General features: G+C 31.4%; 1 pseudogene; it reads left to right on the forward strand.

The window, feature by feature from the left end:
* Positions 1-53: 53 nt before the first annotated feature.
* LOC129296277 (uncharacterized) lies at positions 54-27,976 on the forward strand (annotated as a pseudogene).
* Positions 27,977-56,711: the final 28,735 nt, after the last annotated feature.

A 56,711-nucleotide genomic window follows, 5' to 3' on the forward strand; every position in this document is an offset into this window, starting at 1 on the left:
AAAAAAAAATCAATTGATTACGTTTATATTTTCTTTCTTTTATGTAGTTACGCATGGCGTCAAACAAAGCTTATGATGACGATGAAGATCAAGAGGATAAAAGTATCATTGATTATTTGCCTATCAGATCAACGATATACCAAAGGTATATTAATGAGTGTTTTTGGATGGCAAAATACTTTAGCAAGAAAATTAGGCATTGTTTTTAAGTGTTTGTTATATCAAGTTCTCTAATAAAAATACCACTAAATAGATATCTTTACAACCAAATATTCTTTCGGTTACACCAAAAAAACAAATGCATTTTTTTGGCCAAAACAAATCAATTTTTTAATAAGTAGAATATTATTATCATCACTAAAAATAGATTGACCCAATTAAAAAAAATAAAACTTAAAAAATAAATGAACATAAAATTTGATCCTCAACTAACCTCATCCTATGTCCTTCTAGAATCTTGCGATTGCAACCTTGTGATGCTCCTTTTCTTTCGATGTTGAATAATTCCTGCCCAATTCTGGCCAGTCTAGAGAGGAGAAATCAAGTGCTATGAGTATTTCGCATGCTGGATGTACAATTATACCTCGAGAGCTGGTAATGCTATAACCAATATAGCTCATGATTTTAGCTTCAAAAATTAAGTTTTACGGAGAGGTTGAAATGATCGAGATGAAGCTGGACAGGACCAGAAAGATCTTGAAATAAAGCTTGAGGACGTGAAAGAGACCATATAATAAAGACTTGATGGTGATTCTGCCTCTATAAATCCGAACCGTGAGACGTTGAAGGTTGAGTTTCAAGAACTGCTAATGCTCCCTGGTGATATAGGCACATTGATGCTTTCTTTGATGTGTTTCTATATTCGGATCTTCTCATGTAGCATAAGATTTATATACAAAAGGGATTAGACACAAATAATCAGTTAGTTATAGAAAGGCAACAAATCTTGTGTCGATTTCTCTATTCACGTTACTGTCATGTCACATGAATGTATCAGAATTTTGTCTCTTGAACAAGGCTGAGCATAAGTTTAGAATGAGTAAAAAAGAAAAGCTGAGGAGAGAGCTTTTTCGGGGCAGACCTTTGGAGTTGTTACAAGATATCACAGGTTTGTGATCAATGAGAAAATTTTGTAGGGTGGTTATGAAATGTGCATCATATATTATTAGAAATAAATAGTTCTTGTTGTAAATGTAATTGATTGTACTCTTCAATTTGATTGATTAATTGCAATGGGTTCGTCCCACGGACAGAATTTGTGACTAGCTTTTGAGAGACTGTAGATTTTGATTTAGAACTTGAGTTTGGAATATGTACTTGATTTTTTATGACAAATATATGAACATATATATATATATATATATTTGGCATACGTATTCTATTTTCACCCACAAAAAGTGATGGTGAGAAAATGATTATTTCAAACAATATGTAATAAAAAAAATATGATTTTTTGGTCAAAAATTTATATATACAAAATATTTTATTTTCAGATATCATTTACTATCTTTAATACGTTATGCACAAAATTATTTACATTGTAAATTAATAAATTAAATATATGTTTCATGGTAAAAGTGTACAAAACAATACGACAAATGAGTACACTTATTTTACCAATTCGAGAGAAATGCTATTTCTTAAAGAGCACAAACGGTCCGATTCAAACTTTAATGTTAAGATTCGCCTACTTTTACAAACCGTTTGTCAAAACAAAATCTAGGATATAATCCTTTTTGGGAAGATTTAATGGTTTGACAAAAATTAATTGGCATCTAAATGTGTTATAATTGTTGATATTGTCTCCTTCCCATAAAAAATTGCCAGTTTCTAATAGATTTTTCCCCCTTTCACATGAATCTCAAATACGATGAGTTGCAAGAATTTTTTCCATCATATATTTAATCTTAGTTGATTTTCTACCAATTTCTCTCGAAGTCAGTTCTATAAGAACAATTTTTTAAAAAAACAGGTGCATTTAATTGTTTGGATTTAAATGAATGGAATTTGACAAAATAATAGGGAATGAAAAAAATAATTGCTCCAATCCTTATTTTTTTAGAGAATGAGGGAAATATGAATATTAAGAACCAAATATGACAGATTTAAATTTATTTATAGAAGTTTTTTTCAAACATTTAAAAAATATCGTCTTTGATCATGTGTCATTCGCTAACTACTTATATATAAATTCCATAGACTTTGACATCGATTAATAATAAAATAAGAAAAGCATAAAAAAATTAGATACATTGTATAATTGAAATCTCAATGGGCTCTCTTCTTTAATTAAATGTAATATTCTTCAAAGGACCTAACCCTAAACTTATCATCTATCTCTCATACTTACACGTCGCAGACAAGTCATGAAACATTCTAGAGTGCAAAAGGTCCAGTCCCCCATTCCCCCCCTCCTTTTTATTGAGATCCTTTGTTCTTTAGATTGTGTGTTGTGGCTTGCGGCTCTTAAGGACTCTTTTCTCCCCATGTGTATTGATCAAGGTACTAAAAACCAAAACAGTCATTGAATTGATCAAGAGTGGGTCAAGAATTAATAGTTCAACTGGGGATCAACCCGGAGTTAGACCAATCTTAATTAAAATAGTATAATTTAATTTATATACATAAAAATATATCATTTTTGAATATGGAAAAATGAACATTTAAATAAAAAATCACTAGTTCTGTTGAAATAACTCAACAAAAATTTAATAAAAAGAGAAAAATCTTATACATGTTAGCACAATCCCAAAAAAATTCAACAAACCTGATAAAATCCTAATAAAAAGTTAAATAATTTAGTCCAAAACTTCAAATAACCTAAAAAATTTAATATAAAGAAAAATTGTTAACATAATCTTATTATAACTGCTAAATTTATTAAATATATTGTTAAAGATTACTTTGCAGTCTATTTTTCACAAATCTTGAGCTGCTAAATTTATTAAATATATTATTAAAATTATTATTAAAACGGATCATTTGACTTGGTAATGAAAAGAAAATAACAAATTATAATAAAAACAAAATAAAGCTCTACCCATGTGATGATGGCAGTAAATGGTACTGGTTTTTCGCAGAGTTAATGGGAGGCATAGAGAAAAGCTTAGGAGAGTAAGAGAGAGGGTGAGAGTAGACCAGAAGCCAAGAAGCGTAGATAAAGATGAGCAACGTAGACAGAGACGCATGTTGAGGTTTCAGAAAAGCAATACCAGTAACTAGAGACAGAAAATCGACGTCGACTGCGAGGTTTCAAACAAAGAGATCCGGAGAAGAAATAAACTTCGATGGCAAGAGGCAGAGATGAGAGATCAATTTGGGCCGTCTACTCTTTCTAGAGATCAATTTCCGTATTCAGGCATGAGTTTCTTTTTTTAATTCTTCTTAAAAGCCAACAATGTCGTTCTGTATAACCCAGCCAAAAAAAAAAAACTCAAACTATTGGGTTAGCTAGGTTGTCTAGGGTTTACCTCCGGTTGGATAGGTTACATTAGGTTAGCTCCAGACCAGTTTAAGAGGAAATCGGATCAAGAAAGAGTCTAGTTCACCAGTTGAATTGGCCAATCTGATCAAATTTTCCATTTAATGGTGTTGATGGTTACAAATGTTATTCCTAACACAATTAATCAAGAGGCACTAAAAATACAAATTAACTCTAATATGATTATAAGTATGGGTCAAAAAGATATATGCCTATCTTGATGACAAATTAGAAAAAAAATTCTAATTACACATTACCTAATATTATGGTCCAATTAAGATTCTCATTTTCCAAGACAAATTAGGTACATTGTATACAAATAATTAGATACATTTTATATATTAAAAACTTAAATGAGATCTCTTCTTTAATTAAATATAATATTCCTCAAAATACCTAACCCTAAACTTATCATCTCTCCTTCATGCCCAAAAAAAGTAAAACTTATCATCCCCCTCTCTCTCTCACACGCACGCCGCACACAAGTCGATCAAAAGGTCTAGAGCAAAAAGGTCAAGTCCCCTTTTATTTTCTCTCCTTTTTGAGATTCTTTGGTCCTTTGCTTGCCTTTGTGGCTTCCGGCTCTGGACGGTGCTATTCTCATTGTGTGTCGATGGTGATGTTGATGGAGGATCTATCATCTATTAAACTTATGAAGTGATAGTTGATCATTCTTATTCGAATTTCCATAGTTACAATCGAGGTATGTTTGCATCAAGCTAGTCAATTACTGCAATTTTATTTAAATCTTGTATAAAATGCTTTACGGTTCGTAGGGACTACATTTAATTCCAGAAGTTAGTGGTGAGGTAATTATGGTGGTCATGGTAAGCTCTAGAAGCTTCCTTCACCAGATTTTGGTGGTGTCATTTTGCCCTTCGCCTTGAGTTTTTCTGGGTCTTGGTTTTTGGAGAAAGGTTTTTATTGATTGAATTAGGTTGGGTTTTTCTAGTTTGGGTTTAAATCTTTATTTATTATTATTTTTTACTTTCTCTTGTATTCTATTTGGTTTGATTTAACAAAAGTCATTTGAATGTGTTGGTGGTTGCTTTCTTTTGTGCAGTTTACCCTGAAGTCAAACGAGGCTACAGATAATGATGAAGATCATGAGGATAAAAGTATTTTGAGTGTTACAGCATGTTGATCTTTTCTCATCAAATCAGCGACATACCAAAGGTATATTGATGAGTGTTTTGCTAGTAAAATTTGTTAGCAAGAAACCTTGCCATTGATCTCGAGTTTGTTATCAGGTTCTCTTACATGAATACCAACTAATAGATACTTTTACGCCTAAAAATTGGGTCTTCCAAAGTTATTTTCACACACACTGAACACTATAATTTTTTATTCATTATCCAACTTTGCCCCTTATACTTTCAGTGTTTTAGTTGGTTTATTTGTTAATTGAATATCATTGTTGGATTGGTCATGAAAACAATTCGAAGATTGTAGTCGTTGCAATAGAGCTTGATCATAAATAATAATCAAAATTGTTGATTTAGCTTAAATAGTTTGAATGCAAAGTTTAATCAGTAGCCATCTAGAAGAATTTCTCATTCTAATATCCAACTTTAGTAATCCAGAGGGACTCAATAGTAATTGGTGCGTGCCCAATTGATACTCTTTTTAAAATAAGTTTGTGTATTTTTTATGCTTAGCTTGTTAAAATTTTATAACAAATGATTATTGTCTCATAAACTGGTTAAAACATAGTAATTATCCCTAGAGTTTTACTTTTCTCCTCTATCATGATTGTTGTTTATTTGTTTCTTGTACATTGATATTGTTTTTGTATCCATGAGCTCCTCACTCAACATTAATTTTCTAGGCAACCAATGCAGCAATAAAACATTATTTTATTTACTTTCTACAATGGTTAGAATTACAGCCCATGTAATAGGTTTTCTGCATAATTTTATCGAGCATTTTGATTGTTTGGAATTCGGAGTTTAATTAATGTGTTCTTCTATAATACTTCTATTAAGTTCTTTAAGCTAACTCAGTATCATTTTCATGCAAAACATTATTTTACAGCACATATATGCTATCATGATGACTTCATGGAATGTGACATATACCTTTGGCCACCTCTTACGATAAAAGTGAAACTGCATCTTCTTCAGGTATTGTGGCTGCATCTTTCTTTTGTGTCAATCTACCATGGCAATTTTAAAATACTATATTTTTCTTTCTAGATTTTATCCCTATCATATTAGCTTTAGTTAAAAGTCTAATTTTCACTTGCATCTATAATCAAGAAGGAAGGGGTAAAGCAAGAAGTACTCGTTCTATCTAGTTGCCATTATTTCTCCACCAATCACTTCATATGATCTCCGCGAATTTATCTTTGATGTTACCAATTTCTCTCCCAACAGTGTTGTGTGTGTCGTCTAGCAGCATTGAAGCATCACACCCTTTCACAAATTAAGGTATTCGTTAGTTCATCAAATTATTTATTGTTCATAATTTCATACCCTTTTGAAAGATTTTATTTAACAATTTTCATTAAATTACCATTGGCATAATGTGGGGGAAAAAGGAAAACCAAAGATATCGTTGCCCTGGAGTCATGTTGTGTAGAACAGAGAAATAGAAGGAGAGAACGCAAGAGATATGGGGACATGATGGAGCAACTATGAATCAAATCAACGATATACCAAAAGTATGTATATTGAAAAGTATATTTTTAATTCTTAATTTATTTTGATATATTGTGACTCACATTTTGGCACATTCTTCAAACTAATTAATGTTACATAACTCAATTTACCAATATGCAAACAGATCTTGATACGATATTTTAAAATTGTTGGTGCAGTTTGAAGATAGATCACTAGTGATATTTGAATGCTTTATACAACTTTTCATGCATATGCAACATTGAACATCATCCTTTTTTTCTTTTTTGGTTACATGTGCGTGTGTGTGAAAAGTTTAGGTGATGAGTTGGGTCCTTGGAGTTCACTAGGGATAGAACATGTCTTTAGGCTTAAAAATGTTTACAAGGTACTTATAGATCACCCACTAAAAAGATGCTCACATTAGCAATTGTGAGATTTGAATCCACAACCTTATAAGTTATGGGCCTAATCGTTACTAACTAGATTAACTTTTTTTTTTTTGAGACATCATCCTTTCAATCAATTCATCATTTATTAATGGATTATGATTAATTACTTGAAGTCATGCTTGTCGACCATGAAATTAGATCAAAGAATGTAGTTATTTCAACAATGAATTGTGATAAAGATTGGTCACAACTATTGCTATTATGTAAGTGTTTTAAATTGAAAGCTTAATCAATGGACATCACAAGGAACTTGTCAAGCTGTACTCTCCTACTTTAATAATCCCAAGTCAAACAACGTCAACAATTCTTTACTAAATTTAACAGTTCTCGAAAATAATTATTTGATGATTCTTGTTTCTTGTAGGCTTGCATTGTTTGTGCTTTGGCAATTAAAGTGAAGGAACCCAAATTCATATGATAATAGAGCAATCCTATAGGAGCAAGTTATATGCTACTCCCTCAAACGCAAACACTTGTTAGTATAGGTTATAATGGAGCTATCCTATAGGAGTGACGGTGGAACTACATGCACTTGTCATAAGACGAAATTAATTTTAATTAATTAGGCTCAATAAACTTGTACCTTTCCATGGCTTGTTTCATCATAAATATACGTTGTACTCTGGGCCGGTCATTTGTGTTTGGTATACATTCATGCATTTATAATAGATCTCTCACATGTTATAGCCTTATTTTCTTTTGGATGAACTACATGTTGTGGTCTCTTTCTCATGGATCAACTACCTAATCGTATTTACACAGGATGAATGAAAGAGGAGAAAAAATTGTAAGATGATAATGTTCAGGAAGATTGATGAATGCATAAGTCTTGAAGTGTGAAAAAGTTCATGTTGGAGAAAAGAAAATCAAGATGAACGGATGCGTCATTGATTATTAATCACAGCCCATCAATCTTTGCTGTTACTTGGAAGAATAGTTGTTTCCGTAGACTTGTTCCAATGGATAAAATTATAGTTGCTTGGGCCGGGTTTGATGACAATAGTGCCATGAACTAGGGCTGGAGAATGGTCTCTGTAAGTAGGTTTTTCATTCCACACAAGAGCATGGATCATAACAAGTAATGGAGCGTAAATAAAGTATTGTTCCCATAGAAATTTATTTTTAAAAGAATGATCAAGCAAAAGACTAGGTAGATTCAATTAAGTAAAGCAAACTACAATTACATGAAATTTGATTTTGAAAATTATATTGAAATTGAAACATAAAAAAAGCAATTGATTTAAGACTTCAAGTACAAATTCAGATATAAGATTATTTATCCTCTTGCATCTCTTAACACTAAAATAACCTCTTCTCATAAATGCTTTTAATAAAAATAAGTGTTAACTAAGAGTTCTAAAAAATAATCAAACAAGTTCTCTCAAATCATGGACATTAGTTGAACTAATTATTGCCCAATCTCTTATTAAAATTAATAAAACCTAATTTAAGCACCAATCTTGATGTGGTTATGCAAGGTTAGTAAGTTTATCTCTATTTAATTAACAAAATCATCAATTCATCATGCAAATTTTAAGTTCTTGCATAATTTTACTCAAGTATTACACTCAAGTTAGCCCTATCAAGCATCACTCAAGTGAACAAATCAAATAAATAATGGTCAAACACTTAGAAGCATTAAGAAAAGAGTCAAATAAGCACTTATATATATATATATATATCTCATTAATCAAAAAAAGAGAGGAGAAAATAAATATTAATCAATACAAGGTTTCAAAATAATTATAGAGCAAAGAGTTAGCTACTCATAATCAACAAGAAGCTACAAAAACAACAAAATGTTAACAGCCATATCAAATTACAAGAGGAAAATTGGAGAAGAAATGAAAGAACAAGAAATGGAGCTTCAAATGGCTTCAAAATTTTAACTTTTGGACTTAACTCATCCAAAGACAAAACCTAGCATAACCAAGCTTCCAAAATGTCTTCAATTGTGTAGAATGCATTCTAAGTTGAGCCAATGACATATATACACCAAGCCCTAACATTTTCAACTAAGAAAAATGCAATGTTTTACTATTAGCGGTGAAAGTTGTGAATAAAGTCACAACTTTGGGCTATCTTGCACACTTCTCCCATGTAGCATGATTAATCACATTTGCACCTCATTTCTTCATCCTAACACCTTCCAAAAACATCAACAAAGTTTACAAATGTTTCTGACCAAATTCTAAACAATAATAACATAGATTAATAAAGCCCAAAAAAGTATCAAATTAAAGTCCAATAATGTGCAAACCCAAAGCAAGATGCACGTTTCCTAATTTAGGCAATTAAAATATATACAATTGTGCCAAAACTATGTTAAAATCAAAGAAGAATGCGCTCATATGATATGAAATTCTAAATGCTAAGAGTACGCCACCATGGAAGGTCATCTTCATAAATAAATAAATGAAAAGGCCTTTTGGGTAAATTTGTATGTGGTCTAGCTTCATGGGATTGAATAATATATTCAGGACCATCTGAGCATGTATATCTTGGTTTGTTCACTCGATACCAGCAAACTAATGATTTCGAATGTTATAGTTATGATTTTAGCAAATTAAACTTAGCTTAATAATATCCTAGAGTCATGCGAAAAAGTATTATATTTTCACCCACAAAAGTGGCGAGAAAATAATTATTTCAAACAAAATGCAACACAAAATATCATTTATAAACTCAAAATCTTAAATATTCCCTCCGTTTCTATTTATAAGAGAAACTATTACTTTTAGCTTATTTTTTTATATAAGTAAAATCACATTTTACAATAAGCATTTATAATGAACTTTCTAAATTACCCCCTCATAATTTTATCATTCATAGTCATAAGAAATAATTAATGGAGGGTATTGTAGTTCAATTTTTTATTTTCAGACACAACTAATATAGTGAATCGATTTTCATAAACTGTGTGATACAGTTTTTTCTCTTACAAATAGAAACGAAGAGAGTATATAAAATGTTTTGTTTGTTAGTTATCATTTATTATATTACATACATTTTGCATCAAATTATTTAATTTTGGGAATTAATAACTTAATAGATTTAATACATATATTTTTCCTTTCTCATGGTATCCTAGGTTTTTGACTTAGACTTATTCTGTTGACAACTTGCGGATACCTCTTTGGAGGGAACACCTCCAACTAAGAATTTAATCGATACTTGATGATACTAAAAATGAAAATAAAAGTACAAATGAGAATACTTGTTTTTCTCATTCAAGAGAAATATTTTTTCTCTAAGAGCAAGAAATATGGTAACACAAACTCTAGTAATATTAAGATTTATATTCTTTTTTTTATTGGTTACCCACAAGTATTCTTCTATTAAAAATAATTCTGTTTGAGGCACGATCAAACATTAAATATAAGCACCTCTTCTAATAGAATTCTTTAAAAAACCCATCGTGAGAACAACTCAATCCATTATTGTGAAGAATTAATGGTTCAATAAAAATTAATTGACAATTAAATTTTTGCTATAATCAATGAATTCTCCTCCGATCAAAATGTGCCAATTTTCTTGATGATGCTTTTTCACACGATTCTCAAACAGGACAAGTTGCAAGACTTTTTTCCCAAATGTGCATGGAATTTCTGCCAATTTCTCATGAATTAGGTTCCCTATTAATAATTTTCAATTAGAGTTTCATTATTTTAATGTACATTCAATGTTTTTTTTTAAGATGTACATTGGATTTTTTAGGTATGTAAAAGAAAATGGAATGAAACAACATAATAGGACATGAAAAAAAAGAGAGATTTATTGTTCTTGTTCACACACACACACATAAGAGGATGAAACAGTGTATAAATACTATAGAAACCTAATAAGAAATATTTAAATTTATTTATCAGATTTTTTGTGAAACATCAAAAAAAATATTTCTTGACCATGTGCTATTCCATAACTACTCATAATTTCGCATATATACGTTGACATTCATTAATACTCAATATAAGGGAACTGTAAAACATCAGATACATTGTATATCATAATTAGAAACATAGTATTGCTAAAAATTTAAATTAGCTTTTTTTTTGTTCTTTTTACAATTCAAGTTAGCTCTTTTCTTTAAATAAGTATTAGTATCTTCAAAAGACCTACCTAAAACTTATCAACTCTCTTACACACACCCTTGGCATCATCTTCACCGACCCTTGGCATCCTCCTTTTCAGATCTAACGCTTCATCGCTTCGGCTTCTCTCTCCCACTTTCAGACCTGAGCGATTCGACTCTAGAGAAAAGCGGAAACAAGAGATCTGACATCGTCTCCCTCGAAGGCATCCCTAAGATCGTCTCCAACGACGAGTCCTTCCTCCTCAGCCTCGTCTGCGCCGAGTTTCACGACAACCTCAGAATCCTATAGACTCTAGAGTGATTTGAGCCCAATGCCCCATCTTTGAACTAGATCCCCTTTGCTGCCGGCGTGGCTGTACTTCGCCTACTCTGTCACGCTCTTGGCAAGCATCGAAGGGTTGCAATGCATGAGTGATGAGTTTGAGAGTGAACTGGATTGATCTTTTTCAACTGAATGAGGTCACCGGAAAACCCTTCAACAGCAGTAGGTTCTTTTGGCATTCTTCGATTTTTTTCCCTTCTCATTTGATATCTTTTAGAGTCGAGGTTTAATGGTTTTTCATGTGCTCCACTGGATTCTGATTGTCAATGATTTTGGATACTTGTATCAAAATTTGTCATCATTTTTCTGTGATGTGCCTGATTTAACTTCATCTTGTATAATAAATATTACATCAGATTGGGTTCTCGAGGAGGATTTGGTTCGGGTTTCTGTACATTTGTTGTTGTTGTTGTTGTTTTTTTTTTTTTTTTGGGTTTCAGATTGGTTTCTTGTTTTCTAATTCTGGCTCCTTGATGAGGAGTAGTTCGTGTTTCAAATTGGGTTCATAAATATAAATCTTTAAATTTCTGTTTGATTTAACTAGATTCAATTGACTCAGTTAGTATTTGATTTCTTTTGTGTAGGTAACCATGAAGTCAAACAAAGCTTATGATAATGATGAAGATCAAGAGGATAAAAGCATCATTGAGTTTATTGCATGTTGATTTTTGCCTATCAAATCAACGTTATACGGTATATTAATGAGTTTTTTGGCTGGTGAAATGCCATGGCAAGAAACTTAGGCATATGTTTAAGTTTTGGTTTCCAGGTTCTCTAATATAATACCAGCAAATAGATAATTTTTTACACCTAAAAATGGGATCTTCCAAAGCTATTTTCACATGAACCAAATACTATAACTAATTAATAATCTATCCATTTTGTCCTTATCATGTCAGTTAGTTCATTTGTTAATTGAATATGATTATTTCATTGGCCTTGGGAACAAATCAAAGAATGTAGGCATTGCAACAATGGTGGATTATAAATAATAACCAAAATTATTGATTTTGCTTGAATATCTTGAATGGAAAGTTTAATCAGTAGACATCTAGAATAATTTCTCAAGCCAATATCATACTTTTGGAATCTAAAGATACTCAGTAATTGGTGCCCGATTTTCGTACTCTTTTGAAATAAGTTTGGTATTGTTGTTTGTGCTTATCTTATTGATAAAAAAATTAACAGCTGACAAATGTCTTGGAAATTTAGAGGTACAGAGATGCAAGGATGGATCAAGACCAAGCTGAAAAGAAAAGAAAAATCTTGAAATAAAACTTGAGGAAGTCAAAGAAACCACAAAAATACTTGATGGTGACTCTGACTTGATAGTTTCAAGAACCGGCTAATATTCCTTGGTGATATAGTGCATTGATGCTTCCTTCATGTGTTTCTATATTCGGTTCTTCTCATTCAGTATAAGAGCTATGTAATTAGAGAGATTGGACACAAATAATCAGTTGGCCACAGAAAAGCAATAAATCTCATGTTGATCTCGTTGTTCACATGACTATCATGTCACATGAAGGTATCCGAATTTTGTCTCTGGAGAAAGGTTGAGCTAAAGTTCAGAATTGAATGAGTAAACAAAAAATGTTGTGGAGAGATTGTTTATTGGGGTGGACCCTTGGAGTTTCGCTCTATTTCAAGTGAAGCTCTAGCGTTAGTTACTTGGTAGCATAAGTACGCGATCAGTGAGAAAATTTTGTAGGGTGGGAAAGAAATGAGTATCAAATATTATCATAGCTTGATAGATCTTATTGTAAATGCAATTGGTTGTATTCTTTAATTAGCTAGTTTGGTGGATTAATTGTAAATGGGTTCCTCCCTCAGATAGAATTTGTGACAAGTTTTTGAAAGACTGTAGATTTTGATTCAGTATTTGAGTCTCAGGTAGGGTCTACTTGGTACACAATTATGAGACCAACTTGATTTTTCTTGACAAATATATGTATATATGTTTGCCAAAAGTATATATTACCCCCAAAAATGGTGGGTAGAAAATGATTATTTCAAACAAAATGTAATACAGGATATCATTTATGCGGACAAAATCTTGAGTAGATATACTATTTTATTTGTCAGATATAATTTACTATATTTGATACACATTTCACGCAAAATCATTTATTTTATGTAAATTAATAAGTTAAATATGTGTTTGATGCTAAAAATGTACAAAATAATTCAAAAATTGAGAATATTTTATCAATTGGAGAGAAATGTTATTTCTCTAGGAGAACGAAAGATCCGATACAAATTTTAATATTATATCTACCTACTTTTATGAAACTTTTATCAAAACAAAAACTACAATCCTTTTTTGTGAAGATTTAATGGGTTAGAAAACAAATTAATTGATATTTAAATTTATATTTGATATTGTGTCTCAATAAACAATCCAGCAACTATTCGTTGATGATTGATTTAGTTGTGAACAGATTTTGAACAGGGAAAATATTTGATGATTGCTTTAGGAGCATCATTAAATAGAGTTTCATCTTATTGACATACAACCATTCGCGGCCCTAATTTTGCACATGTGCCAGATATGAAAGTAGAATTTATTTTTCCAAGGTTCATAACACGAAAGCTATTGCTAGCTTCAGGCAAAAAAAAAAAAACGAAAGCTTTTGCCAGCCAAACTATATTTACAATAAAAATTAATTGAATGTGACCTAAATGAAGGTATTTTATTTCAGTGAAATACAACTTCAGTCCCCTACAAGCAATAAACTTTGACTTCATAAACACGTTTTATTGATAAATATAGGGTGAAACATTAATACAGCCATTTTTGTGAAAATTTAAAGTTTGAAACAAATAAATATTGTTGCAATAAAACTAAGTCCGAATATATTAAAAAAAAATTACTCTCAATTTTTTTGGCTATTTGTTTTGTTTAATAGCACAATCAATTTTAATCATTATTGTTAACTGAACTTGATTGATTAGTCTGTTCGATCGGTGACAACCCATCTAAACCAAACATATATGCATGGTCAGACCTAAAATGCTTGCGAAGCTGATTTAGTTAAAAATTGATAAAAAAAACCAAGAAAATCGATAGATTAAACAACATTACGTAAAATCGAAAGTTGGCATAAGAAAAACAAGAATGGAGTTGTATTCTTCTTCAGTTTTGTATCCTTTAATTTGTAAGTTTTTCTTTGCGAATGAAAGTGTTTCAGTTTGGTTAGAAAAAAATGAGTTATATTTTTTAAAACTTATTAATAATATGATTTGTTAAATTTTTATACTATCTATTGATTGATTAAATATAGTTATTCAATTACTAATAATTTTATTACACCTTGCAAATAATTTGAATATCGCATTAATTATCAATTCAAAGACTGATCCAATTTTAAAAATATTGATTTTAATTAATAAGTGGATATGTTTGTTATTGTTTTATAAAAGGTCTCATTTCTATTGGTTGAATATGAGAAAATGAAAAAGGTCACGAAAAGGCTTTCGCTTTCTCCACTTCCATGAAGCTTCCTTCACTATAAAGATCGTGACAATGTAAAAAACGTGTCTTTATCTACAATTGGTTAATGACAATTACAGTTAAAGACTATATATTTATGAAATCTTAAAAAACACCAAAGTCCTTGATGATTATGTTTTTTTTTATGTAATTTTCCCACCGTTCATTTCATTATTTTTTTCTCTACTTAATTTTTATCATTTCAATATTCATCTTTAATATTTTCAACTCTCATCTAATCAATTTTTTTAGTATTCAATCGCAATTTTTTTCTAATGCTTATCTTAGCTTTAATGTTTACAACAATTATCATTAATTTTTTTAAGTTCTAAAAATATTAAACATGAGTATTAAAAAAATCTTGGTCCGTCTTTAAAATTTCTAAAATTCATAGTCCTTAACTATGAAATATTCTTTGAAAAATTCTCAAATATCACTTTCCCTTTGAAGGTTGGTGAATAAGAGGAGGACAAAAAAAAAAAAGAATACACAATTCTGACGCAAGTCTCACCATAAATACATGCATCACATCTTGTATTTTCATCAAAGAGAAAAATCTCATAGGCACTTATAATAAATATTAAATATTGATCATACATTCATACTCATATAATGGGTCCATATTTCTGAGAAAATTTGCCAGTGTGAAAATTGCAGTGACCTTATTGCTTCTGCTCATCAATGTTCTCTTCGTTTGTGAAGCTTTTAGGCGTCATACTTTTGTGGTATACTTTCTTCCCACTCTTCGCTAGTTGTTTTTTTAGAAAACATTATTGGTCCCTGTAGTTCTAACAAATTTTGGTATAGGTTCTACTATTATTTATTTATTTATTTTTGGTTGTTTCAGGTTCCTCTGTTTATCCCGTTTGCAATATTAATGAAATATGATGACATGATACTAACAATGTTAAATATGCTAACATGTAACTAACGCTGTTAATCCTTATGTTGAGGTGATCAATTAACAGGAAACAGAATAAAGTGGCCAATATATAATGTTTACTTATTATATAATATAAATAATAGATATAAATGCATTAATTGATATAGAATAATATGAATGTATTCTGTTATTAGTGGAGAAGTAAATAATATTATAACATCTATTTGTTTTGAGGAAAGAAAGATATAACTGTATGATTAATGAATTGAATTGAAGATAAAAAACGCAGCCTACACAAGACTGTGCAGCAAGAAGAACATATTAACAGTGAATGATCAATTTCCAGGGCCTACCTTGTACGTTACGAAAGGGGAAACTATCATTGTTGATGTCTATAACAGAGCCAACTGCAATATTACCATTCATTGGTAAAACCTTTCCTTCCTGTAATTATTCTACAAATTTAGGCACAATGATCAGTTTATTTATTTATTATGAGTAAAGTAATCTGGAAATGCAGTATAGCAGATCATATAGCGAAGCAGGCTCTGAATAGCTATCCTGGTTTTTTTCGTTTTAATTTCCCATCTCCCGAGATGGGGACTTTATTGCTAGCGGATTGTAATAATATTGCCCAAGTTTAATGGGACTTCGTCTAGGTTATCAAAAAACGAGATATGGACATCCAAAATAAGGACAAGAGATCCTTTAGGTAGTGTTTGTATTAGTATATTTAGATTTGAAATTTTAATTTAAAATATCACATTTTAAATCTATGTATTTAAAATTCTCTGTTTGGGCTCAATTTAAATAACAAATGTTATTATTATTAGGTAGTGTTTGGAAGATGTATTTGGAGGTTTGGAATAACAAATGAATTAAGATAAAATTTGGATTTGGGTTGGAATAAAATCCAAATCCACAAATCTTTAAGTATCCAAATAGGGAACTTGATCCAAATCCAAATCAATATGTGTCCAAACATAGCATTAGTGAATTGGTTTAAGAATTTGCTACTCATTCCATGATTTACTAGCATCAAGACAAGAATTTGTAAATGAAATTCAGTAATTTATGTAAAATCTCTCGAAATATATATTATCACTTCCCGTAGTTTGCTACTCTCATAGCCTTATTTGCAACCTTCAAAACATGAATTTATAAGTAAGATTTGTTAATTTGTAAAGTAAAATGATTTTCAAGTAATAATATATTTGACAAGTTTTATGTTTACAAATTCCAAATCTCAGTTGCAAATTGTTTGTTCTGATAGCTGCAAATCATGAAATATGAGTGAGTTTAGACTAATTCACTAAATCACCTTTGATCCTTATTTCAAATGTTCAAATCTTTTGGTTCTTATTTAAGTTTACACAATCTTTTGCTGTTTCAATGTCATTCCTCCGTTATTAAACTATAAGGAATTAATTATAAATTAATCTTTAAACTGTGATTAAATAATGATCATCATATCATATAAAAAATTTAAGTGTAAACGTAATCAAAGAAGGATAATTATATTTTCCCTATATATAAAATTTCAGGACATGTATGCATGTATATCTAGATTAATGCTTTGTGAAAAATAAAAATGAAACTAAATTAATGCAGGCATGGAGTAACCCAACCAAGATATCCATGGTCTGATGGTCCTGACTTTATTACTCAGGGTCCCATTCGACCAGGTGGAAAGTTTAGCCAAAAAGCCATATCTTCAGAAGAAGGCACTTTATGGTGGCATGCTCATAGTGACTATTCTCGAGCCACAGTTCATGGAGCCATCATTGTTAAACCTCAGCCAGGAACTACTTATCCTTTTCCAAAGCCATATGCAGAAGTTCCCATTATAATAGGTACATATAGAATATACATATATTGTAGAGCTCGATCTCTCTCTAGACCCATATATTGCTTGTGGTCTGTGAACAATAATGGGCTTCCAACAAGTTTTAGTATATATTTTTCTCTTAAAAAAATATAAGATATTTTAATCAAATTTTGCTTCTCAATGCACTAATTAAATGTCTTCCAACTAACATTATCTTTTTACATTTATCCTTATTTAATAGGGTTGCTAAATATAAAATGATTTATTTATCAATGGCATTTTTTATGAAAACACATTAACTACACCTTAAAATACTAGAAATGTACATTTTTGACATCTAACCCTTAAAAAAATACCTTATATTTATAAACGAAAGGAGTGTATTGATGATTCAGGAGGTATTTTTATAAGAAAAGTGCTGACTATTAAGTGTGAGTTGTGAATGTAGGAGAATGGTGGACGAGTGATATTGCTGAGGTTTACATTGAATTTCTATCAAATGGGCAAGATCCCAATAATTCGGATGCTTATACTATCAATGGCCAGCCTGGAGATCTTTATCCTTGTTCCAAGTCTGGTGAGAAAAGTATAACACATATATTAGATTTTATAGTTTGTGTGTGTAGTATATTTCCTTAGAATTATGTGGAACAACAAAAAATACTTATGGTGCATATGGATTAATATAGATTTAGATTTGAATTTGAATCAAATTCCTCATTTAGATATACAAAAATTTATGAAATTCCATTTCTTCTTATATATAATTTATTTGTAAATTTTAAATTCTCTCTACATCCTACTCATTTAAAATTCTAGCTACTTCAAATATCTTGTTCTCTTCATATTGTCACTATTGATACTGTTATGATTTTTATATCTTTTCTTATCTTTTGTGGATTAAAAAATAGAGATAAACTTATCAATCTCAATTTTTCATTTTCATTTCAAATCCCAACTCATTTATCTTCATTTGAAGTTTTTAAAACTAGCCAAACAAAGGATTTTAAATATATGGATTTTATATGTGAGATTTAATATATGAGATTTCAAATCTAAAATCCAAATTCATCAAATCCATCAGTCCAAATGCTATCTCTTAAAAGTTTTCTTCATCATCCATTCATTCTATGAGACAAATAGTATGTTTTTCCAAATATATATAGTGGAATCACATATTTGAATGTATTCAATGTATACAGGAACTTTCAAGCTCATGGTAGAGTATGGCAAAACCTATCTTCTCCAAATAGTCAATGCTGCTGTTGAAAACAATCAATTCTTCGCCATTGCAAATCACAAACTCACAGTGGTCGGAACAGATGGGAGCTACACAAAACCATGGACGTCTTACTCGAAGCGAACGGGCCATCAGATCGCTATTACATGGCTTCTTCACCTTATTCCAGTGCCTCTGGTGTTTCATTTGATTCCACCATGACCACTTCTATTCTTCAGTACAAGGGAAAAAACCATATTCCATCATTATCTTCACCTTCCTTACCTTCCCTTCCAGCCTCCAATGACACCAATGCCTCCATCAACCACATAAGCCAACTCAGAAGTTTAGCAGATCAAAACCACCCTATTGATGTGCCATTAGAGATAAGTACAAGTTTGTTCTTCACGGAATCTGTTAATTCTTTGCCATGCTTGACTTGTGACAACGCGACACGTCTTTCCTCCAGCATGAACAATATAAGCTTCAAGTTGCCTTCAAACAGTAACATTTTGCAGGCTTACTACAACAACATTACTGGTGTTTAGGAGGAAAATTTCCCAGATGTGCCTCCATTGTTTTTCAATTTCACTGCTGAAAATTTACCTAGGTTCTTGGAGACTCCAAGTGTGGCTACAGAAGTGAAGGTTCTTGAGTATAACTCTACAGTGGAAATTGTTCTTCAAGGGACTAACTTGAGAGCTGGGACAGAACACCCCATGCATCTCCATGGACATAGTTTCTATGTGGTCGGATGGGGATTTGGGAACTTTAACAAAGACAAGGATCCTTCAGACTATAATCTTGTTGATCCTCCCTATCAAAATACTATAGCTATTCCCAAAAAATGATTGGGTCACCATAAGATTCAGGGCCAACAACCCAGGTATGTATATGTTGCATTCTTAAATTTAATGCCTTAATTGTCTAGTGGTTTATTTTTTTTGGTAGATTGTACACATTTCGCCTTAATATTGTTGAAATTATTTTGATCATTTTTTAATTTTTCTAATTTTCATAGGCCTCCCTTTTTATTTTCAAAATCATACAAAGCTATCCTGAAAATGAAGACATTACACAGGTGTACCTGAGTTTCTTTCAAATAATTGTATCAAATTTGTCACATCTATTGAGAAAAAAATTGAGTACCACTAAAAAGAGAAGGAAATAGATGATAGTTCTATGTAATATTGGTAAAATTAATATATATATATTGATTTTGATAGCATAAGATAGATCTCTTATTATTATAACAAAATTCATGAAAAATTATATAATTTACTCTATTTTTTTTTTTGCAGGTGTATGGTATATGCATTGCCATTTAGAACGTCATGTGACATGGGGAATGGCTATGACTTTCATTGTGAAGAATGGTAAAAATTCACATGAGCAGATGTTACCACCACCATTAGACATGCCAAAATGCTATTAAGACAAGCACCACCAATTTTTGTTTCTATCCCCAAAGTTTGTATTTTTCTTATTGTGTATTTGTTTTGTTGTGATATTTTTTTTTCTTGTTTAGTTTTTCAATAAAAAGGTAATTATTTAATCTTTGGGAATAGGAATGAAAACGAAAGAAATATATTTGATGAACAACTGTTATGTTATTGTTGAAATGTCAATGATAAGAATAAACTGGTGTTCTTTTGCCAATCAGTTACAGTAACGCTGTTCAAATTGTCTTCGGTGTCCTTTTTTTTTCAAAAAAAAAAACATTTGACTCTGTATTTGACAATTCTGGGTTTTCATCATTTATTAATTATTGTTATTATTATCATCATCAAAATGTTTTGTCATTATTTGGGGTGGGAATCACGTCGGGAATCACGTGAAGTTATAATGCATCTGTCGTAAAGTCTTCGATAATAATTTGTAATCCGTTCTGAAAAACTGTGGGAATTTTACACCTAATAGGGGAAAAAAAAGTTAACTTTCAAAGAATTGACTCTTTTTTTATGTTATTGGAATACTATGAACTTGTTCTTATCCAAAGAAACTTCCACAATGATCGAATACTTCTTCAACTTTGCTTTGTCATACATAAGTTTTCATTGCAATTCGACCTTCTCCAGCACCAACCGCACATCGAAGTGAATAATAGGCTAAAGGCTAAAATAATACTTCCTCCATCCTAATTTAAAAGATACTTTAGATGAAAATTCAATGTTTCTAAATATAAGATATTTTGACAAAATAACGTTCTATTAATAAAAAATTTTTTATTATCCTTCCTATTATATTCTCTTTCTAATATTCTTTTCCAAATAGAGTGTACAATAAAGAGACATTTTTAGAAATTTATATTTTTGTCTTAAAAAATAATATTGTAAAATGTATTTGATGAACTTTATTCGTTAGTGTAATTTTATCTAAAAATATCTTATAAATTGGGGTGAAAGGAGTACTCCAATTTAATTATATTTGTCATTTAATATTATTGTTCACTACTTATTCATTATAGTTTTAAACCAAGCAAGGCACTAATTTGAGAGATCAATAATCAGATCATGATTGAATCGTGGTTAAACCAGCTAGGATTAACTTGAGATATTATTTTTAATTTTATATCTTATATCATTATACGTGACAACTTGTAAACTATTATTTGAAGATTAAAGTTATAAAATGAAAAGAAATAATTTTTTTATTTGTGAAATATCATTTTATTAGTATATAATAATATTAACATGGAAAATTTAAAAATTATCGTTGGCTGTCGATGATAATTTTTTTTAAAAATATGATAGGGTTTGTAGATAAATGGAATTGTATAGCTAGAAGCAAAGAAGTTATTATAGATCTTAATAATCATTCTAAATTTGCAGTTGGTAAGATCTTATCATTATTTTCTCTCCACTACTTATTCATTGTATAAGAAAACAACAAAATATTAGACTTCTAAGAGGCTTGCAAAATCTAAAGTAAAAAAATAAATTTTTTTTTGAAAAATATAGATAAATAAATAGAAGTATAAAAATTTTTAAATATTAAAATCTATATTTACATTAAAAAAATAGTTGAAAAAGAAGGGAGGGGAGTAATAAAGAAGGCTTAATCTAGATACCATCTCAATATCCATCAAAAGGTGGATAAGGTGTGTCTTTTCTATAAAAGGCATGCAAGGAAGGTAGATTGTATGTAGAGCTATCAATTAGGGTTAGCCTAACTCTTGAAGGGTTAGGGTTTAAACGGGCTGGCCCTAATAAGCCTCATTATGTTTTAGAGATCCCTTTTTTAAAGCCTGACTCTAGTCCTTAGGGCCTCGGCCCTATTTTTTTTCTTTTTTCAATTTAAAATTCTAAAAAATATATTTATAATCCTAAAAAAAGTTATTATACATAAAATTAAGTTTAAGAAAATAAATTTAAATCAATTTACATGACAACAAATAAAAAAACTTAAATATTCAGGTCTAATATCAAATAGTAATATCAAAATTAATACCAATAAAAATTACATTTGGCTAACATTATTAGCTAAATCTTAATGAATAAATGAAAGAAGGACGAATGAGTCTAATATATTCATTTCTTTTAATTATATATTTAATCTTTTATTTTTTATATTATAATTTAAAAAATAATAAAAGGGCTTAAAAGAGGTGGTCCTAGCCCTAAAGGGCTAGCCTTTTTATTTTGAGCTTAAAAAATATAGGCCTTTTAAGCCTGAATTACCAATTTTTTTTTAAAATAGAGGCTCGGCTCTAGTTATTTTCAGGCTTAAAAGGGTTGGCCCGATGGGCTCGGCTCTAATTGACAGCTCTAATCACATATGTAGCGTGCGTGGGTGGGGAACCTTTTTATTTGTTTATCATCTTTTTCCCTTAGATTTTCCTAATCATAATCATTTATTAAATCTATTATTAAAACATATTCATCTGATGCAGAAATATTAAGGGAAAATGATAATAAAATCCCTCTAAAATATATGAATGATAATTTAGTCCCTTGAAATGTCATAATTCTCATAAAGTCCCTAAGAACTTTTTTGTTATTAATGAATTTATGTAAATTACCAAATTATCTTTGTTGAAAATAAATAATTCACAAGCTTTGTTTAAATATTCACAAGTTTCATTCTTTTATTCATAACAATACAACAGCAAATAAGAAATTTAACATGCGAAGTTGTGATTTGCTATTGCATTATTACAAATATAAGAAGGAAAATTGTGAATATTTAAACAAAATTTATAAATTATTTATTTTTAACAAGGATAATTTGGTAGTTTATATAAATTCATTAATGACAAAAAAAGGCCCTAAGGACTTTGGAAAATTATGACATTTTGAGAGATCAAATTATCATTTATATATTTCAGAAGGATTTTATTGTCATTTTCTCAAATATCAATGGTCTTGATTTATAGGTGGTGGAGAGAAAATAATGATAAAAAAGGGAGAGGTTTCTCTGCTTGCAGTAGAGTGTTGAACTGCGTAGGTAAAAAATACAGTTCTTTTGCAAGTTTGATTAATGGTTATGCTTTTTTATTTCAAGTATACATTTCCATTTTTTTAAAAAAATTAATCTACAGTTTTTTTGACTGGATCGAACATGTCTAGTTTTGGCCAGTTTTACCGATATTTGACCAGTTTTCTCGGTGTTTAGTTATAAGGATTATAACGGATTAGACCACGAACTAGGGACTAATCGATATGATTCGGTTTTTAATAAATTGGTGTTGTTCGTAAATAATTTTATTGTGTTTATTTCTAACTTCACTTAATTAATTAACTTTAATCTATATTTTTCACACACATACATACTGTTATACATGAATAGATTATTTAGCTCATCAACATTGAGTTAGGACTTGAAAGAATATTCAATATAATAGCTTTAACGACCAAGTATTTAGTTCATGGAAAATTAAAGCCGCAAAACACAAAAGCAACCAAAAATATTGAATATTATTATATTCTTACGCGTAATCATGCATTCATGCTGATCGCAAAACCTCGCAAACTACACACAAACCGCTCTCATTTAAGCATTTTGATTTTGAAAACATCCTTGTCTACAAATAAAATATCATTTAAAATGTTGATTTTATCATTGAACATGTAACTCATTAAAAAAATTTCTGAAATATAATTTCTATTTTGAACCTAACAATTGCGTTAAACCAGTAAGCATTCAATTTATTGTAGGCTTTGTTGAAATATGACGGTTTCATTTTTATTATAAACATTTAATATAAGTGTTTGTTGTCAAGATAAGTAGTATAACCAAGGTTGTTAAACTCATGAGTTTAAGTAAACTCATAAGTTTAAGTAAAAGAATGTAAACTCGTATTGCAAACTCAGATTGTAAACTAGTAAGAGTTTTTTTCTATTAACAAAAAGCCAATAAAATATGACTATAATTTAATTTAAATATATTAAAAATATAAATCATTGAAATTAAATCCATCTTCATTGATAAATTATTTGCAAGACATAAAAATTTTAAAATATAAGAACTTATTTTTGGTATTTTGTTTCTTTTTTTTATTAATATTAGTTTTTTTCATTTCAAATTTTTTCTTTAAATCAAGTCCTATAACTTTTATGAACTAAATTCTTCATAGTTCATACTTAACTCGCTCAACTAAAAAAAAAAATTGACGAGCTTAATTAACACGTTTAACCAAACTTATATCTAGTCCGAGTTTATAAATTAATTGACATGATTGTGTAAGTTAAAAATATAAAAATGATAAACTCAAAGATAAACTCACAAGTTTAATTAAATTTGTATCCAATCAGAGTTTATGAGGGACTTGACATGATTTTATAAACTGAAAATATAAAAACGTTAAACTCTTAGAGTTAAATTGAGAGTTTGACAACTATGAGTATAACTTTGTATGTATGCTTTGCTATTGAAGGTTTTTGAATAACTTGACACTTTAATTAATTATATATAATAAATATTATATTAATATTGATCATATTAAAAGATTATTTTGGAATTTCTCGTATAGATGAAACTAAAAAAATAAGGCGAAAATAAAAGGCGGCAAGTGACATATATCTCTGGTAATCAACACATAATACACTTGACTAAAGCGAAAGATGAACAATTATAATTAATATATGACCTTTACTTTTAATATTATTAAATTTAACTAACGAATCGATAATTCTAAACTAGTTGGTGTATTTGTACTCAAAATTCTTAATTCAAATTGGAATGTGTAGCGAGATAAGTTTAATGATTGAAAAGAATCTTAGCTGTTGCTATCTTTGAAATGTCAAAGAAATCAATGACCTTTTTTTCAAGGAAAAAAAGTTGAACGTATCGCAATTTCAAGGCCTTAGTATATTTATTTAGCCTTTGACTTTCTACATTTGTTGGTTTTGGATTTTCATAATTTATTATGTGAATATATATATTGTTACAAACTTTTTTCTGCTCTACAGCTGATGCAAAAAAAATAAAATAAAATAAAATAAACCGGTTAGTGTTAACGAAGAAATGAATGAATTTAGCAGCTGGCTTCCCATCATCAGCCCATAAAGGAAGAAACATTCAAAATAATTGACCAGCTTTTTACATTTGAAGCCAAACCTTGAACTTGTTCTTATCCATTAAGAAACATCCACACCCTATGCGTGCTTCTTCAACTTTTTGTCTCGTAATCCATAAGTATATTGCTATTTCCTATAACCTGAAACAAAAAACTATTTGATACAGCAGCTAGTTTCTGATGACCAAGTAATATGTTTGTCAGAAAGAATATTTTGACAACGACCTGGCAACATATAATATAATTCAAAGACTTGGACAAAATAATAAAGGCCAAAAGAACAAGCCACACAAATTGAAAAAGTAGTCTTACGCGTAATCATGTTCATGCCAAAGCCTCTCGCAAAACTATATATATGCCTGCATGTGTGGCTACCATCTTCAAACATCTCAATCTCGCATTTCTTCAAGAAAAAAATATATATCAAGTTTTTCTCTTCAATCTCCCAACACAAGCATTGATCGGCCGGACGAGAGCAATTTCTGGAAGCAACAAACAGCATCAGAAAAATTATTGATCGGTGGAGACCAACTCTTCAAGATTTTCCATGAAAATCTCAGTGATATTCATCTTACAGATATTAGGAGTTTTGTTCCTCAACAACCTCCTCGTTTCTCATGCACTAAGGCATTATGCTTTTGAGGTATGTTTCATTATGGTAGTAATTCAGTTTAACTATATATTTTGAAATACTTCTAACTCTCAAAAACATAATGAGATTATATAGACATATAATATGTACATGTTCTAACTTGCATCACATGACCCTTGTGGTTGATTCAATGCAGGTCAAAGAAGCATCGTACACAAGACTGTGTAGCTCCAAGAACATATTGACAGTAAATGGGCAATTTCCAGGACCAACCTTGTACGTCACCAAAGGTGAAACCATAATTGTTGATGTCTACAACCGAGCCAACGAGAGCATCACCATTCACTGGTACGTTAATCAGAAATAAACCAACGAATCCCACATTTTTTTAATTCTCTATCAGTTAACGTAAAGCTAAGCTTCAAGTAATTTGTTTCAAAATTAATTTTAAAATTTAATTTATCAATCTTTCACAGGCATGGAGTGAACCAACCAAGATATCCATGGTCAGACGGACCCGAATTTATCACTCAGTGTCCCATAAAACCAGGTCACAAGTTTAGCCAGAAGGTCATATTCTCTGAAGAGGAAGGCACCCTGTGGTGGCATGCTCACAGTGACTATTCTCGAGCCACGGTTCATGGCGCTATTGTCATCAAGCCTAAGCCAGGAACTACCTATCCATTCTCAAAACCTCATGCAGAAGTTCCCATTATATTAGGTATTTATTTAAGAACTAGATTTCACACTCATATATTCGCTCTCAAGTTTTTCAAGACATACATCTGATATTAATTGTATATGTGACTTGTAAAAATGCAGGAGAATGGTGGAAACAAGATATTGTTCAGGTTTACAATGACTTTCGTAGCAGTGGAGGAGACCCCTTGTTGTCTGATGCTTACACCATTAATGGCCAACCTGGTGATCTTTACCCATGCTCAAATTCAGGTAAATATTACATATGATTGCCCGTTGATTAACTTTATATCTATGTGTTGATTCCCTTCTGATGCCAGTTATTGTTTGTAATATAATAATTCTTATTTTCTATTCATGTCAGAAACATTCAAGCTGAACGTTCGACATGGCAAAACCTACCTCCTTCGAATTGTCAATGCTGCACTGGAACAAGTCCTATTCTTTGGCATTGCAAACCATAAACTGACAGTGGTAGGGACAGATGGAAGCTACATCAAGCCAGTGAAAGTAGATTACATCACTATCTCACCTGGTCAAACTATGGATGTCTTGCTCGAAGCAAACCAACCAATAGGTCGCTACTACATGGCTGCTAAGGCTTATTCCAGTTCTGCTAATGTTCCATTTAACCCCTCAAGCACCACTGCGATCCTTCAATACAAAAGAAGCAGATACATTTCCACTTCACCAGTCCCGTCCATGCCTTTGCTTCCAAACTCAAACGACACTGTTGCCTCCACCAAGTTCTTGAGCCAATTTAGAAGCTTAGCAGACAAGAATCACCCCATTAATGTGCCATTAGAAATAAGCACCGAGCTTTTCTACACAGTCTCCGTCAACACGTTACCATGTCACAACGGTACAACGTGTGTTGGCCCAAATCTAGATCGTCTCGCCGCTAGTATGAACAATATAAGCTTCAAATTACCTCCTGGGGCTAACATTTTGCAGGCCTATTATAACAACGCTAGTGGTGTTTATGGAGACAAGTTTCCTGACACACCGCCACTGAAGTTTGATTTTACAGGCAATGACTTGCCCCAATTCTTGTGGACTCCATCGGTGGACACGGAGGTGAAGGTGCTTGAGTATGGATCCACGGTGGAGCTTGTTCTTCAGGGAACTAATGTGCTTGCCGGAACAGAACATCCTATTCACTTGCACGGACACAGTTTCTATGTTGTGGGTTGGGGATTTGGGAACTTTGACAAAGACAAGGATCCTTTGAATTACAATCTTGTTGATCCTCCCTATCAAAACACTGTGACCATACCCAAAAATGGCTGGGTCACCATAAGATTCACCGCTAAAAATCCAGGTATAAATATTTTACGTACATTCACTCCACAAGAAATATTTGAAGTCCTAAAGATTATATTTTTAGATCTTATACATTGATTCAATTTGGTCTGGATATGCAGGTGTATGGTTCATGCATTGTCATTTAGAGCGTCATGTGACGTGGGGAATGGCTATGACTTTCATCGTGAAGAATGGTAACAATCCCGAGGAGCAGATGCTACCACCACCACTGGACATGCCCAAATGTTGATTTCAATTTCCCAAGGATAAAGACCATGGAAATTCGTTTAACATATTCTTGTATTCGTTTTTTTTTTTTTTGAAAAAATTCTTGTATTCTTTTAATTCATAATGTTTTCATTCATTCTTTTGTTGATCTTTATTAATTGTGTAGTTTTCAAAGTCTTGTATGATGCTTGTCTTGTTTAAATACTTTGAAATAAAATCATTGTTTTGAATTTTTTTTTTTGGTTAAAAAAGAAAGTAGAATGTACAATTTTTCTTTTGTTATGTGCTTAATTTGCCAATGGTTTATATAAATTGAATTACAAGAATTGTTACAACTATTAGATACGGCAACACCAAAAAAGAAATGAATTGGGTGGTAATCAAATTTTTGATACTTTAAACATCTTTTCCCAATAAAACAAAGTATAGTAGTAAGTTTGACCAAATTCAAGCTCTAAATTTCATTTGCAAATATGCTAATCAAATTTTTACAAGCTTAATATGCATAAAAATGATTAAAATCAATATTTCTAAATTGAAGTTTGACTAAGAACTCGTAAATATTTCAAATTCAAATTTTTAACACAAAAACAGAGCATAAACTATAATATATGAAAAAATAAAGAGTTGAGGGAAGAGATATGTAAATTATGATTTATCTTATTCCAACTCTACCACTTAAGCTCATGTCTGGTCTCCAAGCAAAGCATTTGAGATTTCTCCATCATCTTTCATAGTTTGAATCATGCACTTGTGAGCTACTACAATTGTCACGCCTTGAAAATGAAGCTTGATCGGCATGAAATGTGAATCATGTCAAACATCCTCGTAAGCCTCAAATTATAAATTCATTTTGTTTCTAAAATATAATCAAATTTATATTGAAATCATAACACTTTTGATATTAGTTATTATAACAAAATTTCAACATAGTCATAAAAATTTCAGCAAAACCTCCATTGTAAATAGAATTTTCCAAAAACTCTACAATACACTAATTCAATCAAAATATCAAATAATTCAAGAGCTCAACTCTTTCCAACCAGCAAACAGTATATAAATCAAAATAAAAACTCTAACTATAAACTATATAAAGCACATAATCTTACTTCCAACTTAAAATACATAAATCAAACTATTTACATAAAGTGGACGTAATGTTAAACAAAATTCCACCCAAAACACTTGTACACCTTTCAGAGATGAGTAGTGGGATCAATGTTAGCTAATAAATCTGAGATCAAAACAAATTTTTCTAGTGAATAGGATCCTCACAAATAAAATTTAAGAGAGTAAAAATAATAAGCTTAAATAATCATGTACAATAATTGAAAGGTAATAATTCATTATAATAACTAAAAAATATCTAAATTTTTATCATAAAATGAGAATAAATTGGAAGCATTTTATTCTATCCCCCTTAAAGAAAAAAAATTATTCATACATAAATCAAAATAACATGTTAACTGAAACCATTGAAATTTTGAAAATACATGTTAATCAAAATTTAAATTGTGAGAACTCAACAAAATAGGTAAGAAATATGGACACACAGTCTATGAGGGTAAATAACCAAACACAACTTATGCCACGAAGACAAACATGGACACACAGTTTACGAAAGTAAATAACTAAATGCAGCTTGAACTACAAAACAAGTATGGACATATAGTCCATGAGGATAATACTAACCAAACATAGCCTGAACTATGAAACAAGCATGGACACACAGTCCACGAGGGTAATATTAACCAAACACAGCTTAAGGACATGAAAATCAAATGCAGGTATGAAGCCTACGAACAACAAACGTGAGAACCAAGTCTACAAAACAAACTAGCAAATTATTAACCACAGCACGCTACGAGCTAATGGAATTGTCGTAGCAGCAATGTTTTGTTTAAAGTCTTCTTGAAAATCACATTTCAAACATGTGAGAACAATAGTTATATTTACAATAAGATTTACATTGCTAATGCCAAACTCACATGAATTGCTTCAAATCTCAAAATTTGCCAAAATAATACTTCATCGCTAATGTAAAAGTTTACATTAATTGAGTAACCAAGAAATTCTAGAGTCTATAAACACAAAAATGCCTTCATCAAGCTTGAAAATATATTTCTCGAAGAAAAATAAATGCACATATCAAAATTTAATTATTCTTCATCAATATTCTATAATTTCCAAAACTAATATAACATGCAAGAGTAAAATATTTCAATAAAAGACTATTAAAATAAATTAAATGGGATGTTATTCACTTACATGTTGAAGTTTTAATTTTTTAAAATATTTTTTTCAATTTCTACTAGGATTATCTTCTTCCATACACCCTATAAAGATATAATAACAAAATTTTAATAGATTTTTAATTTTTAACACAATTCCAAATCAACCACTATCATTTAAAATTTCAAAACTAAAATTCATACTTTAGAATTGGCCCAAGTATTTTCATTCATCTTATTAACCTCCTCCATATAGCTTTAGCCATGCCACTCTCTTTACTTGAGGCAAAATTTCTTTAGGCTTTGCAACAATTACTTTAGGTTTATTATTTCTAACCATTCAATTAAAACATCCAACAGTTTATCACTAATCATACAAATCCCAAGAACCAAGATGTAATGACTTCAAAATTTAACTTAAATTAAAATCTATAATTATATGATTTAAATGCATCTTATTAATTTTTGAAGTAGACATAACAGTGGATTGGTAGCTTAGTGGTAATGTAACACTCCAGAAATTGAGTAAAAATGAAATAAATGATAAAGGTTTTATCATGACCAAAAAAAATTTAAGAACTTCAAACAATGCAATAAATTTTATTTAAGCATCAAAAGAGGAGTTGATGTAAATTCAGAAAAATTTAAGATAAATTAATTAATTAATTGATAAAATTTTTCTCTTGGTATTTTGACTTAAATTTTTCTAACCCTAGAATTTTAGTAGAATTAAAAATTTATGATAAGAAATTTTGAATGTATTTTATTTAAAGTTTTGGAGTAAATTATAATGACTTAGGAATTTAAGTAAGATTAAAACTAATGATAAGTTGTTGATTGTATTTCATTAATTCATGGAACAAATAAGACAAGAGAGAATGTTGGGTGTAATGGTGGAAATTGTGTTAGTAATTCATCTATTGGTCAGTGGTTCAAGTTTTGCTGATGTTTGAGGGGTGTTTTATTTTTTCAGCCATTGGTGAGATTACTATATTACCCTTTTTATTAAAAATAAATAAATAAAAACAAATAAATAATAAAATAATAATAATAACAATAAAAATCTGGTGGGGCACTAGTTTTTCCTAACAAACTTTGGGAGTTAGCTTCTTTCCATTTCCTCTCCACTTCCCATATCAACCATTGGATATATTTTTCAATGGTTTAGATTTGATGTTTCATAAAATTATTATTATATTTATTTTTTATAAAATTTTATATTTAATAATAATTTTATGAAACATCAAATCTGAACCGTTGAAAAATAGATCCAATGGTTGATATGAGGAGTGGAGAGGAAATGGAGAGGGGAGAAAATAGAGAGAAGCCAACTCCCAAACTTTGGGTCTTAGTTGGTACATTTTGCAAGGAGTTTATTATATAATACTCTTCCCCCTCCTTATCAGTTAGAAGCTAGAGAACAGAGTGAAAGAAAACATTCACGTCTGTCTCTATTTCTCTCCGTCTTTCCCATCGTGTAGGCTTCATCTTGCCGTCGGTGTGCTTGTCTCTTCACCACCAGCATGTGTCCGTCACTTTCCTTGGCTGTTCTTCTGTCTCTGTCCAGTAAAGTAGTTGAAGTTCTTTGTTTATGCTCTGTTGCGTGGCTGCCGAAGGTGTGTGCATGTTTAATCTTTCTTCTTCCTTTCCTTCTCAACAATTGAATGTCCATGTGTATGTGCTTAGTAAGCTTAAGTCCTTCCTCTTTTCAATCTATAATTTCAGTTTTGTTTCTTTTTCTTGGGGCAGCCAAGCTGAAGCTCTTCTCCTCTTCTTTGTGTGATCCGTGAAGTATGGTGTTGCATCTAATACTGTGCTTTAGTTGAGGTAAAGTGTTGATTCTTTCTTCTTACGTGAGTATGACCCTAATAGCAGTGTGAATCATGCTTATTCTTCCCTGAATTGATGCGTCCCTGTTTTTCTTGTTGCTGTTATGATTTTTTTCCTTATAAAATAGAAATTATGTGGCAATTTCAGTTGATGTTGTGCATGATTTCAGTTGGTTAAGCTAAATATTGATGTTGAGAGATTTTGGAAAGGATGTTAAGGATGAAGAGGCTTGCTATTTATTTGAATTTGGATGCATATAAGATATTCAATAAAATGCTTAAAAGGAAATTGAAATTACAAATAGAGATTTTTAAAGAAAATAACTTTTTTGATAATTTAAGTACTGAATTGTTATGTATGTATTATGATGTTCGGAATATCTATTGAATGTTGTAGTAATGTTAGAAGGAAGTTTGTTGGAATTGTAGGAGGCCGAATAAAATTTTATTGTGTGTTATAAGGAGATTAAAAGAGAAATGAACTTCTTGTTATGATTTAAGCAATGATAGCTACAAGATGTTGATAAAGTGTCTGTTGGAATGAAAACATTTAGATATTTCATTAACTTTTATAAGCCCATAGTTGGTTTAGGTGTTAATTATCCATGGATTTAACTTGAGTTTTGTGAAGATTTTTTTTATAAAGCTATTGTGAGACGAATTGGCTTTTGAGAAATTGCATGGTGGTTATACATGATAATGTTGTTTTAAGATTTGATTTTGGAAACACACCTAAGGTGTTCGATAAAACATGTGATAGAAAAACTTTGAAAAATGTGTGATAAAAGAACTTTGAAATTTTAACATGATTAACGGTGGTATATATATACACAAGTGTGTGTGTGTGTGTGTGTAAGAGAGTGTGTGTGTGTGTGTGTGTAAGAGAGTTTATTAAATTCAAGTAACAGATCATTAAATTATCTTGTATATTGAATAGGATGCTTAGAAGAAGAAAGATTTGACTGTAAAGAGTGAATTTACACTCGAGAATATTACAGGTAAGTGGATAATGTCCCAATTAATTTATAAATTAAAAAATTTTCTTTATCAAAATATTGATTTAATAATTTATAGATATTATATATTCTCTTGCATTAGCTCCTTTTGTTAATTAAATTTATTTTACTTCTTGCAGTCATGATATATACTTATTAGATTGACGAAAATAAGTTTTTAAATTTTAGTACTCTTTTATTCAATGAAGACAATCATGAAAATTGATGGAGAAGTTTATGAAATATTAATTGTGAGTTTTCATGTTTGAAAGAATTGATGTTTTAGTCAGTTCATGCGAGTTTGATATTGAAAAGAGAAAATTTTTGTGAAAGTGATGATTTTCTCGCATGTTTGAAAATGAATTTTAAGAGGACTTTATACAAAATATTAGTTACTAACGGCAGTTCTGTTAACCCTAGCATGCCATGGTACACCTAGCTAGCAGGGTGTTCATAGGATGTGCTAGCCCCGTGCGACGGCCAACGCATGTGGAACGAAGGGATGGTTATTCATGAGCATCGTACTCACATTTGTTTTATAGCTTTAGCTGTGTTGGTTACTTATCCTCGTGAACTATATGATCATATTTATTTGTGTGCTTCACTGTGTTTGGTTACTTACCCTCATGGATTATGTGTCAACATTTGTCTTCGTGGCAAGAGCCGCGTTTGGTTATTACTCTCGTGGACTGTGTGTTCATGTTTATTAATTGTTCTGATAAGTCCCTATAATATAAATTTAATTATTTGATGGTTTGACATTCCATTAGTTTTTAATTAGTAAACTATTTACAATTATTTATTTTATTTATTTACTTTCTTGCAATCAAGTGATAATAATATTGATATGATATTTTAATAGTTCGAGATTTATTTAAACTTTATAAAATTCTTTTATTTTTGAAGATTTTTTAAATTTTTATGAAAATCGTTGCCTCTTTGAATCGCATTATTGTTTCAAACTTTCCTTTTGTTCATGTTCAATTATTTATTATTAGGACGTTATTCACTCGGAAAGATATTTTTGATCTTAGATGGTATAGTTGAACTTGTGTCTTGAGGTGTCTATTGAGGAGTTTTATTGCTGAGTTGAAGCGGAAGGATTACTTTAGATAAATCCTAATTTGAGGAAATTTTGAACTTTATACTTATGTTGGACTTTGATTTAGGTTTTCCACATAAACCACAGGTAAGACCCTCATATTTATTTTAAAAGTGAATATCTAATTTAATATTGCAAAAAAGAAAATTTAATCATCCTATTAATGTGTTCAAGTATTAACCTAGAAGTTTCTCTTATCAAGATTTAAGAGATGTGAGTTTTGTACCCATATTTCCTCCTAGTCACACTTGATTTTTGGGGTGACACAAGAAATTTCAAAATATTCAAAACCAAGTTCAATTTCTTCTAACAAGGCTTTTAACAACATTTTATAGTCATCATTCTACAAGTATCATCTCTCAGCTTGTCTATCCCACTTTATCCCAACCAAATCTTCTATACCAATCAATTAAATCAACAATGAATTTAACTCAAAAATTATAACCCATGAGTATATCATTATCAAGCTTTAAGATACGTTTCTAGCTTAATATTTGAATTGTCTCTTCCTTATAGCAACACTGCAGCATCAGAACACACACTCAAATTCTGAATTTTCACACACTCATATCAATCCACACTCACAAGCATAAAAATGTTTCTAATTCAATTTAAATTTCTTCTTTCTTTCACTACATAGACAGCTAGAGTAGCTAGAACAAAATTTGCAACTTCACACACAACAATAGAACACACTCACATGCACAAAAGGACCAACAATGGAAGAAGAAAAAGAAGAAGAAGATATCAAAGTTGCCCCCTGTCATAAACTCACAAATCACAAAACGACAATAACAGGATATGATCAACTCTCTATATTATTCAGTAAGCCATAGTCATACATTCCACAATAACAGGGTAGAAAAATGACTCAGAGAGAAAGAAGCATAGAGAAAAGTTTAAGGGGGAGAGAGTATAGCAAGAGAGAGACTAATCATAACAAAATTAACAACCTAATCATTACTCCCATTTAATACTATTCAATCCATAAGTGCATCATGTATTTTCCATGTGACTCTACAAGCACAAATTCTTTTGCGTGGTGCCTCTAAAATCACCTACTGAGGTGCAACGTCATTTGCATTGGACACCAGCTCATCACCATCCATATTACTTGCTAGCTCACTTGTCTAAAGTTGAGGTGTGACAATACCTCCCTCTATGGTTTTGACCTTGTCCCTAAGGTCAAATGATGGGTAATCATGGAGAAGTGACTTGACATCCTCCCATGTGTGCTCATTCAAGCCATCCCAGTGAATAAGAACTTGTGGGCTCCAACCTCCTCCCTATCGGATAGTGCGCACCTGAAGAACCTTAAGTGGTTGAATCATGAGACCTTTGACATCAGTGAGCAGTGAAAGAGGTATATAAGTTGAGTCAACTAAACCATAACAATACTTTAAAAGAGAAACGTGAAACACAGGATAGATACGGGCATGTACTGGCAATTCAAGACAATAAGCGACAGTACCAATGCACTACAGCACCTTAAAAGGACCAAAAAACTTTAAACCCAATTTCTGATAGTGGCTGAAATGAACCGAATGCTGGTGATAAGGCTGAAGCTTTATGAATACAAAATCATCTTCATTGAAGACTTCCACATGATGGTGGCGATATGCATAGCACTTCATGCGAGCCTAAGCATGTTGAATATTAAGTTTGAAAGAAGTAAGCCAGGCATCACGTTCTCTTAATTAAGTATGAAGACTAGGAGCAGTGTCAGACACCGAATAATCACAAATAAGAAGTGATGGTTCATGGCCATAAACCACCTTAAATGGTGTCATGCCAATAGATAAAGAAGTAGGTGTTGTAACTATATTTAGCTTATGGTAGATACTCCAACCAACGTCAAGGACACTGATAAACATAATATCTCAGGTACACCTCTAAATAATGATTCAGAGCTTTAGATTGGCCATCCATCTCTAGTTAATACACAAAACTCATCTGCAATTGAATGCCTTGCAAATGACACAGAGCATGCCAAACAAACTAGTAAACACCTTATCCTTATCAAAAATGATCATTCAAGGCATCCCATGAAAACAGATCACATTCTGGAAAAGATCTTAGTAACTTATTGACTTGTATCATTCGCTCTCAAAGGAGCAAAGTAAGCATATTTTGAAAGCTGATCAATAACTACCATGATTATTGTATATTGACGTGCCAGGGGCAGGGTAGCAATGAAGTCCATAGCCACAGATTCCCAAATCTAAGAAGGAATAGGGAAAGGACACAATAAACTTATTAGAGACACCTAGGCCACCTTAGCTCTCTAATAGATCAAACAATTGTGAACAAAAGTCTAAATATACTTATATACTCAGCCAATAAACATTTGCCATGAGGTAATGAAATGTGCGTAAAGCACTCACATATCCACCAAAGGCAAAGGAATGAAACTTAATCAATATACGGTTCATGAGTACTATGTTCTCATGAGGTACAACTATCCTATTATGAAAGTATAAGACATCATCCCATATATGGTAGTTAGGATGGGAAGTGGGCTCAGTTTCAACTAGGCTTTAAAGTTGTTTATAACGCAGGAGACGGATGGGTAGCTATTAATATTTCTTTAAACAAAGATGAATGCAACTGATGTAAAGCCATGTAAGTGATACGACACAACGCATCGGCTGCTAAGTTGGTCTTTTCAGGGCAATACTCTATTGTAAATTTGTAACCCAATTGCTTGGGAAGATACAACTCTTGTTCAAGCATTTGTAGTATTTAGTGGTCTAAATATTTTAAACTTTCTTGATCTATCTTGATGACAAATGGATGATTGAAAAGATAATGGTTGAATTTTACAATAACTTGAGTGATGGCAAATAATTGTTGTACATAAGCAAACTGAGCTTGCACTCTTAGTGATAGTTATTTAGAAAAGTATACAATCGGGTGACCATTCTGACTTAAAAAAAACTTTTATGGCACTCCTAAAAGCATCAATTTTAATAATAAAAAGCATAGAAAAATCAAGTAGTGCCAAAACTAGAGCCTCAGTTAATGCTTGATTAAAAGTAGAAAATACATTAGTTGTCTCCTCAGTCTACTAAAAACTATCCTTCTAGAGAAGTTTGGTGAGGGGTATTGCAATTTGAGCAAACTTATAAATAAAGCGACGGTAATATCTCGCCAAACTCAAGAATCCCCTTAGTTGAGACACATTCTATAGGATCAATCATTCTCGTATTGCAATCACCTTGGCTGGATCTATGGCTATGCCTTATACAGTTGCCACATGCCCTAAATAATCTACTTGTGTTTGGCTGAAAGAACACTTAGGTAGTTTCATAAATAGCTAGTGTTAGGCTAGTTTCTGTAGTACCTGATCCACATGCTTTAGTTGCAAGGACTAAGAAGCACTGTACACCAATATTTCATCAAAAAAAGTACTAATTTGCGTAAATAAGGTTTAAACATAGAGTTCATTAAAGCTTGAAAGGTGGAAAAGGCATTTTCCAAAGTGAAAGGCATAATAAGCCATTCATAAAGTCCTTGATGAGTTTGAAACACAATTTTCTTATGGTTAGCTTCATATATCTAGACTTGGTGATACCTTGCACGTAAATCCAATTTAGAAAAATATTGAGAGCCTCTTAACTCATCAAGCAGTTCATCAACTATGGGCATTAGGAAAGAGTCCTTCACAGTGACTTCATATAAAGCTTGATAGTTAAGACACATTTGCCATAAACCATCCTTCTTTTTAACTAATAATACTGGTGTTGAAAAAGAGCTCACGCTAGGTTGAATGAACCTATCTTATAGTAGTTCTTTAACCATTTGCTCAATTTTTGTTTTTTGACTATAAGGATAATAATAAGGCCTAACTTTCACAAGACCGGCGTTAGGTTGAAGCATTATCTGATGGTCACACGATCTAGAAGATCATAAGGGTTTCAAAAACAATTCTACATTGATGAAGTAGTTTTGCCAATTCATTAGGAATTGAAACCTCTAGTATGACTTATGTGTCATCAACTTTTACCAGTTACAGGAAGTACATCTCATTAACTGAGTGAGTCTCTTGAAGCCTTTAGAATTGATGAAAATGAGCTATAGAACATTAGGCTTCTTGACAACCCATTAACATAATGAACTCTTTGCCCAGCAAGAACTTGATGGAAGCTTGACTATAATCTGCTACATGTGGCTCAAGTGTGGCTAACCAATCAGACCCAATTATAACATTTGAATCTATAATTTATAGCATAAAAGCGACAATTTGTATAGTGTGACCACAAATTTAAAACAAGTGATTCATATACCAGGCCTATTCCCTTTATGATATGTTCATTACCAACCAGCATGTTCATGGGTTTGGTTGGCTCCACAAGTAATTTCAATTGATCCATAACTTAAGGGTAAATGTAACTATTGGAGCTTCCTCCGTCGAGCAACACCTACAATGTTGCACCCTTGATGTTGCCAAAGAAATGAATCGTTGTTCGGCTAGGTGTACCATTATATGTTTGAAGGGAAATATAATGATATATCACAGCATTCTCTAACTCTATTGATTCACAGTCATTTTAAATCCACATAAGCTGACGGTTAGTACATCGGTGATTAGGAGTGAACTTCTCATCATAGATGTAACAAAGTCCCTTCTCTGTGTATAGAAGCCATGATGATATGTTGAGATGGCATCATATGATAGAATGTGAAATATTGCTTAGCACGAAAAATACACCCATATGGGTCAGTACCATCGAAACTCATGATGTCAATTTTTACCTAGCATTGTAGGTTCTGGTTGAACGTGCTGCTACTATCATAACCCCTAAGTTGAAACACCTTAGTTGATTCACTCTCGATACATCTTCTCAATCATGTGGAGTAAAGAATCAACTCTTAATTCAAGTTTGTCAACTCGAACATTTAATTTGCTAACTAAAGTATCTAACACAATCTCCATCTTTGTCAATCTGGGATATGGATTCCTTATGAAATCCCCTAATGCAGTCTCTAGATATTCCATCCAAGAATTGCTAGCATCTTTGAACTTGTCAACAAATTCTCTAATACTCTGCAAATCACCTTGAAGTGTCCTCACATTGTTGGTGAATTCCTTCAAACATGTGTTTTTAGCCATGTTCAACTCTAAATGAAAGTGCCTTTTGTCACAAACTCACAAATCACAAAAAAGAAATAACAGGATATGATCAAATATCTATATTATTCAGCAAGCCACAGTCATACGTTCCACAATAACAGGGTAAAAAAATGACTCAAAGAGAAAAAAGCACAGGGGAAAGTTTAGGGGGAGAGAGAGTATAGTAAGAGAGAGACTAATCATAACGAACTTAACAACCCAATCATTACCCCCTATCCCATTCAATACTATTATATCCATCAAGTGCATTCTGTATTTTCACTTGACTCTACAAGCACGAATGCTTTTACATGGTGCCTCTGAAATCAGCTATTGAGGTGCAGCATCATTTGTATTAGACACCAGCTCATCACCATCCACATTACTTGCCAGCTCACCTATCTAAGTCGAGGTATAACATTACCCTTTTTTTTATGAATCAGAGATACACAAAAAGGGAGAAGAAATAGAACCTCAACTAAACAAGGAGAAAGATTCAGCAATAGACCTCCAGCAGGTAACCTGGAAACTTGTGTGCTTGCCCTTCCATGAATCAACTTAGATTATAGCAACAAAAATAGGAAGGAACAAGAAGCATTACAGTGTGAACCCATGGAAAACAAGAAGAGAAAATAACAAAGAATCAAGGAAGGAACTCATGACAATGGCGAGCTCATACGGACGATGACGCAATCGGTGATTAAGAAGGAAGAAGGCAAAAATTGATAGATGATAGGGCAAGGATTTTGGACTCTGTTCTCCAACTATCTCTAGTCTCAGAATGCCTAAAGAAAACAAGAAGTGAGAGAAATAAAAATCTAGTTGAGACAGGGCATTTTGGTAATTTTAGAAGTTGATAAAAAATAAAAAATGAACTGCCTTTTTTTTTAAGCCTCAACAGATTCAAACTTGGACCCAAGTAAATTAATTACATGTACATTTCTACTATACCAACACTCCTTATTGTTATAATTGTTCCCAACATTAATAAAAACACACGTTAAACAAATTATGATACCTTTATTTTATTTTTATTTTATTTTATTCAGGTTATTACAACAATCCACAAGTTTGATTTGAATACTTGTGAGCTATTACAATCACTCACTACACTAGAGAGATTTTTTCCTAAGAAAACAACCTTTTTTGATTATAAGTGGAATCTCTCCTTTACTTTTACAAGAATTTTAAGTATGTAAATTATTCAATTAAAATTCTCTCTAACTAAGGGCAATAATGAGCACAATGAAACTCTAATGTATTGTTAGAACTTGATTCAATTGTGTATTAGACTAAGGATGCACATGAATTGGACCAACTTAACATGGCTTGATTCACTTTATGCTATTTCAAGTGTATAGGCTATCTAAGACAACTTTGTATTAAGAGTCAGAAGCTCCTAACTTCTATTATGAACTCAAACATGCATGGATACTCTCTGATACAAGTGTGTATAAGATATGGATTCTTTAGAAGGTAAAACATGCAAGTATGACCACTGAGACAAACTTGAATTAGTTTGTTCAAGTCCAAGGCTCTATAAGTTAGGCTTGAAAGTTGTAAGTTACAAAATCTATTCAAGTGTGTATCATACAGGGGGACATATGTAGATTGGTTAAGAAACAACTTCAAGTTGACACATTGAGACTAATTCAAGTGTGTATGGCATCTTACTCAAATGTGAATTAGATCACAGAAGCAAATCCTTAAATAAGTGCTAGTCAAGCATGCATTCAACCTAACACAAGCAAGTTATAGCCAAACTTAGAATACTTGCTTTCACTAAAGGACTCAAATACACGTGTCCAATCCAGGATAGGTGTGAATTAGAGGACAATGAAGAGCAAGTCTTTTAGACACTAATTCAAGTGAGTATCAATTCTAACCCAAGCTTCAATTAGATTCACTAAATCCTATATATAATGAATTACTAAGGCTAATACACACATGTCTTAGCCAAGACAAGTGTGAATCATACTTTGAACACTAAATGCATTCTAAGTAGTTAGCATAACAATAAAGTTCAAGCCTATGACAATATCTGATATGATGCATTCTTACCATGAAAAGTGAATTTTGCTCTTAAAAGTTTTCACATGGAATTCTAAGAGAAGATAAAGATAAATAAACTTATTAAAGCTAAGTCTTCTCTTATTTTACATACTCTTGATGTTGTGTTACTTAAGATGATAATAATTTTATCTGCACAAGTAACAAATCTCTTTCCCTTTGTTTTATAATAATCAAAATACTTGATTCAACAATTCTTAGGAGAGCCAAATTTTAAGCAACATGATTAAAGCTAAATAGATGTTATAAAATGGCTACACAACTTAAAAAGGGGCTACGTAACATATCCTAATGAGGGAGGTTACACAAGTTAATGAGGGGTTATGGAGGCAAAGTTAATGATAGATATGGAAATTAATAAGGATGTTATAATGAGGTTAATGGGGTGTTATGTCAATATGTTGCTCATCGCAAGTACACGGGTCGTAGCAAGTAATATAAAATGAGTAAAGCATCTTTCCCTCGAGGATTTGTTTAAAAACTATAATCAAGCAAAAGACTAAGCAAATTTGATCAAGTTGAGCTATACAAAGTTAGGTAAAAATAATTTTGCTTATGAAGCTAACACTAAAAAATAAAGAAAAGTGAGTGATTCATAAACTTCCAACACAATTTAAGACTTAGGATTATTTATCGCTCTTGCATTTCATAACACCAAAATTACCTCCTCTCATAAATGCTTTTAATGAAAATAAGTGCTGACCTAGAGTTCTAAAAATACTTGGACAAGCTCTCTCAAGTCATGAACAAGTGTTTGGCTAAATTAATTGCTCAATCTCTTGTTACAATTAATAAAACTCAAATTTTAAACACCAACCCTAATGTGGCTATGTAAGGCTAGCAAGTATATCTCTATCTTACTAGCAAAACCATCCATTCAACATGCAAATATCAAGTTCTTACACAATTTTACCCAAATTCTACACTTAACCTAACCCTCTCAAGCATCAATTAAGTGAACTCAATATCTAAATGGTAGCTAATCACTTAGAAGTATTAAGGAAAGAGTAAAATAAACACATATATATTATTAATCACAAAAAAAGAGGAGAAATATAGTGTTAATCCATACAAGGATTCTAAATAATCTTAGAACAAAGGGTTTAGCCACTCATAATCATCCACAAGGTACAAATATACAAAATAAGTGGATCTATTTTAGATTACAAGGTAGGAAAGGGAAGAAGAATAGAAAAACCAAAGAAGAAGAACTCCAATGTCTTTAAAGCTTCAATCTCTTGATCCCAACTCTTCTAATGCCCAAACCCTAGCATAACCAAGCTCCAAATGTGTCTAAAAGTCTGAAGAATGCATTTTGAGTCGAGCTCTCAGCTTATATGTGTCCTAGCCAACCAATTAAACGTAGTGTTTTTGGACAGCGAGGAAAGTTGCGAACAAAAGTCACGACTTTGGACGATCTTGGCAATGTTGCACTGTTTTTGCAGCTAACAAAAATCATTCATTTTGTGCTTGATTTCTTCATCCAAAAGCCTTCCAAAAATATCCACAAAGCTCCAAAAATGCTTCTAATCGAAATTTCAACCAAAATAACATAAAATTAGGCTAAAAACATCAAATTAAAGCTAAGAATATAAACCCAAAATAAAATGCACATTTTCCTAATTTAGGCAATAAAGCATACACAATTGAGCCAAAATGGATTAGAATCTAAGGAAAATGTGATGAAATAACATGAAATATCATCCAACTCAAGTTAGATGGGACTGCCTATGAGTCAAATTTAGTTTCTTCAAATTTTGCTTCTAGATCTGCTCCTAACCTCTATTACCTCTTGGAAACTAAAGACACAAAAGCTTTAATTGCATTCTTTTTACCTTGATTAATCTCAATTCAAGACAATGGCATTAGCTTGAAGCTCACCCTATTCTTCAAGAATGAGTAGGTGTTCATATTATGTTTAGATAAAGTAAAATAACCATCTTGCTAGGTTGTTCTTAGAAGGATGGCAATCATCGATAGGAAGGTTATCACACCATACTTCATCTTGCACTACAAAAAAAAAAACAATGGATTACAAATCCTGTCACTAAATGGGTCAACTATGGAATTAGTGATAGAATAAGTCCATCAATAAAAACACTGTTACTAAATTCTATCACTAATTAGTGACGAAATTAGCGACAGAAAATTTCTATCACTAAACAAGGGTAAGCTATTCCAATTTGGTGACAGAATGCATTCCGTCGCTAATCCATCAACAAATGAAAGCTTCATAAAAAACTCACCATTGTCACATCACCCGATAGGCCAATGTCATCTCATCACCACCTCCCTACCACGTCATATTCACGTCACTACATCCCTACCATGTCACCTCCACATCATATAGTAACTTCAAATATGCCTTGACCAACTTTGAATCCACAACCTTACAACTTCGTTAGGCCATTGCGTTTAACTTTATTGCCAGTTGAGCTAAAGAATATCTTTAGTCTTTAATTGATAAATTAAATATATAATATTTAACTGCACAGATAAAGATATATATATATATCAATAAATATATAGTTTAAATATATTTATTTAACATTATTTTTAATTATTAATAAAATAAATTAATTATTATGTAATAATTATTTATATTATATTATATTTTTTAAAAATTATTTTTGGTAGAAAATTTAATATTAAAATGAACAAATTTTTTATTTTCACTATATATTATATTATAATTTTTATAATATGTAATATTTTTATTTTTAAATAACAATAATTTGGTATGTTACTATGTTATAGAAAATATATAATTAAAATTACTATAATTATTACTGATATCTAAATATTTTAAAATGATAAATTATAATTATTAAACTATTTATAGCATAAGAATAAATTATAAAAAAATTATATATAAATATATATTATAAATTATATAATAAAATTTAAAACAATTAGCAGAAAAATTATGACAGAATTTTCCTTCACAAATGCCATCACAAAATGAGAATAAAGTATCCTAAAATTTAGCTACTAGCATTTCCATCAAAAATTCCATCACTAAATTATTTTTAACAGTTTTGCAATGAAATAATGATGAAATTTTTAGCAATTGAAACATTCTGACACAAAATGCCATCAATAAAATTATTTCGTAACAAAATAGTGACTGATTTTTTAGTGATGGAACATTCCATTAGTAAATTTTAGCTTCGTTGTTTTTTTTTCCTTTTTGGTAGTGTCGATACTTTTGGCCAATTGAGAAAGAAATAAAGCATCATTTAGCAAAATTTGCCTCATTGTTCTTGTTAAACCATTCTAGCTTCCACTATCAATGACAATAAATTGAACTTTTCCCTGAGCTATGTTAAACCGTTCTAGCTTCCACTATCAATGCAGCGAGTGTGGAAGATGCTATGCCTCATCCATGATTCATCTTTTGCCTGTGTTGTATGCAAGCTTTGTCTAGTCATCAGTGATTCACCACAATTTGCTATGAAGATCTCTTCATTATACACTAATTCTTTTCCATCAACTTCTTTTTCCTTGAGATACTTCTTGATCTACTTTCTCTTCAATATTGGTAACAACCTCGCGAATGGGGAACTTCGAAGCTATGTGACCAAATCATTGACATTTAAAGCACTTGATCACTTTGGAACTAGATGCATTTGTAGCTTTTGATGGTGGATTTGAAGTATTGGATGGCTTAACATGTGCGTTTAAAGAATAAGCGCTACCAAATGAGGACCTTCGCTAATACAAAAGAGAGCTTACAGGAGAGCCCATGTCGGAGTGCTTAAAGAAAAAACACTATGAAAAAAATGAGATGGAACATATTAAAGTGCTTCTTTTAGTGCTTTGGTATATTTAGCCTTTCAAAGTGCTCTGGAAGGCTTTATAGGAAACAACAATAATTAAATGAAAAACAAACGCTGGAAGCACTCCGGAAAGTTATATGCGTTCAAAGAACTTCCCTGTTGAAGCGCTCCGAAAGCATTAATTATAAAAAATTAAAATATAAAATTAGTTAGTGATAAATAAGTATAAATAATTACTCTTATATTAATTAAATAATTATATTAATCATAAATAATTAATATTTTTGAAAATAAAAATTTAAATTTTAAATGTAATATATAAAATAATATTATAATTAAATTATAAAATGTAAAAACTTTTAAATTGATAATTAAGTAAAAGTACGCAATTATATTCAAAATTTAAATTAATATTTTATGAACTTGAACAATATATAAATTTAAATGTTTCTATATTTAATATATTATCATTTTAATTATCAATTTAGATGTAAAAAAGAATTAAAAAAATTAAAAATAAACATTCCGGAAAAAGAATAATTAAAAAAATAAAGACTCCTTTTGGAGTGCTTCTAAGTGGATGCTTCTTAATGTGGATAGCCAGAAGAATAACATTGTCTAAAGGCCAATACTATTAAAGATTTAAAGTTGAACTTGTTGGGCGTATTTAATCCTTCAAAAGTAACGAGCTATCATTTGTTCCTCTTGGATATCATATTTTTTCATATGCTCTTCGAATTCTCAGGTAAACTTCTCTACAAAAGAGTTTTTTGTTAAAGATTTTGTGGCTGGATAAAGCTATCTTAGCTTGGTAGTGTTAAGGCAAGAACTATCGGGTTAGCTCACAATGCATGTTTTCCCATGTTCGAATTTTATTTTTTCCCAACCCAATATATAAACAATTTTCCTGCATGTATGAATTGTTTAGGTATAGTATTAAGAGTTACAAAGCATGTCAATTTATAAACAAGACACATCCTACGATCATATTCAATATAAAAGGAAAACAGTCTACTTTGACCATTAAAAAATTTTTAAATGAGATCACCCTTATTTTAAATTAAAAAAAACTTTTCATGGCTACTACGAATGCAATCATTCTCTAAATGCTTTGACTAAGAAGTAAGTCTATCAGCAAGTGAAAAACATTAACAACAAAAAATACCCAATCCAAATTTCAGCCCCTCTTAACAAGTTTGTACAAATTTCAGCAAATTGTGGCCCTTAAAATTTTGGCCACCCAAAAAAATTCTCAATCCAAAATTTCAACAACAACAATAATCCGTCTGAACAACAGTCCATATGGGCAATCCATAACAATCAACCTCAAAGCAATAATGGCAGAGTCTCCTAAGTGAAAATTCAAATAAAAGGCAATCTATAACAATCCATTCATAATTCTCACAAAGTTTTCATTAAATCAAACTCAAAGCTCCAAACAACTAAATCATGCTTCTAGCTCCTAAGTCAAAATTTTGGCAAGGTCTTCCTTATAAATTGGATCTAGTTAAAATTTTAAACTCAAGAAATTAATTTTTTATCAATCAATCAGTTCAATTATATTTAAGGTTCCAATATATAAAACATGCTAAAAGCTAAAATTAAAATCAGCGATTTAATATTTTATAATAATTCCAACACAACCTCACAAGGGCAACCATATTTCAAATGAATTTAAATCAATTAATTCATAAAAAAGTTACATTCCTCTAAAACTTATTGAACACCCAAATGAAAAGCAACCAAATACAAGCAACGAAAAATCCCATCAATCAAAACTAGCAAAGAAGACAATGCTTACCTTGAGTTTGAGAAGGAGGAGGAGACCCATGGGTTGAGGAAGAAAAATATATAGGACAAATTTGAGAAGATGGAGAAGACAAAATGGGATAAGGGTGAGGAAGATTCAATCAGAGAGGACCATGACGTTGAAAAGGAAGGTTTTTTAGGTCTTGAATAGAGGAGACACTGTCTCGGAATAGTGAAGACAAAGATGACGGTGAAAGAACTGGTTGCAACATGAAGATAAAGATAGGTGCGAGGGTTTTTTAAAGCACATATGACATCGGTTCCCTTGTTTAACCAATGTCATAAGACCTTTCTACATCGGTTTTCACTTAAGTCGTTGCAGAACATAATTAAATTTTTAATTTATGAAAATACTTAATTACTTTCTTCATTGAGTATATCTGAACCCGATGAAAAGAAAATAATTTTTTTTTTAATTTAAAAATTTGTCATTTACTTTCTACAATGGGTGTCTACATATGAGCTAGACAGTTAAACTAGTCCATTGGATTACTAGTTTATTTAACTATTGGACCTGATTAGGGTTTAACACCTTAAAGATTTGTGTTTGAATTTTGTTGTAAAAGTAAAGGTCTCATGATAGATAATTTGTCAATATTGTTGTGACCACTCTTTCAAGTTGTTAGGGTACTAATAAGCTCTTGTAATTCAATGTATTTAAACCATTTGCTAAGAACATAACAAAGAAAAAGTACACATTCTACTTTCCTTTTTTAACCAACAAAAAAAAAGCAAATGATTTTATTTCAAAGTATTTCATAAATATGAGAATCATACAAGACTTTGCAAATTTTACAATTAAAGAACTAATGAAAAGAGCCAAAGAGGGTTGGAGAAGCTTGAGTTTAGAAGAAAATTAAGGATTTAGCTTAAAATTGCTTTGATTAATCATTTCTTTTCCTTCTTCTCTTTGTTTTGACATATATATTGTTGATAGTTGTCGTCATTAGAGCTATGAGTGGCTAATTTTTTCTTAATCTAAGGTAGCTATAAACTAATTTGTAGAATAGAGCATGGTTGAACTATTTATTTTAGTTTCATTGACTTAATTTTGTGCTTATTTACTACTTAATGCTTGGTCATCATTGAGTATAAATTCAGAGTTTTGGGTTCTACCTTGGAAGAGGGGTGTAAAGGGTGTCCTAAATTAGGATTTAATCATTAGACTAACTATAGTAAATCAAAGACTAACCCAAAAGGATTGTCCTATAAGAGATTAACCTAAATAAATTCTTAACATGTATTTTCACAAACGACTCAACACAAAAGGATCCCAAGTTTTTAAAATATTTCAAGAACTCATATCATTTAATTAGACATATGCGGAAGCATGATAAAGGGAACACATCAATAAGGGAGAAAAGCTTCCCTCCTTATTTTTTCTCTATGCCTTACTCCATAATACATGTATACATATTTACAAACATAACACTTGGCCACTCAAACCCTTCCATAACTGGTAGCGGGGGGCCAAGGTCTCAACCACATTTATCACAATGACTATTACATATTCATCATACTCTATATATCATCTATTCATCAATAGCCCATCATATGCATGAACTTTTTTTTTTCTTTTCATTCACATATAATTAATGTCAACTGCTCACCCTTAAACATCAAAAACACAAAGGGAGACCATAACAACATTCAAATTCTCAATCTATGCAGATATTAACTATTTTTACTTGCACAAATATTTTAGCCCGTTAATATAGCACAACACCAAACCACATTCCCCAAGGCCCAAAATACATTTCCACACAATACAAAAGCCATAATGCAAGTGGATCAAGAATATATGATCCTAGTTGGCAATATCATAAACTAAATACACATATCAAAATAAAAAGAAAAAGGCCTACAAAAGTAATTATTATCACTCAACCTAATGCTCCTTTCCTCTGTTCTTCTGAGATGAGCTAGCTCTTGTAATGTGTTAAAAGAGAGGGGTGAGTACAACCACTCAGTAACTAAGGTACATCTAAGTTATACAAATGCATAGTAATTAATCATGAATACAAGTGGCTAATAAGTTTATCAAGGTGACCATGTAAATAATCACATTAGTAACATGTTAATCACAGTAACATCTAAATCATATGAATAATCTCAAGAATAAAGTCAAGTTTAAAGTTTGCATAAATGGCCACATATACATTATTCACATAATTACTACATGTTCTCATTTTTACAATTATAATCATATTCTCAACACAGCTATCAATCACTCAAATGGCATGATAATAATAATGCATGATTAATCTCTTCCTTATATCCCCCCTTATTTCCTTTGACATGAAATCCGTGGGCCAACAGCCAGAAGGGATCATCCATGTGGTAAGACTACCCAAGGCTTTAATTATATCATGAGGGGCTACTGGGTCAAGGTTACCTTACTCACTTATGAACACAGTTTCCCCCAAATCACACACTATGGGGTGTCATACTCAAAACTAGCTCTACCTAAAACTCCAAGTAGGCCAGTTGGGTCAAGTTCCTTAATAGAAACAATGCTACAATACATTACAAGATAAGTAGCGGCTATAACCCCTAAGATTATTAGTTAATAGCCAAGTACTATATGGATTTTGCATAACCGCTAACTCTTTCACTAAGATGAACTCCCGCCATATGATCATGCTCATGAGAAAATACATTTCAAAAGTTCATATATATAATTCACAATTATCTCACATGCTCATCAACTCTCTTGCCTAACAAACATCAAGAATTATCATATTTCAATCATGCCTCTTGCATCAATTTTTATATTATCATATAAAATCACGTTTGCATCATATAAAACTCAACATGCTCATATACAATTCATCACTATGCATAATTCACAATTTATAATCAAGGATGTACACATCATCATCAACCATCAATCTCCTTATTCACACCAAGTCACAATTAACTTGGTCACAAATCATAGAGTCTTAACCAAGCCACATACATTACAAACAACCATTTCAAAATTTAGATATATATATATATATATATATTCTTTTGTTTCACCAACATAATTAATTAATTAATATACAAATGCATAAAATAGATTTTCCTCAGTTACCTCAACTTTTGAGAGGTCAAAGGTTACCCCTCAAGTTACAACACTTCCAAAGCTTTCAAAAGCTTGAATGGTGTAAAAGGAAATTAATCTACAATTGATCATATACCAATGTGTCAATAATATTATTAACACAATTTTTACTCATACTTTAATACCTACGTATTTATTTTATTTTATTTTATTTTTTTAAGACCTTAGTCTTAGCCTCTTGAGTTCTAAAATTTAATTTTATGTATTTGAACCTATCTACTTTGTTCAATAGTCTCCTTCACAATAATTTCATTCAAATAATTTTTTAATATCAAAATTTTCCTTTTTATTCCAAAAATTCGCACATAAAAATACCCAAAATTGCAAACTTGATTTCAAGCTTAGAATCATTATTCTATAGCCATAATAATTTATTTCTCATCTCAAATAGTTATCTAAATATCAATAAATCAATTTATATTTTCAAATTTAACCAAAATTTACCAATGGGGATCTAGGGATGAACTCAAATACCTCAAATTCTAATTCTATCAACAAAATAATACTCTAAAATATTTATTACACTATCAACAACCTCAACAACTAGATTTACTCATAAAAAATTTATCCCTCTTTCAAACCCTAGATTTTTCAAAATCTCAAAATCTGCAGCTCAAAGGGAAAACGACTAAGAAAAAATATTTAAAAACACTTGTCTAGTCTTAGAATACTTAAAATATCATCTGAAGTATCTTATTATGAAGCATCACCTTCGAAATCAGCTCCCATCGACGACGCGCACTCGCTCTGTATCCGTTCTCTCTGTCACGTGCGAAGAGAAATGAGGAAAAGAAGAGAAAATGAGATCAGAAGGGTGACTGTGTTGTTTTGAATAATAAAAAAAAGGTGTGGGTCCCACATAATAATTCACACCCTACTCTCTTCTTTTGTTTTCTTCAATGCACACACGTGAACAAAATTCATCCACCTCCCTTTTCTCTTTTTTTTTTTTACATTATTTACACCTCAACACCCACAAAAGCAAAAATTACTTCCCTCACCCTCTTCAATTTTCAATTTTTTTATGTTCCTTTCCTTCTTCTTTCTTTCTTTTTTTTTAATAATATTATCATTACTATTTCTATTTACTATAAAATCATAACTTAGGATTTAATCTAAATTAAATCCAATAATAATCTTCTAACTAAAATTATTTATATCTAAATATTCCTCGAAAATTATTCATTTGTTTCTAAATTAACTTAATTAACCTTAGGTTAAATTTTGGGATGTTACAAGGGGAATCTAAATTGAACTATTAGATTGAATAATGTGAGATTAAAATTTATTTTAATTTGCTAATAGGATAAAAATATAGCCATTGATTTATATAATTGTATTAGAGTGAATTTGTGCTTTTGTGCATCTTGAGTAATTGTGTTGAAATAGCATTTTTATAGGTGTAATTAATTGTAAGATTACTATTCTTATTAAAGCTCTGAATTAACAAACTAAAATTAAAGTACTATAATTGGGTAATTGCATGCTCTATGAATTGAAGGAATTAGCCATTTTGGATTGCCTTGACTATTGTAGTTGTTGGAACTTTAATTTTAGTGCATTTTTATAAATTCAAGTTTATTTTGTGAAATCCAAATTTGTTTTGCTCAACTTAAATGTAAATGAGAAATTTAATGCCTAATTACCGATTAATTTGATTCTCTATAGGAATAACCTTGATTTACTATATACTATTTTTATGACCTATACACTTGTAGAAATCATTACATTTTTTTGTGGATCAACATGCAGGCCCCACAATCATTTCATGTCAACAAATAATAGAGAAGATTATGGGTTTCTAATGGAAGAGTGATTTTGGTCTTGAAAGAAATCTTTTAAGAGAGATATTGTGCCACTCTTTAGTACCTAAAGCTCCTTTAAAAAAAATTAAAAGGAAAAGGGTTAAAGGTCAAATATGTCCTTGAAGTATACATGTGTCACACCCAAAAATAGAGGGTGACCGACACAGGTGTGAACCACTCACACATTCCCGTAAGCCTCAAAATGAAAAATTTACTCCATTTTTTCAAACGAAAAGAAAGAAAATTTATCAAATTACATGAGAATTAAATAATTCCTTTAAACTCATTATCATAAGAAAGTGTCGACGCTTTTGTAGAAATTTTGGTAGAACCTCCTTTGTAACTAGGATCTCCCGAAAATTCTACAACAAAATTTGTATAGATGACAGTATAAATCAAGAGTATAGCTCCTTCCAGCCAGCAACTAATATACAGACTAAAAATAAGGTTTATCAATAATATATGTGGAGCATTTACTCTTTCTTTCAAATCAAAAAGACATACAAATTATATTTACATTAAAGAAACAATACCAATCAAAATGTCCACCCACTATAGCTAGTTGCCCTTTAGAGGTTGATGGTGGGATCAGCGTTAGCTAACAATTCTGAGACTAAAATAATTTTCTAGTGAATAGCATTCCCATAGTAAAATTCTTAGAATTTTAATCAACAATCTCTAATAATGATGTCAGCTAGTTAAAAGCAATTCCACCAAAATTTATAAACATGTAAGTCATAACTATATTTATAAAATAAGAGTAAATTGAAAATAATTTATGTTATCATGCTTAAAGAAACAATCTGCTTACATATAACTCAAAGTGGTATAAATTGCTAGCCAAAATCATGTAAATTTCAAAAAAACATATTAATCAACATTTAAAATCTTGAGAACTCAATAGAACAGGTTACAAATGTGGACACTCAGTCCATGAGGGTAAATAACCAAATGCAGCTTATGCCACGAAAACAAATGTGGACACATCAGTTGACGAGGGTAAGTAACCAAACACAGTCGAAGCTACAAAACAAATATGGATACACAGTCCATGAGGGTAAATAACCAAATGCGGCTTAGGCCATGAAATCAAACGTGGGTACAAAGCCCACAAATACCAAACATGAGAATAAAGCTCATGAAACAAACTAGCTAGTGTTTAACCACAGCGCGCTACGGGCTAACGAAACTGCCGTTAGCAGCAGTGTTCTTTTTGAGTTCTCTTTAAATCACACTTCAAACATGCGAGAAAAATAATTATCATTGAAATAAATATCATTCTTATTGTCAAACTCACATGAATTGTTTCAAATCTCAACATTTGTCAAAATCATAATTTGCATTAATTGAGTATCCAATAAATTTTAAAGTTTAACAACTATACAAGAATGCTTTCATCAAATTGAAAATATATTTTCAAGAATCAATAAATGCACATATCATAACTCATTTGTCTTTCATTGATATTTCATAATTTTCAAAATTAATATAATTCATAAGAATAAAATATTTCAGGAAGAGGCTATTAAAAATAAGAATATACTAAATGGGATGCTATTCACTTACTTGTTGGAGTTTCAAATTCCTAAAGATATTCTTCTCTTAATCCTTGTCAGGTTCCTTTTCTCCTACACACCCTATAAATATATATATATGTATAAATTAAATAAAATTTTCATAGATTTTCGATCTTTAGTACAAATTTCAATTTAACCATCATCATTTAGAATTCGAAGCCAAATTTATGATTTAAAATTGATCCAAATATTATCACTCATTCTTATACTTCCATTTAATTTAAAACACTCCCTTCTATGCAGGCACGTGTAGTCACAAGGAAGAACGAATTTCTAAAATTTCAAACCCTCAACCCACATTTACCATATATTATCAACTAAGTTCAGATGGATTGCTAACTTAAATTTCAGTCTTCTCCTCTCTACATAATAGTATAAGCAACAGCAAAAAATATGATTGCCGTGACCATACATATCAAGTAATACAGCAGCACACACCCCCACTAACTTTCTGCATTTTCACGTCCACACACACAGCACTCATATTTTGATCTCTTGACCTCACACGCATAGCAGATTAACAATGAGAAAGTTCAATACTTCTCACCTCAACTTGACTGGCTAAATGGCGGCGAACAGATAGAGAGGAGAAAAGGAGGCTCTTGAACACAGAAAGGTGAAGAGGAAGAACCAAATACAGCTAACAACTGAAAAGAGAAACTGAATCAGCAACAACTAGCCAAACTCACGACAATACCTCCAGCAGTAACTTGAACACGATAATAAGGTCAAAGTAGAAGATGGAGGAAAATAAAACAGAGATAGGGAACATAAAAGACAGCCGGAGCAATTCAAGGCAGCATAAGTCTCTAACTCCCCTCCGACAATAATCACTAGTGATAGTAAAAGGGAAAGAAGATCTAAACGCTCACACTTGCACCTAGATAAAAAAGGGAGAAGAAGCTCGATAATCTAAATAAAGAAAAAAAACAGAGTGCAAAGGTCACGAGTTGACTAACCAACGATAGATGGAGTAGGAACAAGCATACCGGTGGCAGTAGCGGCTAAAACTGAAAAGAAACAGCAAGGATTTAGAGGAGGAAGAAGGAGAAGGTTCAACACGCTCTTTAATAGCACCAAGAACAGAGGAGGGGAGCAAGTTGCAATTTAAGGCCCGCATGCACACCAACGACGTCACGGTAGGGAGAAGGAAGCCACATACTCAAACCCAATCAACCGGCAATAGTGGACAGAACCTCTGTAATCACTAAGATCCAGTGACTACTGGAGATAAAGGAAATGAAATTTCTAGACCTAAGATCTCTTCTCTCTCTCTCCACTGACTCTCTCTCTCTCTCTCTCTCTCTTTGCTCCAGAATCCTCCTCGCCGAAGAACGAAGGAAGAGTTTAAAAAGATCTGATTGTAATAAGGGTAGTTTGGTGATTTTACAAGGCAAATCAAAAAAGGAAAAAAAAAGAATTCCCATGGGCTCACTACACTTCAAATTTGGGACCAAATAGAAGTATCCAGCCTAATTACCACTATATCAGCTTCCTCTATTGGCATAATTGTCTGAAGATTTAATATAAACACATGTAAACAAATTATCATATATATATATATATATAAATTTATTTCATAAGGGTATCACAACATGAAGAGTCACAAATAATCCTAAACTCAACTATGGATCATTTATATCTCTCAACTTTAAATTTTATTGCTCAATGCTCTTACTATTAAGGGGGCTAACAAATCTATTAATGGACTTTATTTTTTGTTCACCAAACTTTTCTTAATATTTTTTAATAATAAAATATAATGTGGGACTCACTTTATACTTTTTATTATATAGTTTTTACTCTCCTCAACCCCCCGGCTCTCATCTTATCTATCCCATCCCTTTTGTCAACCTCTCTCCTCTCTCTCCTCCCTGCCATGACTTTCTTCTTCAAGTCACAAAGAAAAATTAAAAAACTCTAATCCCAACCTGGCAACTCGAACGAGGATGAAAGGAGCTTCACCAATGAACTAAGCTTGACTAAAGGGCTAGCAAGGAAAGACAGTCATTCGCGGTGACACCAGTAGCAAGAGCCTCAAGGCTCAAGAACACCTCATTGAAAAGAGGCACCATAAAGGGCAAACAAGGAAGGAGAAATTGGAGTATATAATGGCCTCCTCTATTTCCAAGTGACTCAGTCCAAGCATGTGACCAACCTAGTACCTAATCACCGCTAATTCTAGGTCCATTTCATCAATCTTCATTGTGTCCTTACTTAGCAACACCCACTTCTCACTCGACACCCACCACTAGGGACTCGCACTCTCCTGTACACATCACCAGCAAGCTCTCTCTTCTCTCATTGATCACATTTAGGAATATGCCACTCGCAGGCGAAGCTATGGTTGAAAATGACATCAGAGAATGACTTGCTGACTAACTTTTAACCATATGATTTCATGTAAAATCAAGGAGAAAATTGGAGGTTAGAGGTTGTCAGTGCACTCAGTAAGCTCATAAGAGGTTGGAGGTTGTCATTGCACTCAATAAGCTCGTCGGAGGTTGGAGCCATGGCCACCCATGGGAGATAGTGAATACATGGTGAAGATTGGAGGAGCATACATCATTAGAAGTTTTTCCAAACTAGAGAAGGTGGAAGAGAGAAGAGTGTGTGTGTGTGGCTGTTGAAGATAAAAGGAGGGAGAGAAGTTGGTAAAGGCACTGGCAAAGAAGGAGAGAAAAGAGAGAGGGAGAGAGAGAGACTAGAACATTATAATAAAGAAGGGGAATCACGAGTTGCAAAGGCAACCTAATATCAATTTGATTTCGCAAAATAAGAAATTGAAGTCATATAAATACACTAAAACTTAGGTTTTAACATAGTTAATCCCTTCTTTAATTCATGAGCATGTAAATATCTAAATAAATTCATTTAATATTAATTTATTAATCTAAAGTATTAATAAAAATAATTATCTTTCAATTAATCACACTTCACTCTTGAATTAATACCAAACTTCCCTTTCTAAATTCATTTTCCAAATTTTTCTAACGTCCGCATTTGAAATAATCCAACGCTCCAGTCATAGTCATTCAACAGAAGGAACTTTAAACCCAAAGGAAATTAAATCTATCCATCTTCCTCAGACACTTAATACTAGAATTTCAATTTAAATCAATTTCTCCTCACTACTCGATCAAGCACAGCATCGCAAGGAAGGCTAAAAATGTCAATAATTAAACATTCAAACCACAACAGCAGACCAAGAGTGAAGACGACTTGAAGCTTCTATACCTTAGGTTAACAATGATGGAGAAGGGAAGAAAAAGTCAGAACTTATGGCTGAACAGGGAGGGAAATATGGCACGACACATGAAAGGAAAGGAGAACAGAGCCAACAAAACCAGACCAAGTAGCATAAAGACTCACGAGTAGCACCTCAGTTCTGGTGATTCAGCTCCCACCCGCCAGCAAACGATGCAACTGTGAATGGAGAGACAGAATAGAGAACAGGGAAGACGACTCTGCAACGCAACGACAAGAACACTGCTGTCACCGCGATGAGATAGTTGACGAAGACGAAGACGAAGACTATGAACAGGGATGTTCGAAGCTACTGGAA

The sequence above is a fragment of the Prosopis cineraria genome, unplaced genomic scaffold (assembly GCF_029017545.1).
Source record: "Prosopis cineraria cultivar Desert tree isolate PC_DT_omini unplaced genomic scaffold, ASM2901754v1 PC294, whole genome shotgun sequence".
In the NCBI taxonomy this organism is placed as follows: Eukaryota; Viridiplantae; Streptophyta; class Magnoliopsida; order Fabales; family Fabaceae; genus Prosopis; species Prosopis cineraria.